The sequence below is a fragment of the Cololabis saira genome, chromosome 21 (genome assembly GCF_033807715.1).
Source record: "Cololabis saira isolate AMF1-May2022 chromosome 21, fColSai1.1, whole genome shotgun sequence".
Lineage (NCBI taxonomy): Eukaryota > Metazoa > Chordata > Actinopteri > Beloniformes > Belonidae > Cololabis > Cololabis saira.
The window spans coordinates 31,413,878-31,485,117 of record NC_084607.1 but is presented as its reverse complement, the minus strand read 5'-3'; the positions used below and the strand labels follow the sequence as shown (position 1 = coordinate 31,485,117).

The 71,240-nt window shown below is 39.9% G+C and overlaps 6 protein-coding genes across 6 annotated transcripts in view; 2 read left to right on the top strand and 4 right to left on the bottom strand.

Moving 5' to 3' along the window:
• The window catches only part of LOC133421938 (tetraspanin-1-like), a 9,609-nt gene extending 30 nt beyond the window's left edge, over positions 1–9,579 (bottom strand). The window contains exons 1-8 of the mRNA XM_061711745.1: positions 9,299–9,579; positions 6,594–6,672; positions 5,655–5,870; positions 1,081–1,155; positions 882–989; positions 675–800; positions 480–572; positions 1–401 (exon numbers count right to left, since the gene is read on the bottom strand). The exon at positions 1–401 is cut by the window's left edge and continues 30 nt beyond it. Of these exons, the coding sequence (XP_061567729.1) occupies positions 342–401; positions 480–572; positions 675–800; positions 882–989; positions 1,081–1,155; positions 5,655–5,870; positions 6,594–6,650 (735 nt within the window). The 5' untranslated portion in view covers positions 6,651–6,672; positions 9,299–9,579 and the 3' untranslated portion in view covers positions 1–341. The remainder of the gene's footprint in view (positions 402–479; positions 573–674; positions 801–881; positions 990–1,080; positions 1,156–5,654; positions 5,871–6,593; positions 6,673–9,298) is intronic.
• An 8,615-nt stretch (positions 9,580–18,194) lies between these two features.
• Positions 18,195–21,460, top strand: LOC133421575 (G2/mitotic-specific cyclin-B2-like). The gene is made up of 3 exons (XM_061711226.1): positions 18,195–18,419; positions 19,883–20,629; positions 21,242–21,460. Exons 1-3 carry the CDS (start codon positions 18,195–18,197, stop codon positions 21,458–21,460), a joined length of 1,191 nt encoding a protein of 396 aa, XP_061567210.1.
• A 5,707-nt stretch (positions 21,461–27,167) lies between these two features.
• On the bottom strand, positions 27,168–37,466 carry znf653 (zinc finger protein 653). Its single transcript, XM_061712282.1, has 10 exons — positions 37,152–37,466; positions 36,485–36,525; positions 35,353–35,670; positions 33,918–34,426; positions 30,999–31,176; positions 29,472–29,556; positions 29,222–29,339; positions 29,025–29,139; positions 28,776–28,875; positions 27,168–28,607 (listed from the first exon to the last, which is right to left on the bottom strand). Exons 1-10 carry the CDS (start codon positions 37,442–37,444, stop codon positions 28,430–28,432), a joined length of 1,935 nt encoding a protein of 644 aa, XP_061568266.1. The 5' UTR covers positions 37,445–37,466; the 3' UTR covers positions 27,168–28,429.
• A 1,028-nt stretch (positions 37,467–38,494) lies between these two features.
• Positions 38,495–42,733, top strand: swsap1 (SWIM-type zinc finger 7 associated protein 1). The gene is made up of 2 exons (XM_061711747.1): positions 38,495–39,142; positions 41,619–42,733. The coding sequence occupies exons 1-2, from the start codon at positions 38,879–38,881 to the stop codon at positions 42,174–42,176; spliced, it is 822 nt and encodes a 273-aa protein (XP_061567731.1). The 5' UTR covers positions 38,495–38,878; the 3' UTR covers positions 42,177–42,733.
• A 1,839-nt stretch (positions 42,734–44,572) lies between these two features.
• Positions 44,573–52,789, bottom strand: epor (erythropoietin receptor). The gene is made up of 8 exons (XM_061712062.1): positions 52,595–52,789; positions 51,247–51,382; positions 50,807–50,973; positions 49,686–49,837; positions 48,701–48,857; positions 48,458–48,545; positions 48,225–48,312; positions 44,573–47,028 (listed from the first exon to the last, which is right to left on the bottom strand). Exons 1-8 carry the CDS (start codon positions 52,695–52,697, stop codon positions 46,288–46,290), a joined length of 1,632 nt encoding a protein of 543 aa, XP_061568046.1. The 5' UTR covers positions 52,698–52,789; the 3' UTR covers positions 44,573–46,287.
• A 6,667-nt stretch (positions 52,790–59,456) lies between these two features.
• Positions 59,457–71,240, bottom strand: part of rab3db (RAB3D, member RAS oncogene family, b) — a 17,308-nt gene continuing 5,524 nt past the window's right edge. The window contains exons 2-5 of the mRNA XM_061711091.1: positions 69,129–69,365; positions 62,170–62,288; positions 60,658–60,782; positions 59,457–59,767 (exon numbers count right to left, since the gene is read on the bottom strand). Coding sequence (XP_061567075.1) covers positions 59,580–59,767; positions 60,658–60,782; positions 62,170–62,288; positions 69,129–69,365 — 669 coding nt within the window. The 3' untranslated portion in view covers positions 59,457–59,579. The remainder of the gene's footprint in view (positions 59,768–60,657; positions 60,783–62,169; positions 62,289–69,128; positions 69,366–71,240) is intronic.

Sequence of the window (71,240 nt, the reverse complement as noted above, 5' to 3'; positions counted from 1 at the left end):
AAACGTAGAAAGCAGTGAACCAGAAATATAAGGTTTGTTTCATTATCAGAGTGAATGCAACATCTAATTTCTCATTAACTGACCACGTGATGATGTTAGAAGCCCTCCTTGACATTTATCATAACTGGTGTGTCAATAAGTCTTCTTAAGTACACTAATAGAGGATTCACATTCATAATTTTACTCTGTTATATTTAAATACAGTAAAAAAAAAGGGTGTTATGTGATTCAGAAGTTTTGATTGCACAAGCCTTGACATGAACTGTCTTTGTTGACGAGCCACTGCAGGAGGAAAGGTTTCCATCATTACAACGAGCATCTCAGACCTTTACAGTCTCTCATTAGGCCCTTGTGGATTTTATTCTGCAGTACAGGGTCATGGAGACAGTCATGGCACAAATCTGAGGGGAAAATTCACGTTAGTGAAATAAACATATGTAAATATGTGTATTTTTTTAGCCTGAGGGCTGGGGTCATACCTCCAAAGCTGCAATCCCTAGGGCCACTGCCACTATCACAATGGTGTTATCGTCAACCAGACGTTTAATCTTAATAAAGCAACCAGGAGTATTCTAGTGAAAGTAGAAGTAGAAAGTGACATTAACTTTCATTGTCTACAAAATTGCTCTGAATCATGTTTATGCATGTTAATTTTTGCAGTCCAGAATAAATACCTGAGCTGCGGTTTGATTGCACAGTTTGGTCGTGTCAGGACAGCACTGAGCTGGGTAGGACCTGTTCTCAGTGTGATAGGGAGAGTCCGTAAAGTCAGTGTAGTTGTCAAATCCACAGCACTTTAACTGCAAAGAGAGCCATCGTCACACAAAGCTTTGGAGAAACGCCAGAAGACATTTTGTCATTACTTCAGAAGCATCGTGTACCGTGTCCATTGTAGTGTTCCAAAGTCCCGTGAGGTCATCATTTTTCCCATAGTCCTTTTTGATACTCTGAACAGCTGCCGTCCTCAACTTTGCAATCAAGTCGTTAGCCTAACAAGGAGGTTTAGGCATCCTGTCATCGCAGTTATCACGTCCGTATGTTTGTGAATATTACCTTGATATAAAGTTAAAAACTACTTACCAGTGGTCTGAAAACCAAAATCACCACCGCTCCGGCGACCTCGGCGATGAACACCAGCAAGATTATGATAAAAAACTGAGAAAAAGATCAAAATAATCTGATTTATTATGCAGAAATGTAAAAGCAACTCCAACATCAATGCTTGCATGTGCTGTCTGTAATGTGGGAGGAAACCAGAGCAGGAACAAACACGTCTGGTTGACAGCTAATCGTAAACTGTTCAAGAAGGTTTCTAAATGAGGGAAATGACTAAGAAGCACCTGAGTGACAGTCTTGATAAGAGCTTGTTCAATTCTCTATAAGGACCTTTAGTGCTTCCTTTATTATAAGCCCTGTTTTTTTTTGTTTTTTTGTTTTAAAGCAACAACAATGACATCACACAGCATGATAAGAGAGAATACAATAATCTGATGTGCTTTTTGTGGGAAAACCATGGTATTGTACTCAGGGGCGAAAATCCTGTTTCATAGTTGGGGGGGACAATAAACAGTAACATTTTAGAGAATAAATCCAGGGGGGGACAAGGAATAAAAGTTTTAGCTTTCCTTTAATACAGCATTTTGACATTTCCATCTCTATCTCGCAAACAGGCAGAAGACCTTTCTTAGAGTAATACAAAACAATGGTATTAGGTGGAAGGTGGCAATAATACAGCACATCTGACATAATACACTGCAAAAACCCAAAATCTTAACAAGAATATTTGTCTTATTTGTAGTTAAAATGTCTCATTTTTAGTTAAAAAAAATCACTGGAAAAAAACAACAATTTTCACCTGTTTCAAGTAGATTTTCACTTGAAATAAGTAGAAAAATCTGCCAGTGGAACAAGATTTTTTTGCTTGTAAAGAGAAAATAAATCTTGTTCCACTGGCAGATTTTTCTACTTATTTCAAGTGAAAATTTACTTGAAACAGGTGAAAATTGTTGTTTTATTTTCCTGTGATGAGTCTTGTTTTAAGTGTACTGAGATTTTACTGTTTATTATTATTTTCGATTTCGGTTTCGGCCACAAATTTTCATTTTGGTGCATCACTACTAAATACTACTGCATTGTTCCAAAATTATTAATTCTGTCTCAAATTATTCTAGGGGGGGACAGCTTTACTAATGGGGGGGACTTGTCCCCCCTGTCCCCCCCGGGATTTTCGCCCCTGATTGTACTGCTGTTCGTTCATCCGAATCCTCAAATCACTAACACAGGAATACAGATAAGGATTTACAGCCAGGCCTGGATACACGTGCACACACAAAAGGGGGTGCAGCTGCGAGAGTGCAGTTGACACACAATGTGGATGTGACAGGAGAAAGGAAATGAGAATATAAGAAGATAAATAGGATGAGCACCACATTGTGACTTATACATAATAAAGTCACATTATAACGTCACAATATTAAGTCAGCACGCTTTACAGCAGTGTCTCCCAACCTGGGGTCCGGGCCCCCCCTGGGGGGGCGCCAGAGATCTCTGGGGGGGGTGCAAAACTTTGTCTGCTTTGAAATTATGCAGTTGTAAAAATTATATTTGCGAATTAGTCATTCATAAGACATTGTTAGGAATAATTTGTGAATGTCTTGAATATTTTTTGTTTTTTATACACTGGTGACAAACACAGGAAATGATTTAATTCCTTATTATTATATCATTACTCAACATTTAATCTACTCCGACAGGTTGTTAAAGGAAAAATGTTAAAAAAGGTTGGTCTCATATTAAAAAGAGACATTTGTGTGTATTTTATACATTTGTGACATTGTATACATATGACTTTGTTTTTCTCCAGAGTAAACCGAAGAGAAATGTATAAAAAAAAACATAATTAATGTTCATTTTTTCAATTAAAGACTATTTTGCTGCTAGTACGTACGGGTCGGGGGGCCCGGCTGGTCTTAGACACAAGTAGGGGGGGCTCCAAGGAAAAAAGGTTGGGAACCGCTGCTCTACAGGACGCCTGAGCAGTATGTATTTCTAGGTTTAGTTACTATAATGATGAATCCTTAAAAATCTCAATTAAACCTAACTTTTAATTTGATATTTAATTTAATTCTTTTAAACTGCTACAGGAGACACATTGTCATGCTGATTTCATACTGACTGCTTAATTCTGTCTGATCAGGAGTTCTGATATATTTCTTTGATTACACCTTTCTCAGCATTGTGACATTTTTCAACGAGGTCGAAGAAGTTCACTTCAGTAAAGGAAACAAACAAACAAACAAAAAAGTTTAGGAAGTTAAAAAAAAAGAAGAAAAAATGGCTTACAACGTCATTTTCTGCGAGTTTACCTTTTTCTGCCACCAGGGGGCGCTAATGTCTCCCTGCTGTCTACCTGCCACAGTCAGCCCTGGATCCTGCTACATTACGATCATTTGTAGGCTGGTTACTGGAATATCCAGGTTTTTAATTACTTAATTTATTTGAAGTGGAGCTTTTTGAAAAGCCTTAATCAAAAAGCTGTAAACTGTATCAGATTGGAGAATCCAAAATGACTTATAAAAGTGGTGCCATTAGTGAGCTAATAGCTGCTTAATGGGGCCAAAAAAAGCTAATCATTTCCCACATGCAACAGTTCAAACCGCAACATTTCTACGGCAGTTTGAGCAAACGCTGGTATACATGCGAATGGCTTAATTTAAAATTATGATCAAGTACAAGCATAACATTGTTCCATGTGGAATTTATTCTGAGAGCTAAAATCTGGTGTTATTACTTAGTATAAGTTAACCAGTTGCTAGCATACAGAAGAGTATTAGGGCCAGGCAGGAGAAAAATAAAAATAATATTTTAGAGGAACATTTTTTTTTCATTATGCACTTTGAGAAAAAAGTCGAAATGTCGAGATTAATGTTGAGGTCCAATTTCGAGAAAAAAGTCAAAATGGTGAGAAGAAAGTCAAAATGTGGAGAATATCCATCCATCCATCCAGTATCTATACCCGCTTTATCCTTTGCAGGGTCACGGGGGTCTGCTGGAGCCTATTCCAGTTATTTTCAGGCGAGAGGCAGGGATTACACCCTGGACAGGTCAAACAACCATGCACACTCACACCTACGGGCAATTTAGAATCACCAATTAACCTAATATGCAGGTTTTTGGACTGTGGGAGGAAACCGGAGTACCCGGAGAGAACCCACGCAAGCACGGGGAGAACATGCAAACTCCACACAGAAAGACCCCTGACGGGCCTGGGAGTTGAACCGGGAACCTTCTTGCTGTGAGGCAACAGTGCTAACCACCAAGCCACCGTGCTGCCCTATGTTGAGAATAATGAAGTACAATTTCGAGAAAAAAGTCAAAATGGTGAGAAAAAAGTCGAGAATAATGTTGAAGTACAATTTTGAGAAAAAAGTCGAAATGTTGAGAAAAAAGTCAAAATTTCGTGAATAAAGGTTGAAATGTCGAGAATAATGTTGAAGTACAATTTCGAGAAAAAAGTCGAAATGTTGAGAAAAAAGTAAAAATTTCTTGAATAAAGTTGAAATGTTGAGAAAAAAGGCGAAATTTCGACTTTATTCACAAAATTTCAACTTTATTAGGGCCCGAGCACCTTCAGTGCGAAGGCCCTATTGTATCTGTAGAAAAGTCTCTTGGCCGAAACCGAACAGGAAGTCGGCCATTTTAAACATTCTGAATTAATCGCGTAATTTTCGAGCAATTTATGCCATTCTTTCGACAGTTAATACGGCCCGAACCGTAACGTGCACCCAGGTGTGTTATACATCAAAATATGCGTCTCCATCCTGTGACTACGCGCATTACTTTTTTCTTTCAAAAGTGTTACCGTGGCGACGCTAGATGCCAAAACGCACGCCCCCCCCTTCATCTGATTGGTCCATATTTGATAGTTCCCCAAAATTCACCAAATTTTGCATGCAAGGCAGGCCTGGCGATAAATTTTATATTTGATGGTTTGCATGAATGGGCGTGGCCTAACGGCTCAACAGCGCCCCCTAGAATAATTTTCTCTGCCATAACTTTTGAATGGTTCGACATAAAGAGTCGTGGGTGGTGTCATCGGACTCAGTATTGAGTCCATGAGCTTCGTTGGCCTGAATTAGTCCCGCCCCTTCTTCTGATTGGTTGTCCCGATTTTCTGCTATAACTTTTGACTGATTTGACATAGGAAGTCGTGGGTGGTGTCATTTCTGATATGCTTATGGGGGACAGTGGCCATGAATGCGAGGGCCCGTTCATCGCTGCTTGCAGCTTTAATTCTTGAAATTGTATTTCAACATTATTCTCGACATTTCGCCTTTTTTCTTGAAGTGCACAATAAAAAAAAAATCTTGCCCTCTCAAATATCTTTTCTCCTGCCTGGCCCTAATACTCTTCCTACCAGCAGTACCCAGAGCAAGGGAAGAGGACACGTTTGTCAGCTTGACTGTGAGAAATGGTCAACAAATAAAGTTAAACAGAACACCAGCCTGATTGTGAAGGACTCCTCTATATGCTGCCGTGGCCGGGCATGTATCATGCAACCAGGAAACTGTTAAATATTCCCATTATCCATCTCAACAAGGAACTGAATAATAAATACACATTCACATTTTTTCATTTAACCCCTCGTATCTTACCAGCAGCAGCATGCACTTGCTCTCCTTGATGGCTCCACAGCAGCCGAGAAAGCCGATGATGACCAGCACAGCACCGATACCAATCAGCAGGTAGCCCACGTTGAGCAACTGACTCAGCTGGGGTGGGGCATTTTCAATTTTCCCAAGGAAGCTGAGGATGGAGCCGCTGTCCACCTTCACCCAGATCCCAACACCAAGGATGGCGATGCCTGCCAGCTGAAGGTGAACGATGCAGGAGTCAAGATAGGAGGAGGAAAAGGTCAATTCATCAAGGCCAAAAGTACAATACAGGACTGTCTCAGAAAATTAGAATATTGTGATAAAGTCCTTTATTTTCTATAATGCAAAAATGTCATACATTCTGTATTCATTACAAATCAACTGAAATATTGCAAGCCTTTTGTTATTTTAATATTGCTGATCATGGTTTACAGTTTAAGAAAACTCAAATATCCTATCTCAAAAAATTAGAATATTCTGGGAATCTTAATCTTAAACTGTAAGCCATAATCAGCAATATTTAAATAATAAAAGGCTTGCAATATTTCAGTTGATTTGTAATGAATCCAGAATGTATGACATTTTTGTTTTTTTAATTGCATTACAGAAAATGAAAAACTTTTTCCCAATATTCTAATTTTCTGAGATAGTCCTGTATGTGTGACATGCTCAGTTTATTTTAATCCATTCTTTAATTCACTTAACTGGTTTTACTAGTGTAATTCAAACAAGAGAAATTCTACCTGACTAAATAAAACAATTTTCTTTTTCTAATTATTCATGCTGGTTTTGTGAAAATATCCACTGAAATTGATTCATCTCGTAAGTTTACACTCGTCACTCCATGTTGCGATACGTTCGATGTTATGATACGATTTCATTGGGAAGAAAAACTGGACTTGAATTAGTGATAACTGAACACTGTACGTCGTTACTTACAAAGATGATCCCATTGAACACAAACATCATGGCTTTGAGGAACGCAAAGCAACCCATTTTTAACAGCTGATGGTTCAACCTACAGAGATAAAACAGAGACATAACACATTGTTTAATATTAGCAACATTTGATTTGAAGTCTGTGTAGATTTAAGTTAATGATCTGTACTGGGCCGTAATTGAACATCTCATTACCTGAACTGTCAGCTCAGTGCATCATCTGTGATGAGATTCCCACAAAACATCTTTGTACACAGGAGTCATTTGTGTGCAGCGCGTTAATCATGTCGCTGATGTCGTGGCCTGTGTTTCACTGTGACATTTTGCATTGTAAATTAGGGGATAGACTTTCAGTTGCATTGGCAGGGAGAGGATGGGGAAAGGGAAAGCAACTGACATTTTCTAAGCTGCCCACCTTTCCCTCTCTGAGTTTAATAACTCATCAAACAGTCAGACTTTTCAGGAAGTAAGCTTCTATGTAATTTCTGTGTTTTTTTTAGTGTTTTTTTTTGTTTTTTTTCACCCAGCGCAGCTGAAAGTGTGTGATACGGAAGAGTATTAGGGCCATGCAAGAGGAAAACAAATTGAGAGTGGAAGATTTTTTTTTATTGTGCACTTCGAGACAAAAGTCGAAATGTCGAAATTAATGTTGAAATAGAATTAAAAAAAAAAAAGTCGAAATTTCATGAATAAAGTCAAAATTTCACCTTTTTTTCCACATTTCAACTTTATTCATGAAATTTTGACTTTTTTTCTCAACATTTCAACTTTTTTCTCAACATTTCAACTTTTTTCTCAACATTTCGACATTATTCACTAAATATTGACTTTTTTCTCGACATTTCGACTTTATTTCTCAACATTTCGATTTTTTTCTCAACATTTCGACTTTATTCACGAAATATTGACTTTTTTCTCAACATTTCGACTTTTTTCTCAAAATTCTACTTCAACATTAATCTCGACATTTCGACTTTATTTCTCAACATTTCGACTTTTTTCTCAACATTTCGACTTTATTCACGAAATATTGACTTTTTTCTCAACATTTCGACTTTTTTCTCAACATTTCGACTTTTTTCTCGAAATTCTACTTCAACTAACCCTAACCCTAACCCTTCAATTTTTCTCCTGACTGGCCCTAATACTCTTCCGTAGTGTGAGATAGAAAAAGTAAGGCATACTAAAATAAAGTGCATAAACAAAACTGTAAAGGTTGGTAATGTGCCTGTTGTGTGTGTGAATGAAGCTTGTGGAAAAGTGCTTTGAGTATTCTCGGAATGCAAATATAGCAACATCTACCATTCGTAAATCAAAGGAGTCTCCAAAAAGAAAGGAAGAAATGTAATATGATAAGGATTAAAACCGCTGATAGTACAATGTTGACCCTGCCTGCAAAGTTTCCTCTATAAAACACCCTGGACAGGTCACCCGTGTATCTCAAGGCCATGTCATGGGCAAACCACACATACACTCACAGGCCATTTAGCACCACCAATTAACCTGACATGCCTGAAGTTTTTGGACTGTGGGAGGGAGCACACTCAAGTACACGATACAAACTCCACACAGAAAGGCCCCAGCCAGGGTTTAAACGAGGAACTATCGTGTTAGCTCACCACCAAGCCACTGTGCTGCCCCATGGAGATGACACATATGATTTACATAGATAAATCTGGCCATGACTGCTGAAGTGAGGTGGTGCTAACGCGCAGCACAAACTGAAGTAGCCTACATCAGGATAAAACAGTCATGCAAAATTCGTGGATTTTGCCGTTTTGGACACACAAATGCACAACCAAAAGAAACATATCCTTGAATCTTTGACCTCCCACACTCCTTTTGTCTCTTCAGATGTGTGTGTGTGTGTGTGTGGACCTCCAGGATGGGAAACAGTGCCCTTTGTGTGGTGTCACAAAACAGTTAAATAGTGACAATGACTGAGCAGAACCAGTTGGTGTACAACGACAGACTGTACTGCAGGATCCCATATGGGCTTCTGTCTCCATTATTGAACTGATATCTGCTTTTCCAACTGCAGCTTTGACAGTCAGTTTTAGTCATTAACGCCTTCTTTAAATGTTCACACGGACAAAAAAAACATTGAATGAACCAAAAAACAGGAAGTGCTGGTGTCTGTTACGGTAAAGCTGCTACTCATCAAGTTAATCATACATCCGTGGGCCAGGATCCTGTCCCGTGTAATCCACATAACGAGCCGTTGCCTTGACGCCCCAAAACTCCCACCATCGCTTCACTACTCCGAACATTTCCAGCTCCCTTATGGTCAGCGGGTTGCACTCTGACACTGAGAAGTCAGCTCAGTGATTTATTAACAAGTCATAGTCACAAAAAACATTTCTCAGTGAGCCGGCAGTGTTGAATAGGGTTTCTCTGTTACAATGATAAAAAAATATGGATGCTGGGAGGTGATAAAGAGCATGACAGAGTTCTCACACAGACGGGTCCACATTTGGTTTTGTGAGATCAACAAAAGCAGAGCTTCCACCAGAAAACACAGACGGAGAACTCTCAAAGGACTCCATTGAAGGGAGTAATTGCGGGCAGGTCTCAGGGGACAAAGGATCATTGTTGGATGGATCCCTCTCTACGTTGGTACGGCAGTTGAAAAATAACACGAAGCAAGAAGATTCTCCCCCGTACAACTGTAAATCACAATCACAGTGAAGTCGGTCCTGGCTTACCTGTCACGGGAGAGGTCCGGCGATGTGCACCGAGGCTGGGTTAGTCTCTGCCTTCACAACAGTGATGAAGGCTGTTGCTGTGGGAGGGCACCGTGAGGTCACAGGAACACAGGAGGATATTTTAACTCTGTACTTCAGTAAATGACCACACTTCCTGTGGCTTTGTCACCTTATAGCAGCCTCTGAGGATTTGCATGTCATTTGGTCTTATTTTAGGTCTGCCGGGCTGATATAAGTGCCGGCCAGGGGCGGTGGGTGTGACCAAAGCAGCTGAGTTTAAAAAAAAGCCCCACATCACCACGGAGCCGGGCTGGCAGCTCCAGCAGGAGGGAGGGGAAGAGCGAGCCGGATCACCTGTTACACCTGCAACACCAGCACCTGGATATGAGTCTCTGGGTTGCTTGGATTATACTTGGTAAATACAGCCAAGTCATGTGACAAACTAACGTCAACCTTTTCCTGCCTTGGCAGGTAACTGCAACTAATGTACATGAGCAGTGGGATGGCAGGTTTTAACGTTTGTAGAGTGCACGGTGCCCCAGTGTGTTGTCAGACGTTACTATAGCCACGGAAACAGCTCGGGGAGCTTTGCACGGCACATGCAAACCATCACAACACACGCAAATGAAGAATACTTCTTCACTAATTTGCTAAAGTAGGCTCAGCATCAAGAGGAACAACGATGCTACTTCCTAAAATGCAAACAAATAAAGAAAGCAGCCAGAAGTGTCAAGTAAAGAAGTACAAATACTTACATTTTCACGCAATTATCTGTACTTTTTACTCCTTACATTTTAAAAACAGCCTCGTTACTCTATTTCATTACTGCCTTTAAAAAAAAAACTATCCAGTCAAATTGCTCCATCCGGATAGAGTGAATTTGGTTGTGGTTGTTTCAGATGTTCTTGTCCAGTTTTGTTCTTACATCCGTTCCCTCAGATTCCTGCAACTAAACTTGGATGTACATTCCAATAAAGGTTAGGATAAATGATAACATGCCTCTGAAGTTTGACTTTTTGCACCATTACAATACTTATAACTAGTCATCATATCTCCTGCTCTCTGAAACACATGTTAATGCTCAATAGTACACATATATATGGAGCTAGAACAGTCTCATAATTGACAAATGCACATAACAAGTTTTACAAATGCACAGAACAATTAAACAATTAAAAAAAACGTATTTGTGGATCCAGTCACGTCAGGGGAGTCTCAAAAGTCACACGCAAATCCAGCGCAGCTCACAGACAAAAAAACGTTTGTAAATCAGGTTATATTTGTGTGTGCATCAAAAATACATTTGTATATCTTGTCCTACGCACGTGTGAATTGTTCTGTGCACGTGTGAAACGGTGTGTGTATTTGCAAATCGGTCTGTGCATTTGTAAAACTTGTCCTGTGCATTTGTCAATTATGAGACTGTTCTAGCTCCATACATATATGGTTCTTTAATATATTTGCATTATACTAAGATGCATTCATTTTCAAGTAGTTTTGAGACCAGTACTTTTATACTTTTACTTGAGTAAAAAACTTGAGTTGATACTTCAACTTCTACAGGAGTATTTATACTTCTACCTGAGTAATGAATGAGAATACTTTTGACACCTCTGAAATCAGCTGTATACACACAAACATGCAACCAAACAGCAAAAAGCAAAGGAAATGTTGTAAGTGCTGATGTAAAGTGGTTGGGAAAGGCTTTTGCAGTGACTTATTAAGTTATTGCTATTAAATATTAATCACAAGTGTTTTCTATTCGGTTAGTAAATATATATTACTAAAAAAAAGTGCAGGAAATGCAGGGAAATTCATGAGTTTTCCTGAAACCGCGTAAAGGATTTGTTATTTTTTGCTCGTCTGTTCTGGTCTGATCCTACAGCAGCCGTTTGTGAAAACAATATAACTAACATAAACATAAAAAAACACAATTTCCCATTTTATTCATTGATTCATTTACCACTGCTGTCAGTGTGACATCAGCATAGACATTCACAGACGTCCTCTATGTGCAATATGTTCAGTTTCCTCTTTACAACTGGAAATGTTTTGTGCAATATTACCCGTCTCATTGTGAAGCGTCTCATTGTCCACTTCTCACCGCTCACTCTCCAGCTTCAGCCTATTGTTTAACTTGTGCTTTTACCATATGTAGGACAAGAACAAAAGTAAATAGAGGAAGGAAAAATGCCACATGAACTTATATTAGTCCATTTTTAACAGTATGTTTTCATCAGTTTAGATTCCAGATTGTTACTTTCATAAGTTATGAATATTTGGCAGAATTGTCTTCAAACTGTAAAACTTTGTTAAGAAGGTTTGAGTAGCTCCGATATTTTTCTCATAGTATCTGGTTCTCATATAACTCCCTTTCTTTATGATTCTGTCTATTTTGGGCTCCACAGATCTGGAACAAACTTCCAGAGAACAGCAGAAACACTGAAACCCTCAGTTCTTCTTAAGTCAAGGTTAAAACGTGTTCGTTTACAGCTGCCTTTAACTGAATTATTTAAACTATTATGAATTTAAATTTAAACAATGTTCATTACTTTTAAACTTCAACTTTTAAAGGGAAAGAAAAGGAAACTGAAATGTACAAAGGTCCAAAAATTTGGAATGAGATAGATATTGCTATAAAAGAGTCTGGATCTCTCTCAATTAAAAAAAAAGACTCAAACAAAAATTGTTATTAAATGATGTCTCTTATTACATTTTCTATGTACCAATACCTGATGTATTATTTTTATAAGAAATACATTTGCATCTAGGAAATCTGAGGAGGTCTCAGGGTTGTGTTTTTTCTTATTTAGGTCATAAGGTTATACTGTATGTATATGTATTATATGTGTAATTTATAGTTGTTTTGCTGTGTGACTGGGCCCCTATTTATAAGCTACAGTAGCTTCGGGGGAGTCCCATTTTACAAACCTCAATTGATTGATTATTATCTGTATTTGTGTTTTTTAATTATTTGTGAATAAACTTTAAACTAAAAAAAACTAAACTAAACTAAAAACATTTTAGTACTCAATTGTAACTTTAGTTTAAGTCCACTCTTTCTTTATTCTGCCACTGCACTGTAACTTTCTCTTCCTCACTCTTTATATATTCATTATGTAAAGCACCTTGAATTACCTTGTTGCTGAAAAGTGCGTTACAGATAAACCTGCCTTGTTTTCATCTTCATCTCTGAGATGCAGATCAATATGACGGCTGTGTGTTCCAACAATGTTTACACTTGCTTATTATTGTTTAAACAGATGACGTGGGACATTCTAGCATCTAATTGTTCAAGGGTGAACCTGATTTGTGAGGTTTCAGAATTACTTTCCTCATGTCTTAGCAGAGTTATTTTGATTTCCTTGTGATGCCATGTAATGAGGCACTTGTGTTTGAAAGTGTCCCTTAAAAATGAGCACAATAGTGCATTCAGGCTGAGATTCTGTGTGGATGTGTGTGTTGTTTCTCCAGGGGGGATTCAGTCGACCCAGAGAACAAGTGCAGGTAAATAAACCTTAATCATCACAGCTGTCCCTCAATATTGTGCCATTATTGTGCCTATCAATACGTTTCATTCAGATGTTTTATTCTTCAAGATTTAATCATAATGTAGACAGTACTCAAGTTGTAAAAAGAAAATCAGGGGGGAGGGTGGATTTTATCATATGGGGACAGATAATTTGTGCTGATTACAAATAATATAATATATTACAAATAATAGCAGTGACCAAAACACCTGCAGAAAAACAGCAGGAATGACATAGCAGCAGTTAAATGCAGCCTTCTGTAAGCTTTAAATATCCACTGGACTTACATCAAATACATCAAAACACAACAATAAAAAACACTTTTCTGAACTTATCAATATGACTCTGTCCTTCACAGGATAAGTAACATGGATCACTGCAAAAACTCAAAATCTTAACAAGAATATTTGTCCTATTTCTAGTTAAAATTAAAACAAGACTCATCACTGGAAAAAACAACAATTTCCACCTGTTTCAAGTAGATTTTCACTTGAAATAAGTAGAAAAATCTGCCAGTGGAACAAGATTTTTTTGCTTATAATGAGAAGATAAATCTGGTCCCACTGGCAGATTTTCCTACTTATTTCAAGTGAACATTGACTTGAAACAGGTGAAAATTGTCAAATAAGTTATTTTTCTGGTGTTATTTTTCTGGTGATGACTATAAATGTTGAAATAGCAGTAAAACCACATTCATTGATGAAATGACATAAGGGATGGAAAGGGGGGATGGCAGTTTTACAGGGGGGATGATTTTGACCGTTTTTATTTCAGGGGGGGATGCCATCCCCCCTCATCCCCCTCAACTCCAGTACTGAATGTAGATCAGTAACAGTTTAGCTGTTATAAACTGGAGAAAAATGTGATCCTGGACTTCAACGAGGACACCGTCTAAACTGCACTGTTCATCAGATGAGAAACTTCCCCACGTTCAACTCAGACACGACACCACTATGTCCAGCTGCCACCGAATGAATACAACATTTCTGAATACAACTATGTGAGAAGAAGTTATAGACCACAGTTGCAATTAAAAGGGATTATTTAGAAGTATAGCCTGTGTAAAAGTAAATACATTCAATTATCAAAGTGTTTGTATCGATGTTAAATGCTTTTAATGGTGTCATTTCCAAAGATTGAATCTTCCCCCATGACTGCTGCTACAGGAAGTGTGTGTCACTCAGGTTCATTAGAAAATCGGTGATTATTGATTAGATGTCTTTATTGTCGCTGAACAAGTCCAGTGAAATTGGCAATCCAGCTCTCGTGTGCAAAGAAAAGCAAGAAAAAGAACAGCAACAATACAATAAAATAGAATCATTACAAGAAACTTGTAAAATCCCTCAGCCTGTTTGTTGTGGTCTGTATGTTTCTGCACCACTTGTCTGATGGAAGCAGTACCAACAGTCTGTGGCCCGGGTGGCTGGGGTCCCTGGCGCTGGATCTGGCCCTCTTCGTGACCCGGCCTGCTTAGGGGGCAGCCCACAACGCCCTGAGCAGTTCTCACCACCCGGGCCAGCCGTTTCCTCTCCAGGGGCTTCATTTATCAACCGTGCGTAGAAAAGGTTCTAAATTCTGTTGTAGGAATGACATTAAGAATGTGTGTGTAGACCACGCTTCCACATAGATATCAACATGTATCTACATGTATGTGGAAGCGTGATCTGACAGGGTATTTTCATCTGTCAAATCATCCTACCTGCCAATATCTATGTGGAAACGTGATTTGACAAGGACAACTTGGCAGAGAAGTATATCATTTCATCCTACGGGTAGGACGATTCCCGGAGGCAGGCTATGGCAATTGGGTATGGCAAGGTATGGCAGCCGCCACACCTTGGCTTCAAGGGAAAATGTAAATGTTTGTTTTTTTTAATACATTTATGGAATTACTCTGTGTCTGTGTATTGATTATTCTATTACTTAAAGGAGCTTGAGGCCGGATTGTGGCAGGATTTATGAAAAAAATCTGTATACATTTTAAGTTTTCTAGTAATAATGTCAGATGAAGCGTTCCAAACCCAAAAGAATGTTTCCTCTAGTGTATCTCTCCTTTGCCTTGAACAGGCTGAGTGCTGCAAAATGTGCTGCAATTCGGTCCCGAATTTCCCGCGCTGGGCTGCGGATGTGACGTCACATGACGCTGCATGCACGTTCTCCCCGTTCTCCCGTGCCGGTGTCTGTGCTTTTTTTTCCCACCTGCTTTTTTTTCCCGGCTCCCCGTACGTGATGACGTTTCGTCTTGTGATTGGCTTTTGACCGTACGTGATGACGTTCCGTCTTGTGAAAACTGATGATTAATAAATGTAATAAAGCAAATCGATAATTTAAAATGTCTATTAAGATCAAAATATTTAACTGCTTACTGCTATGCAGCAAGCAAAAGATTGTTTACCCTATACATATAGTAGGCTATTATTGTTCTAAGCTCACTGATGAATCTCCAATTGTCTAATGAAAATAGTCCCTAATAAATATTTTAACTCTAATATTTTTTTTAGCCTATGTCAGTAAGATCACTGATAATTCTGATAATTCCTTGTATATGTTTCTTCTCCCTTTTACCTCCACTATGATCTGCTGCTTCTGACTAAAATACCATCGCGGGGAAAAAATGCACACTTCCGGGGAAAATATTGCAGCCCTTTACAATCTGGTACCCACACCGGCTTCACTGTTGGCTGCAGTGGTGAAGGGTGGCGCTATAGAGTCTATAGAGTATATAGAGTCTCATTTCTTAAAAGGAGCCTCAAGCTCCTTTAATACATATAAAATAACTACAAATGCAAATCAGAACAACATGATTGATTTCACTAGTTATTATACACTGCAAAAACTGAAAATCTTAACAAGAATATTTCTAGTTAAAATGTCTAATTTTTAGTAAAAAAAAATCTCTTTACATTTAAGACAAGACTCAAAAACAACCATTTTCACCGGTTTCAAGTAGATTTTCACTTAAAATAAGTGGAAAAATCTGCCAGTGGAACAAGATTGTTTTGCTTGTAACGAGAAGATAAATCTTGTCCCACTGGCAGATTTTTCTACTTATTTCAAGTGAACATTTACTTGAAACAGGTGAACATGGTCAAATAACAAGTTATTTTTCTGGTGATGACTCTTTTTTTAAGTGTAATGAGATTTTCTGACTAAAAATTAGACATTTTAACTAAAAATAAGACAAATATTCCTTTTTTTAGTTTTTGCAGTGAGCGAGACTGCATTTGAAAAAGTTCCAATTTTCTTGACCACACAGATAAGCTACATAGCAGACTTCTGTGATGAGTATTTGCTGGACGTGTTGATTGATACACTAGTTAAGTTCTGTGAACCTTGCCATACCTTAGCTTCCACTGAATTGACGCCACTGTGCGGAGGTAGGACACCTCGGCAGAACACCGGCTTGGGTGTACATGGATCTGATATGTGATGACATTAAAAGTATGACATGAATCTTCATTTCACCACCTCACTGCCTGGGTCGCCAGTTCCCCATATCTTTAAAATGTTTGTGCGCGAGGGTCAGGGTTGGCGTAAAGATAAACACATTTTTCCGTTAGTTTTTTTTTTTAAAGCCCAACCTTTGCGTAGAAGGTGGCGTGCACATCTTTCAAGCCCTGTTTTGTGTGAACGCAAGCTTTATAAATGAGGCCCCAGGACTGTCACTTAGGTACAGGTAAAGATAAAAAAAATAAGAAATAAAGAAAGGAGCCCTTGTGACTCCAGTCCATAATGATATCAACTCCTAAGCACTCAGCTGAAATAAAAACCAAGATCTGGCTCAGGAGAAGGTATTATAGGTATGCCCCATATTGTTTTATCAACATTTTAATGTTAATTATTTAGAATCCTAATTAATATCTTTGCAAACATCTGTACGTGGCAGTCTCCTTATAGAGATCAATCTGCGCTCCATCCCGAGGGAGCTTACACTAAATATTGACTTTTGATTGTAGTAGTTTGTTTTTTAACATCTTCAGGTTTTAAAAGTGTACACACAAATCGAGTTGATCAAAATGTTTAAAAAAAAAAAAGAAGCTAAAAATCTGCCAACCAATAAATCCATTTATGTCTAAAATCATCACAACATTATGTGTTGAAGACTTAAACTTTGATTAAACAAGATTAAAGGTGCCAGTGAACACATTTAGGATTTCCAGTATAAGGGATTACAATAGAACGCCGGCAGGTATGATGTGTGCTGGTTTTTCCGTCCCCACCCCAGGTGCAGTGAGGTTAAAGGTGTTTACCTTGACGACATGCTGCAGGTGCAACGTATTAGGCTCTGTTTGATAAATGACCCACAGAACAGGAGTGGCACTGCTGTTTCACCACACGACTGCGTTGGCTCCCGGTCATATTTGCTCAGGTACTCAAAGCGCTTTATGCCTTTTTTTGTTCCCATTTGTTCATTGCAGTTGCTGTATTCATCTTTTTGTAGAACACTTATTTTTATTTTGCATTGTTGGAACTCACCTAAACAGAACCGTTTCTGGATGGCGTTTTGTTAATTTGCCAGTGAGCTGAACGTTCCTCTGCGCTGGGCCTCATATTTCCTAGTTTGCACTTTAACACCAACAGCATGTGCACTTCACGATCTTTCAGAAAATGCTGCTTTTTTCTTTTTTTTTTAATTGCTAATTAAATAATGGTATGCCAACCATTTTCAATCATTAGGTCACAGGGGTCAGGGGTGTCCAAAGTTGGTCCTTGAGGGTCGGTGTTGTGCCAAAAAGTGATTGCCTGCCAGAATCTGATTTCTTCTGATTTCTGGCCGCGGGAGCGCGCACAGCAGGCCGTTGAACGATAGCGCTGAAACGTCAGATTTTCAGATTATGAAGCTCAAGAATGAGATCAAGTGATATTTAGGCAGAAACAACTTTTCATTAACTGTATTTGGCCTTCAATCAATTTTTGGCAGGTGAAAATGCCTATTTTGTGTTGCAATGGTCCTTTTTAAAAGAGTTAAAAGCAATCCTGTGAGCACTAGTGTTTATATTATGAAGCTCAAGAATGAGATCAAATCATATTTAGGTAGAAACAACTTTTCATTAACTGTATTTGGTGTTCAATCAATTTTTGGAAGGTAAAAAGACCCATTTTCAGGGGAGAAATCAAATTGTGGCAGACAATCACTTTTTGGCACGACACCGGTGTTCTGCATGTTTTAGATGTCTTTTTTTTTTTTTTTTTTTTATCAAACCGTGATACAAGGAGCTGTGTCATCAACAGAAATATCCAGTCTTTGATGAAGGTGGTGATGACTGTTAATTAGGATCAGGTGTGTTGACTGCTCGCTGATTCTCGCTCCTGCTGCTTTTAACGCAACTTTTCCTCGTTTTTCCGCCGCAGTTCCTTCTTGAAACATGTCCATGCTTCACGCCGTGCACCCTGCAGCAGAGAACCCGCACCCCAGGGCGCTGAAGGCCCTGCCCGCGGCCCTGCCCGCGGCCCCGGAGAGAGCAGCCCTGGGAGAGATCAGCAACCTGGCGGCGGTGAACCCCGTCCTGGCGGGGGCCAAGCAGAAGGGCGGGGTCAGGAAGGCCGTGTCCCGGCCGGCGGCCCACAAGAAGCCGGTCCCGGCCCCGGAGGTAGGGTTGCCACTTCTCTACTTTTTTTTTTTTTTTTTTTTTGCTGCTTTGCCAAAAAATGCTCCCTAATGGTTTTCTACCTGTTTTGTAGAGCTACAATTTTATTGTGTTTTACTCCCTAAACCACGTCCTTTTCCCCCAAGTGGTCCTTGTTTCTTGCCAAGCCGTCATTGTAAATAAGAATGTTCTTAATGACCTGTCTGGTTAAATAAAGGTGAGTGAATGAATATCAAATAAAGCGATAGAATTGTTTTTTTTCTCTTATCGTATAATTTTCACAGTGTAATGCAATTCAAGTCATGGGTAATGTATTTTGAAGGATCAAATACTCGACGTCTCATATTATCCTTTCCGTGCAAAAAATGATTGGCGTCGCAATCAAACTTTGAAAATCGACTGTGCGCATGCGCAGAACCACAAAGTAGCATTTTCTGGCAGGGAGCAAGGATTGGCAGAACACCACCTTTCAGAAATAGAAATAAGGGACGCCCCGATTACAGCAGCGCAGGAGCCAAAAAAAGCCCCAAAACCTCTAAACTGCATAAAAATGTGTTTATTTTATATGAAAAACAAAGTGCTTTAATTACATTGCACTTGCATGACTGTACGTGTACTAGTAGCAACTGAAATAGCCTCCTATGCTACGTATGTCCACATCAGCCAACATGTAGAATATAGATACAGGTGAAGAATATGGTGTAAAAGTTAATTTATTTCAATAATTCAACTAGAATATGGTGTAAAAGGTACTTTATTTCAATAATTCAACTAGAATATGGTGTAAAAGGTAATTTATTTCAATAATTCAACTAGAATATAGTGTAAAAGGTAATTTATTTCAATAATTCAACTTAAAAGGTGAAACTGATATATTACCTAGTCTTATTACATGCAAAGCAAGATATGTTAAACTTTTATTTGTTATTTTGATGATGGAACTGTTTATTGATTTCATAAAATAGTCTCATTTATTTTTTTTATTTGGGGTTTTCATAAACTATGAGCCATAATCACCAATTATAACAAATAAAGGCTTGAAATATTTCACTTTGAATGTAGTGGGAAATAAAATGTTTTCACCTTTTTAGTTAAATTTACTACGAATGACATTTTGCAATATATTCAAATTTTCCGACCTTCACCTGTATATTATGACATCAATAAATAGAGTATAATATATGTTCCGTATTGGTTCAATACGGAATGCAACTTTTAATTCCCAACCAAAAATAATAACATATGAAGATCTGGGCACAGACGCAGTAGGTCCTGTTGTCCCGCCACAAAGATTTTGCTTTCCTGTGTTTTATTTTGTTCATTGTTAACTTTAGTGTTGAGGTGTGTGTGTGTGACAGACCTGTATGGGGCGTTAATGAAAATACGGGACAAATCGCGTCCTATATTAGTTCAATAAGGGACGCAACATTTTATCCTCAAATAAAGGACAATTCTGTATTTTACAGGACGAGTGGCAACCCTCCCCGGAGGACCAGAGGGACCTCCAGGACCTGGTCCCGGGCCCCCAGGCCGACGAGGGGGGGCTCTGCCAGGCCTTCTCCCACGCCCTGCTGGGTCAGCACCAGGTGGAGGACGTGGATGAGCATGATGCCCACCTGCCCGAGCTCTGCGCCCACTACGTGAAGGACATCTACGCTTACCTGCACACGCTGGAGGTCCAGCAGCCCGTCAGGCCCGACTACATGCAGGGCTACGAGATCACGGGCAGGATGAGAGCTCTGCTGGTCGACTGGCTGGTCCAGGTTCACGCCAAGTTCCAGCTGCTGCAGGAGACGCTGTACCTGACGGTGGCCGTCCTGGACCGGTTCCTGCAGGTGTGTCCCACCTCCCGCCGGCGTCTCCAGCTGGCCGGCGTCACCTGCATGCTCATAGCCTGCAAGTACGAGGAGATGTACGCGCCGGACGTGGGCGACTTCTCTTACATCACGGACAGCGCCTTCAGCAAGGCCCAGATCCTGAAGATGGAGGAGCAGGTTCTGCGGAGCCTCCACTTCCAGCTGGGACGCCCGCTGCCGCTGCACTTCCTGCGCCGCGCCTCCAAGGTGGCGGGGGCCGACGTGGAGACCCACACCCTGTCCAAGTACCTGCTGGAGCTGACCCTGCTGGACTACAACATGGTCCACTACCGTCCGTCTGAGGTGGCAGCTGCTGCTCTGTGTCTGTCCCAGCTGCTGCTGCGGGGCCGGGCCTGGGTGAGTTCTATACCCTTTGTGTGATAACACTTGTGACAGTTTAAAAAAAAAATCTAATCTAAAGGTAGTGAAAAAGGTATTAAAGTTAACGTAAGGATCGCTGTATAAACCCTGATAAGTAAAACAAATATCTTCTATCAAAGAGCCCAGTTTTTGATGTATAACTCATAGTTCCATACTTGACTTATTGTGTGGAGGTTTGGGAACACCTATAAAACAAATCCTATTTTCTTATTACAGAAAAGAGCTTTAAGGATAATAAATCTGACTTTTTTTTTTCTCCTTTCCAACGACCTAAAAATGTGCAGTTCTATTTACAATTTAAATAAAATATTGTAAATATAAAACTAACTATAAAGTATATTATCAAAAACATTCTAGAACGTGAAACGTCAATTTTATATATATATTTTTTTTTTGTCAACTTTATACATTGTTTTTCATGGCTTAATGTTTCAGATTTAAGTTGATCACAAGATAAAAAGGGTTGAAGCTTCAGCTGCACATTTTCAGCAAAAGCAATGTTTATTTTACTTTGTTTTGTAAGAATGGCTTAACTTGTACAAGGTTTAAGACTGAAATAAAGACTAATTCATCATTCCTTCCCCCCAGTCGTCTGTGCAACAGCACTACTCCTCCTACGACGAGCAGCACCTGAAGCCCATTATGCAGCACATGGCCAAGAATGTGGTGATGGTCAACGAGTCCAAGACCAACTTCCTGGCCGTCAGGAACAAATACAAGAGCGACAGGCTGCTCCGGATCAGCCTGGCGCTGCAGCTCAAGTCCTCCCTGATCAGGAACATGGCAGCTCCGCTGCTGCAGGAATGAGAAGAACTGAACCTTCACTGGCACTTTATCACCTCCCCATCAAGGAGATACTCTACGTTTTTACGTGTTTTTAAGCTTTGACCCAACCGTCTCCGGCTGCAGCCGGTACGACCGGTTCTGTTTTTATTTTTTTGTGGTTCTGGTTTGAATAAATGTTTTAATAAAAAAAAAAAAAAAAAATATGGAATCAGGTGTGTTGATGCAGGGAAACAACTAAAACATGCAGGGCTGCGGCAGCAGCGTAGCAACACGGCACAGGCCCCAGTGCAAGATATATTGACGGGCCCTAAGTGCATGTTACTAATTAGGCGTACCCGCGCAATCACGCACATGCATGCGCTCACCCCCACTATGAGGTCTATATAGAATTTACCAACAGTTTGTTAAATTTTACAATCAAATAAATGACTTGGGTTATTGTATTAGAAAGTTTCCTATTAGAAACTTTAAGAGGTCAAGATTCTAAATGTAACAGCCCAGCTTTGACTCACCTATGCACAACAGTCTGCAGGTCAACAAACCTCTCCATCGCATCAGACAGCACAGGAGGAGCTGAAATGACCACAATCATTTTTCCTACAAAGTCAAGAGTGCATCGCTACATGATAAAGCTTAAAGTTATTCTATGCAACTTCTGAGAGCGGTGCCTCCTCTAAGCCCCGCCCCCACCCATGAGCGCTCTGTCCAAAGCCACGCCCCCACAAACACGAACGTGCATTATTTTTTTAACATTTTGGACAGCACATTTACAGCAAAACTACCCCATGTCTCATTCACCTGTAAGCGAGGCCGGTTTTAGGGGGGGCGGGGGGGGCTGTGCCCACCCAAACGTGCATCCTGCCCACCGGCGTCTCCATCCCAGCCAGTGCCAGTGCGGCTGGCGGAGCGCTGCGGTGCCGTGCAGGCTCTAGAGCAGGGGTATTCAATTAGATTCGGCCGGGGGCCACATCTGCAAAAGGACTGTATGGAGAGGGCCGCACAATTTGAAAATTTAGGGGTTTTCAAAATGTATTTTGCACTCGAAGACTTATATAATACATTTGTATTATACATTTGAATATATCTAGTTTACATATGAATTATGTATTGTCTCCAGATTTAGTAATTGTGAATGTTAAATATAATATTCAGATAAAGAAATATTTTGAATGCAAGTTCATTTTGAAACCATGCATTGTGCAAACTTAATGAAATTGATATTGACCTACTTTTAATAAAACACGCCATAATGAAAAAGCACCACTTTCCACCAAGATTTCCTTATTTGAATATTATATTAAGCATTGAGCACAAGTATTTCAGTCCATAGTAGCCAGTTTGATGTTATAAATAAGCAACCAAAATATTAACCATAAGCTCCTTTATTAATGACACATCTGTGCATTATATCAGCAAAACAAAACAATCACATGAAATTATAGGAGGCTTAGAAGTTCCATTTGAAATGCAAAGTCCTCACTTATTCAAATGAAAAAAATTCAGGCCAATCCTAGAAGCCTAATTATGTCAACAAGTCCTCTGTACAACGGAGGTTACTAATAATGTGACAAACATTAACACTGCAACACTGGCAAAAAATCCGAAGTAAAAAACATCTCCAACAGAGATTAACATGTACAAACACTATGCATCGTTAACCAACTAAAAAAAAAAGGCTACCAAGCATCTTAAACTTAAATGCGATATGCATTCTCTGCACACATTACAAATAAAAATCGCACCTTGTGTGAACGCATTCCTGGCATGGCTGTCTGCCTGTGTGTCTGCCTGTCTCAAGGCTGGCAGCGGGCCAACAAAATTATGCGCAGCGCAGCGCAGTTGGCACTCTCTCAAAAACAATTTAAATAAAAAGAAAACAGCTCGAGCTCGGAACTGAAGTTATTTTCTTGGAGGATCTCGTCATATCAGACAGTGAACGTTCTCCACCGCATGGGCCCTTCTCTCTTCTCTCTCCCCGATCTCCTGTGCTGTGCGCCCCGTGACCACGCCGTTATTAACTGTTCGGTTTTTTCCCCCACTTATTCCACCGAACACCGAAAGTGTTTTTTTTGCGGTGCATAACTATTATTAAAAAAAAAAAAAAGTTTTTTTTTTTTTTTTCCAACAAACTTTTTTGAAATATGACCAGGGGCCACATAAAAGCTCCTGGCGGGCCGCATGTGGCCCGCGGGCCGCCAATTGAATAGCCCTGCTCTAGAGCCACGGCTACGCCGTAGGCTACGGCGTACCCTACAGCGTAGCTGTGGCAACAGAGCCCGCACGGCTCCGCCAGCCGCACCGGCGCTCTCCGCTCTCGCCGTGATGGAGACGCCTACATCCCCACGGACCCCCATACAGCTTCCGAGCCGGAGCTGCTGCGGCTGTTCATGTGTCCCCGCGGGCTGCTGCTGCTGGGCAGAGTCCTGCAGCAACAGCCCGGACGGCTAACTGCTCTGCTCCCCGCTCTCACACACACAATGGGGCCGACCCGCTCTGGAAATAACTACTGGGCTCCGTGGCAGAGGGGAGGGAGGGGGGTTACACTGGGACACTGAGCCCAGGAGGACCCGTGGGAAGTGGACATGGGGGGGGGGGGCTGGAAGCGAGTGTTCGCATGGCACCCGGCCGGGGGGCGTGGTTTAAAATGAAGGCATCTGATTGGTTCTTTCCCTTCCTGCCAAGCCTCTGGTCCTGGACCAATCCGTTTCATTCAGACCGAATGGGCGGGGCTTAGAGGTGCCTCTTTCAAAATTCTTGCTAGCTCTTCCACATCAGGGAGAATACCTTTAAGGCAAGAGGAGATAAACATTAAGTCAACAATAGCATGACAAGACAGAATAGAGACTATTGTTTTTGTTTTTTTACACTTTATTTTAAGATCTTCTGACCAAACCGCAACAGTGTGTAACGTGAAAAACAGACCTCTGCTGTAGGCTATATTAGACTAATTCCTTGAAAAGAAAAAAAAAATCTAAGAAGGTTCTTAGAATATGAACCCGAGGTTTAACACAGGGTGTAGCCTACTAAACAAAATATTAATTTATAAGTTCAGTGAAACGGCATCTTGCGAGCCTTGCGCTGGGCAAAATCCTGGATTTCATCCTCAATGTCCAACTCCCTGGCTCTTAAATTTTCAATGGAGAGGATAGCTAAGCCACTCAGCCGCTCCTGCCCCATGGAGCTCCTCAGGTATGTCTTAATCATTTTTAACTTTGAGAATGATCTCTCAGCTGACGCCACTGTCACCGGCAATGTTAAAAACAAGAGGAGCGCAGATCGGGGCGCTTTTTTTTGCGCGCCTCCTTTGATGCCGCAACCAGAACGCGAATTTACGGTGGTGACTGCCGCCCATATGCAAAAAGTACATTCTGTCCCGTCCTTGAGTGCCAAACAGACACCAGTTGAAGCGGACAGTGTGCTGCTGCAGGCTGCTGCACAAGTCCACTGCGGCGCCCGCTTATTGTTGTGGAGAAGTCGGGGTTTGTTAAAGCGACGAAACGCATTGTGAGTCCTCGTTTGGCTTTAAAGCCTGAATTATGGTTCTGCGTTAAATCGACGCAGAGGCTACACCGTAGGGTACGAAGTAGGCTACGCGGTTCGTTGCGCGTCGCCCATGGGCGTCAGTTTGATTTCAGAAGTGCTGGGGACATTTACCATAAACCTGAGTAAGGTTTGAAAAGTGCTGGGTACGAGCTAGGCCCATTACTTCCAAATTGAGGTTTCATGATAAATGATAGGCATTGCATTAGATGATGCGTATTGACGCGATATTGTCCCCATATTAAAAGCCATCTGCGCGGTCTTATTTAGGTCGTCGGAAACATCATGGGTTGGGACAATTCGTCATGGGTAGGCCTTATTCGTATTTCAAAATCCGCATTTCAGTACAAGACACGATTTCGGTAATTGCACAGCCCTTGACACACACCAACAAATCTCAGACAAACCTCGATCAAGCAAGAGCGCATCAGGAGACGTAGCCTGGCAAACAGCCCTTGCCCTTACAAAGTTTTCAAACATTGCCAGGCTATGAAACGTCGGGCAAGAGTGAACGAGCAGCAACCCCTCTGTGAAATAAGTTTTCATTAATTGTCTTTTTTGTCTATCTCGCCTGATATGCATCATGAACACTGACGAATCTTCACCTGCAACACCAGCGATTTCTTTCATCGCTCGTTACACTGTAACAGACTGCAGACCGCAAGCACAGTGTGTGGGAGCGGAGCGGAGTTCTGTTCAACACTTGCTGAAGGTGTTGCGTCACTAGGAGGGCGAGGCCTGGCTAGGGGAGGGGCGTTCTTGAGTAGCTTCTGAACCAAAATTCAGCTTCTGCCCCAAAGCGGCGTTTGCACTTTCTCTACTCAATTTATTTATTTATTTTTTTTAAGTGGTGGGGACAAATCTGCTCGTCAGACAAAGTGGTAGGGACGCGTCCCCACCGTCCCCGACGGAAATGATGCGCCTGCCGTCGCCGTGTACCCTACGCCGTAGGCTCTGCGTTGGTGTAACGCGGAACCATAAATCAGCCTTTAAATCGTTTCGACGAGGACGCATTTCTCAAATTACTCCGAACTTTCTGCTTTCGGCGCTGCAGCTTTGATAGGCTGTGTTGGCAATTAGTGTTTGGCACATTCCTGATAGAGCTCGTCGTTTGTGAAAAACCACCACTTGGGACTTTACCAACGGTTGGTTTCACGATATCTATAGGAGTAATACGGCAAGTAGCACGGGCCCCTGTGCGTCCCGGGCTAGCCCTTTGTTGAAAAAAATCGATTTTCTGATTCTAAATCGATTCTCATTAATTCCTAAAAATCGATTTGTATGTCTAAAGATCGTTTTTCTTTTTTTGATTACATTTTTTTTTTTCCATCATTACATTTTTGCCTGGTGAACTTTAATCCCAGTAGTTTTGAAAACTCCTGAACTAAATTCACTTTTCTTCAGAGAAAATGCTGGACATTTCAGCTTAAATTTCTAAATGTTATATTAGTTCAATGAAGTTCATATTATCTATATTTACTATAGCTTGTTTGGTTTCTCTGTTATCGGACACGGTTTGTCATGAAATACCTGAAAAATGCCGGGTGCTTCATGGCCAGCTGTGTCTGGTGACAGAATAAATCAGACAAGCTAAAATAACTCGTTTACTGCTTGAGCTGTTGTAATTTCTTTCTTTTTTTGCACTTTAAATGGATATTGAAATGCCTATTTGAGTGATTTATTTCTTAGTTATATCACAATAATTATTGTGAAATTATTATTTCAATAGTTATTTTACAGTCTTATAATCCAGGCAACACTAACCCAAATCAATATCGAATCGGATCGAATCAAATGGTGATAATCGATTCTGAAGAATCGGAATTGAATCGATTCTTGAAACTTGAATGGATACCCAGCTCTATCCCGGGCCGCAGTGCGGTTGCACGTGCTGCACTGACTATCCCTACGCCACTGGGCTGCGGCCCTCGAGGACCGACTTTGAACACCCCTGCATTAGGACTTGTAACTTTAATGTGACTTGTAGAAGATGAACACCATCCAGGGTACCCTTTATCCTAGAAACTAGAGGCATCTAGAGTGCATGTTTTTTGTCACAATTAAAAAAAATAAATGCAAGTCTCTTCCATTACCCATGCTGCACCTGTAATTTAGATGGAAATCTTAAAAGCAGGCAAGAAAAAAAAGCATTAAAACATGCATTCACATCACAGAAACCACATGTGTGTCCAGTATTGGTTATTCATTTATGTTTAAAGGTGTCGGTACAGGTTTTTTTTTTATGCGTTTCCATAGTACTTGTGCACACCCTCGCCGTCACAAATGTACTAACACTGTAGAGCCCATAAGAGGCAGATAAACGATGCATCAATTATGTTTAAAAAAAAAAAATCTTTGCAAGATATTTAATTAGAAAAAAAGAAAAACACATTGTAGTGATTCCTTGGTTAAGAAATGTGATTTAGGAATAAAAAGTGCATATTCTTAGAAATGAAACAGACCAGAGGAAATAAAACGACTGAGATGAGGCTTCCTGAGACTCTGTCGCATTGAAACTACTTTCCTATTTCCGTCTGCGAGCCGGGACACTGAGGGAGTAAAATCACAAAAAAGTAAAATAAAACATTAATACTGTTCAACTAACCAAAACACCAGGTGTTCACTTGTCCCAGAGTGATAAGGAAACAACCGCGCGTAAAAACATCACCGATGTCAGTTTCACAGCCTTAAATTTAAATATATAATTCACAGACTTTAGTGACGTGTTGTTAATATTCACCCAGCAGGGGTTTATAATCGGTAATCCTTTCCGGGCATTTTTTATAGAACCCAGAAACCAGAAACAAATGACCAAATCCTTTAAAAAGGGCCACACTAACATGTTTGCCTGTTATAAAATACAAAAACATGACCGTGGTACATGTTTTCTAAGACCTGCAAAAAAAAGAAAGAGAAGGAAACAATTTTTCTGCTGCTAAAATTGGCCTGAATGCTGATGTGGTTGCATCTTGGGGAGATACTCAACGCTGTGTGTGTGAGCTGGGACAAAGATATAAATACGGTGTCAAATAAAAGTAGCCAATGACTGTAGTCAACAGAAGGGTGGTCAGCTGGTAACGCTGATGTGTGCAGCTCAGCGCTGAACCGACAGGCTGGCTGTTCTACTTCTGGTGTTAGGGACAGTCAAAAATAGAAAATAAACACAAGTTCACCCCAGTTCCGTTTGCAAAGGCTGCAAATATGTGTGAAACGTTTCTCCCAGGATCAATTTAACTGGGTGCATTCTCCAGATCAAATGCAGCATTTTCCAATCCCACAATCCACCCGTGCCCTGGCGCAGCTCGTGTCCTGCACACCTGCGGGACCAGTCCGCCTCCTGCCTTGTGTGGACTCCGTTCACGTCGACCTGGACGCGACTGACGGGACAAACGAAGGTCTCTCTCCTTGAAAACCCGCCCGTGCCGGCTCGGCTAGCAGCGTCAGGACCGTTCAAGTGCCCTGCTTCTCTGGATGGCTCTTCAGCTTGTGGAACTTCACGCTGTCCAACTTCTCAAACCTCTTGTTGCAGAACTCGCAGGTGAAGTTGTAGTGCGCCTCCGAAGTGTGTTTCTTCATGTGCCAGTTCAGGGACGCGCGCTGGCGACACTGGTAGCCGCAGATTTCACACCTGAGATGATGATGACGACGGTGGAATAAATGGGGAAGAAAAGAAAAGGGAGGAGTGATGATCATGTAGATATCGTGAGGAATCACGTGCACACGTCAAACTTGCAGAGCCAAACGACAACACCGATTCCAAACAAAACGAGGCTCGACGGCAGCATTGCCTACTTACTGGAGCGGCGTTTCCCCCGTGTGTGTCCGTCTGTGAACCTCCAGATGATTCTTACGTTTAAATGATTTCCCGCAAGTCTCACAGATGAAATCTCTGACCCCTGGAGAGAGATAATAATAATAATAATTAATGAAATCTCTGACCCCTGGAGAGAGATAATAATAATAATTACAATTAATTCTATTTAGAAGCGCCTTTCAGGTCACCTTGAAAAAGATACAAACACACATTTTATAAGGAGGAGCCCACCTGAATGGATGATCATGTGACGGTGCAGATGGTTAGACAGGTAGAACTTTTTCCCACAGCCGGGGTGAGGGCAGACCTTGGTCCTGCCTTTCCTGTGAACTAGATTCACGTGATTCTACAGACAACAAGCACATTTTTATTAATCTTTTGAAAGGAAACGCAATGTGGAGGGAAATGTTTTTTTTTACCTATTTTACCTGAAAGCTGCTGATTGCTACGTAGACTTGACTGCACCCTTCATATGGACAGTGGAACATCTTGAGCATCCCATCAGCCTCTATGACTGGACCCCGTCGACTTCTCTTGGACCTGACGCTAAAAAAAAAAAAAAAAACGCTTAAGGGCTTAATGCGCTTTGCCAAGGGGTGAATAGCTTGATTAATTTGTATTTATCTGATCAATCTCAAGTGTTCCTCAGTCTTAGAGGAAGGTTGCAGGGCCACAAACCTGCTCAGACACCTCTGCATTTTTCTGTCGCTGCTCAAATCCAAAGTATCTGCAGTGGACTGCAGCAACTGTTTGTTACCCAAACCTGCAGAGAAGAAGCTGTGATTAGAAATGTTTCAGAAAGAAATATTGAGGGATTGGTTACTCGTGGCTTGTATAACATGAATTCAATCTTCAAGGGTGCTAGGTCCTGGACGGTCAGAAAACATGCTATTAAACTACTCAAAACTCAGGTTTCGTGAGAGAAAATGCAAACAGTCGTAAGAAACAGCCGTCCTACTTTGAACAAGGTCACAGAGCACGACTCTTAACAATCCTGTTCAGAGGATGTGAGGATGAACGCAACAATCTTTGGTGCTTCAGCTTCACTTACCGTCATTAGCTTGACCGGGAACTCCTCAACTGCATTTATTTGTTTTCTTTCATTTATTTTTCTCTCTATTCCAAAGTATTCTCAAATGAATTGATGACAATACCCAGAGTTATAGTGAGCTGAAACTGGGTCAGAGAGAGAGAGAGAGAGAGAGAGAGACCTTCCCTGTTACTGGTGGGAGGCTGACACCACCTTCTCCTTTAAAGCCAAACTTCAAACGTTTCTGTTTAGTAAACCTCTAGTTAGTGTTTAGTAAACCTTTAGTTAGTAGTGATGCACCAAATGTTCGGTAACCGAAATTGTTCGGCCGAAAATAGCAAAAAAAAAAAAACCACCCTCGGTGTTCGGTGGAATAAGTGGGGTAAAAAACGAACACGAATTACCTGTAATAACGGCGTGTTTAGATGACGCAAAAGAAGTGGATAAAACAAAATATAGAAAAAGAAAATCAGTCCCTTTCCCATATTAATACTTGTATGGGAAAGGGATTGATTTTCTTTTTCTTTATTTTGTATTATCCACTTCTTTTTCACTTTTTTTCCAATGCACTTTAATGCATTTTTTTTTTGTTTTAAGGCCTATGTTACAATTTTTCAGCAGTCAGTTATAGGCCTAATGTAAGCTCAAAGATGACCAAAAAAATACCTCTAGTTAGTGTTTAGTAAACCTCTAGTTAGTGTTTAGTAAACCTCTAGTTAGTGTTTAGTAAACCTCTAGTTAGTGTTTAGTAAACCTCTAGTTGGTGTTTAGTAAACCTCTAGTTAGTGTTTAGTAAACCTGTAGTTAGTGTTTAGTAAACCTCTAGTTAGTGTTTAGTAAACCTCTAGTTGGTTTTCAGCAGAGCTTCATCCTAGATATGCTGCTATAGAGCTACCCTGCAGGGGGACACCAACATGATCCACTGAGCGGTGCCCATCACCCCTCCTTCTCTTTTCTTTCTCAGTTATTAATTAGAAGTATCTCATCACCATCATTGACATCCTGACCTGCAGGATCATTATTTTATTGTGGTAAGTGTTCATGAAGGCCCTTTGATATCAGAGTAAGTGTTAACAAACCCACCAGCACCAACATGCCAGAGTTTCATGTGTTCATTTGCAGCTGGTGGTTTCCGGCATGAAGTCCATAAAGTTTGTATTGGAAATGCAGCACACCTGTCATGGAGTCTTCATCCTCAGCTGTTCTGATCTTGGAGTCAGGTGAGCACACCTGGCTGTAGCTGACACCTCCGATCACAGTGCATGTGACTTCCTCCACGTTTCCACCGCCCATGTTGAGCTGGATTTCCTCTGACGCCAACGCCTCATAGCTGGTGCCGGTGATGATAATCAGCTTGGGAAAACAGGCAGAAGATGGAAAATTAATCACCACACTTCACCAACGATAAAGCAGCCCATCAGAAGTGCACAGGTGAGATCAGAGATGCATCCAGCTCCTCTGCACGACCTGCTCACCGCGCAGACCGCTACAGGAGATCCATCCTGCTCTTCAGACCCGGATTAACTCAGTATGGGGCCCCAGGGGGACCATAGTTGAAGTGCCCCCCCTCCTCCCACATTTTATGGTAAAAAAAGGGAAATTTACTATGGTTATAAAGACCATAGATTTACACAAACGTATTGCTGAAGTACATGCTCAACACTAGGAATGGGCGGTATGGACTAAAAAATGTATCACGATAATTTCTGGCATTTATCCCGATAACGATAAAAATGACAATAAAAAAAAAACAATTCAACTCCACCTTTTTAACTATAAATCTATCACCACATTCAGTCTTTGGAGCCAAAACACTGCTCTAAAAGAATACTAAATGCTATTAAAAACTACACCAATTAAATTGAATGAATAAAAAACTATTAAATTAGTACACCTGTACTGCAAAACTGTAATGACTCAGATGAAACAAGTTTGAAATGTAAGAACAGATTCAACATTTATTCAAACTGTATGGCTTAAACAGTGGAATAACGGTACAACCAGCAAAAGTACCATTGTCCTTCAAGTTTTCTTAGCTTATAAAATCACAAAGTAGAAAAAAATACAACCTGTGCAAATTAACCTGTGGTTGGAACAGACCACAAATTAGATACTATTACATATTTTTGTAATAGTTATATCAAAATGTAACAACCATTTCCTTCTGTTGGGTAACAAAATAGTGTTTGAGGTAGTGGAATAAATTACTTGTATTGCCATCCTTTGCACTCACTGTTTTTTTGCAGACTCTGCATATAATAGATGATGTTTTCTCCTCGTCACTCTTTTTAAATCCAAACCAGTTCCAGATAATGGAGGTGGAGCCTCGTTTAACAACGAGCTCCTCGCTCTCAGATCAGCCTTCCGCCATGTTTGTTACACAAAAACGTAATCAACGGGAATTTATCCTTTTTACCGCAAGATGACAAATTCTTAGCGTGGGGAATTTTTTTGACGGTATATCGTGAACGGTAAAATATCGTCCATTCCTACTCAACAGTCATACTACAAACAAAGGTAAGCCAAGCAATCAACTAAGAGTAAAACCCAGAGCAAGGTCAGTTTCAAAAAACAGGTGAAGAAACACATAGCTCACAAAAGGTAGTGTAACCATAAATTATTTATTTACGGTGTGTCTTGTTGTATCTTAGTGTGTGTTTTTTTGACACTGTATATGTGTGATGATCCCCCACAAAATCACGTGTCATAATCACTATATCTGATTGGATGTTAAGACTATGCTTTGCTGCTATTTGCTTGCTAAATTATTTGCTAAATTTGCTGATTTGCTAATGGCTGGTACTTTTATAGACTGTACGTTGTCTATGTAAATCTTTTTGTGATGTTTGTTAGTGTATTTCTGAACTGTATTTTTATTTTTATCATATTATTTTTATTGTTTCAATGATCGGACCCCAGGAAGAGTAGTTGATGTAACTACATCAGCTAATGGGGATCCAAATCATCAAACACCACAGATAGACATGAGTCTACAAACGCCGTACTACACTGATGCTCATATCAGGATGCAACTCACATGCCAATGTAACACCACATGTTAACTATCATCATTTCCATCACATATGGCCAGTCTGAGGTCTACATGCAAAACTATTACAGCATAATGACTAAACAATCAAACAGGAATGAGCTGATGTGAAGGAAGGGAACAGTACACACCCTCAAACTTCTTTTTATTTTATTATTACTATTTTCAAGTATTTTTATTATATCATTGGTTAATGCTGTACCTGTTTGCTCCTCTTCCAGCAAGCGAAACTAACATGGTTTACATATCGCATTGTGTTAATTAATACAAGTTTAAGATGCTTGGTAGCCTTTTCAGTTGGTTAATTGGACAGTGTTTATGTTAATCTCTGCTAAAGATGTTTTTTACTACTTCAGATTTTTTGCCAGTGTTGCACACTGATAATGTTTGTCACATTATTTGTTATTAACCTCCGTTTATAGAGGACTTGTTTACATCATTGGGCTTCTAGGATTGGCCTGAAATGTTTTTCATTTGAATCTCTAAATGAGGACTTTGCATTTCAGATGAACTTCTAAACCTCCTATAATTTCATGTGATTGTTTTGTTTTGCTGATATAAAGCACAGATGTGTCATATATAAAAGGAGCTTATGGTTAATATTTTGGTTGCTTATTTATAACATCAAACTGGCTACTAAGGACTGAAATGCTTGTGCTCAATGCTTAATATAATGTTCAAATAAGGAAATCTTGGTGGAAAGTGGTGCTTTGTCATTATGGTGTGTTTTATTAAAAGTAGGTCAATATCAACTTCATTAAGTTTGCACAATGCATGGTTTCAAAATGAACTTGCATTTAAAATAATATTTCTTTATCTGAATATTATATTTAACATTCACAATGAGTGCAAAATACATTTTGAAAACTCCCAAATTTTCCGCGTGCGCGCTTTGTGGCCCTCTCCATACAGTCTTTTTGCAGATGTGGCCCCCTGTCTAATCTAGTTGAAGACCCCTGATATACAATGACTCTTTAAACAGACTACTGCAACAATTAATTTCCCGTTGGGGATTAATAAAGTATTTCTGTAGAAATGTGACTACCTGTGAGCCCTCCAAGGCCGTCCTCTGATCAGGAAGCTCACAGCCACCGACCACGGTTTGTAGCATGTGAGGGTCGAAGAGCTCGCTCTGCCGCGGCGCCGACATCTGCAGCTGAGCACTCAGCGGTGCCGAGCCAGTCAAGCTCTGGGACAGGACTGGATCTCCATCTGCCTTCTTCAGCTCATCCATCAAGGATTCTGTTATAGTGACACACTCGTAATCATGCCCGACAGTCTCACTTTCTTCTTCTTTGGGCTTCCCCCCCTCTCTTCCCCCTCCGTCTTTGCCTGGGCTGAGATCCTCGGCCTGGTCGTCGTCTCCGGGGACGGAGGTCATCGCTGCCGTGGGAGAGCCTTGCTGCTGCACCACGTCCATCTCCCACACAGGCTGTCCTGTCAACGGAGCTGCTCTAAGAGGCTCCACTGGACCGGTCTGGGGACTTGGAGCTGCAGCCTCTTCAGTCTGGCTCATGGGTGAATGCTGTTCCTCAGAAACATCTTCTTCTACGTCTAAAAAGAGATTAGATCAGTAAAAGAAAAGCTCATAGAACTTTTAATAATGATGATAAAGGAACTTAATCATTACCAGCAACCAATTCCAAAGAAAACTATACTACTTATATCAACCAAACTAAAGTACCCGGCTGCACAGATATGATCAATACTCGAATTGAGGGAGGATGAGGGGGATGGCATCCCCTCCTGAAATAAAAACGGTCTAAATCATCCCCCCTGTAAAACTGCCATCCCCCCTTTCCATCCCTTATGTCATTTCATCAATGAATGTGGTTTTACTGCTATTTCAACATTAAAAGTAATCACCAGAAAAATAACACCAGAAAAATAACTTATTTGACAATTTTCACCTGTTTCAACTAAATTTTCACTTGAAATAAGTAGAAAAATCTGCCAGTGGGACAAGATTTATCTTCTTATTACAAGCAAAAAAAATCTTGTTCCACTGGCAGATATCTCTACTTATTTTAAGTGAAAATCTACTTGAAACAGGTGAACATTGTTATTTTTTCCAGTGATGAGTCTTGTTTTAAGTGTAATGAGATTTTTTTTACTAAAATGAGACATTTTAACTAGAACTAAGACAAATATTCTTGTTAAGATTTTGAGTTTTTGCAGTGATCCATTTTACTTATCCTGTGAAGGACAGAGTCATATTGATAAGTTCAGAAAACTGTTTTTATTGTTGTGTTTTGATGTATTTGATGTAAGCCCAGTGGATATTTAAAGCTTACAGAAGGCTGCATTTAACTGCTGCTATGTCATTCCTGCAGTATTTCTGCAGGTGTTTTGGTCACTGCTATTATTTGTAATATATTATATTATTTGTAATCAGCACAAAGTATCTATCCCCATATGATAAAAATCCACCATCCCCCTGATTTTCTCTTACAACTCGAGTACTGGATATGATGCTTTACCTGTGAGCTTTGTGTTGGACTCTTTTCTTCTCTGTGGGTCCACTACAGCCTGTGCCGGTGGCTCGTCTGTTTCAGCTCCCCCCTCGCCACTGCTGTCCCCGTTCACGTCCTCGTCGTGCTCGGAGTCACTCGCCTCCCTCAGCGGGGAGAACAGGTGCTGCACAAACGAGTGATTGGAGTCACACTGCCAGACAGCGGCGGTGCAGAAGTTGGCCTGGGGCTGCAGGGCCCGGAGCTGCGGCTGGTGGGGGCAGGAGGACGAGTGCTCCTGGTACCAGCACACCAGGCTCTGCAGGCTGGAGACGCACGGCTTCCTGCCTGTGGGAGGAAAAGACACGGCTCAGGCAGGGCTTCGAGAAATGCTTTCAAAAGTTTGTTGCTTTTTTTTTTAAAGAAAAAAGAAAATCACACTTTTCTCTGTAAAACTGGTCTTCTACCCGGGCTGAAACGTCTTTTGATCAATTATCAATATCTTTGCTGTCTTCATTCAGTCAATTTAAATTCACCAGAGTTAAATCAAAGTTCTGGTATCATCTCCTTATGTGGTTGAGATTAATGATCAATCACTACATATAATTTTCATCCAATCAAACACAGTCCATGACAGATTCTCTCAGCCTGATATAAACTCCTTTTTTTCCCTATTTAAGTGTTAATCATGGCTTGCGTTTGGCTTTCCTGTATATACAGGACTGTCTCAGAAAATTAGAATATTGTGATAAAGTTCTTTATTTTTATGTAATGCAATTACAAAAACCAAAATGTCATACATTCTGGATTCATTACAAATCAACTGAAATATTGCAACATTTTTTGAGATAGGATATTTGAGTTTTCTTGAGCTGTAAACCATGATCACCAATATTAAAATAATAAAAGGCTTGCAATATTTCAGTTGATTTGTAATGAATCCAGAATGTATGACATTTTGGTTTTTGTAATTGCATTACAGAAAATCACAATATTCAAATTTTTTGAGACAGTCCTGTAATACTTTTCTTCAGGGGGTTTCTCACAATTCAACCACAGACACAGAGATGACTGTTTCTGCCCTTTTGTTTTTAAATGTATTTAGTATGTTGTATACTGTCTGATTCATTCAAAATCTGGGGATTTTAGGGGCTCAACACACCTCTTTTCTGTTTCCCCATGAGCTCTGGTGGAATACTCTTCCTGTGATACAGAAAACACAATTAACAACAGAAATATCTGTGCATTTAAAACGTACATCAGCAGTGTCTGAGTGAAATAAAGATGCCAGCAGCTCCGCCAGAGCCTGCTAGGGTTGCCAACTCCCTGAAAAATAAATAAGGGACACCTCAACCTGATTGCCTTCACCTTTCCTGGCGTGGTGAATCCTGGATCATATATATATATATATATATATATATATAAATAAAATGTTACTTTTTTTTTTAACTTATTTACACACACACACACACACACACACACACACACACACACACACACACACACACACACACACACACACACACACACACACACACACACACACACACACACACACACACACACGTGTTACTGCAGGGTTAACTATTAAATTAATGTAATAATTATATTTTCCTCTTGTCAGTTTTCTATTAATTCTATCTTATTTCTGTTACTATCTCGTTATTTCAGAAAAACAGAGCAGATTTTTTTTTCTCAAGTGAATGCAATACGCTTCCGTACTTTTCAGCTCAATACTTTAGTTTATAAATACGGGACGATTCCGTTTTTCAAGGGACGACTGGCAACCCTGGAGCCTGCTGTCATGTGAGTGCCGGGCGGAGTCGCACCCGCAGCCCTGCCGGGGCTCGTCCCCGTCCCCGGGCTCGTCCCCCTGCGTTGCGTGCAGCAGCAGCAGATACTCCGCCAGCCCCGCGTCGCTCAGCCGGGCGCGCCGGCGCAGCTCGCTCCAGCGCCGGTGCGCCTCCCCCAGGTACACCCGCCGCACGTCGTACTTCTTCCGGGACTCGAGGCGCCGCTGAGCCCGGTCGGAGTCCGTGAGCCTGGGCCGCCCTCTGCAGCGCCTCGGCGCGGCGGGGCTCCCGGCTCCGTCCGCGGGACCCTCCGCCGGGCGGTGCGCCATCTTGACGTGTCCAGCTGGAGACGCCGACGTCCCCGGAAGTTGAGTCAAACATAGACATAAAAACGTAGACGCCCCATCGAGAGCTGCTGCGATACGTCAACGACGCCGCCATATTGGATGAGGCAAGACTGCGCTGTAAACTAATAGAGTGAATGGATTTATTCATTCACACACGCACTAATATACTTGGGAAACAGTTACGCACCAAATATAATATATTTAATTTACTCAGATGGCAAAAATAAGAACTTTATTGATCCCACAAAGGAGTAATTCATGTTATATCAGCTATAGAGAACAAGGTAGTGCCGAAAAACAATATATATCCCCCCCTCACAAAAATAAGAAAAATAGAGAAACATATGTTCTCATCAACAAAACAAATTTTGCATTTTTCAAATAACAAAATAACATATTTGAACCATTTTTCAGACAATAAAATTACATTTGAACCATTTTTCAGACAATAAAATAACTGAAAACAATCTGAAAATGGTTCAAATATGTTATTTTGTTACTTGAAAAATGTTAAATATGTTTATGTAAAATTTGTTTTGTTGATGATAAAATATGTTTCTCTATTTTTCTTATATTTGTGAGGGGGATAGATATTGTTTTTCGGCACTACCTTGTTCTCTATAGCTGATATAACATGAATTACTCCTTTGTGGGATCAATAAAGTTCTTATTTTTGCCATCTGAGTAAATTAAATATATTATATTTGGTGCGTAACTGTTTCCCAAGTATATTAGTGCGTGTGTGAATTAATAAATCCATTCACTCTATTAGTTTACAGCGCAGTCTTGCCTCATCAGCACTACCTTGTTCTCATGAATTACTCCTATGTTGGATCAATAAAGTTCTTATTTTTGCCATCTGAGAAAATGATTTGGTGCCTATTTCCCAAGTATATTAGTGCGTGTGTGAATGAATAAATGAGACGTAAAACGTAAATTTCTTTGTAGAAAGGCGCTTTAAGAAAATAAGTCAATTTACTTGTATTAGTTTACAGCGCAGTCTTGCCACATCCAATATGGCGGCGACGTTGACGTATCGCAGCAGCGGGCAAAACCACTCGATGTGGTGTCTACATATATATGTCTATGGTGTCAAACCGCACGGGAAGCACTGAAAACACGAGTTTTCTGTCACTTTCCCCCAGTAACTAGCTCGTTAAGAGACTGTTGGAGATGTTGGATCCACCCCCTGTGCATTAAGTCGCCACACAAACCAAGGATGCCACGGAAGAAAATAATTATAATAATTTAAAAAGGGTTCCCGGAGATCTACTGCGGAACCTTACACCGAGTAGCACGTTTCCCCCCGGAACGCAGCAGCGCGCACACCAGCGTGCAACATGTAAACAGAGGGGAGAACCTGCAGCCCGGCGGGAATAACTCACTCAGCTTTGGGGCAATATTACAATATCAGTCATGACGGACATTTTAACGCTTGTTTTCCAGTCTTTCGTGTCAGAAACGTGTCCGCAGACGGAGCCTGCGTCCAGCGCCGCCCCCGCCTGCAGCACCCTGGTGGTGGGGGAGCAGCGGCTGAGCCGCCCCCTGCTGCTGCTGGCCGCCGTCACCGCCGCCTCCCAGCTGGGCGTCAGGGTGCTGTTCTTCACCCACACACAGATCCAGAGCCTCCCGCCGGCCCTGCAGAGGAGTCTGCCCAACCTGGGGCTGGACGGGCTCAAGGTAGAGCCGAGACTTTGTAGAGTAGAGACTTTGCTTTGGTCGAGGGGGAAAGTGCAGCTTCATTTTTTTTAGCATAGAATGTCTTTATTGTCATTTGTACGTTGTACAATGAAATTGGATGCAATCTTCTTTAAGGTGCATGGTTTAAAAAAAATAAAATATTAAAACACAAAAACTATAAAAATAAATAATCTCTAAAAGGACACAAACAGGAAGACAACATACAGTCTTCACATTTGGCAGGTATTGCAGGATTCTATGGCAGGTATTGCAGGATTCTATGGCAGGTATTGCAGGATTCTATGGCAGGTATTGCAGGATTCTATGGCAGGTATTGCAGGATTCTATGGCAGGTATTGCACGATTCTATGGCAGGTATTGCACGATTCTATGGCGGGTATTGCACAATTCTATGGCAGGTATTGGACAATTCTATGGCGGGTATTACACGATTCTATGGCAGGTATTGCAAGAATTTATGGCGGGTATTGCACAATTCTATGGCAGGTATTGCACAATTCTATGGCGGGTATTAAACGATTCTATGGCAGGTATTGCACGATTCTATGGCAGGTATTGCACGATTCTGTGGCAGGTATTGCACGATTCTGTGGCAGGTATTGCACGATTCTGTGGCAGGTATTGCAGGATTCTATGGCAGGTATTGCACGATTCTATGGCAGGTATTGCACGATTCTATGGCAGGTATTGCACGATTCTATGGCAGGTATTGCACGATTCTATGGCAGGTATTGCACGATTCTATGGCAGGTATTGCACGATTCTATGGCAGTTATTGCACGATTCTATGGCAGGTATTGCACGATTCTATGGCGGGTATTGCACGATTCTATGGCAGTTATTGCACGATTCTATGGCAGTTATTGCAGGATTCTATGGCAGGTATTGCAGGATTCTATGGCAGTTATTACAGGATTCTATGGCAGGTATTACACGATTCTATGGCAGGTATTGCACGATGCTATGGCGGGTATTGCACGATTCTATGGCAGGTATTGCAGGATTCTATGGCAAGTATTGCAGGATTCTATGGCAGGTATTGCAGGATTCTATGGCAGGTATTGCACGATTCTATGGCAGGTATTGCACGATTCTATGGCAGGTATTGCAGGATTCTATGGCAGGTATTGCACGGTTCGGTCAGTATTGCACATGGAAAAAGTCAGTTTAAGTATTTAGCAGTATTGAGTGAGGTTATGGCTCTGGCATAGAAACTGTTCTTTGGTCTGTTTGTGCGTGATTACAGTGTCCTGAAACGTCTGCCTGATGGCAACAGTTCAAAGAGTGGGTGTCCGGGGTGAGATGGTCCTTGATGATTTTCCTCGCTTTCCTGAGACACCGGGTGTTGTACAGCTCCTCCAGGGAGGGGAGAGTGCAGCGTGATGTAATAATAAAAATGCCCAAATAAACCGATTCAGACACTGTTTGTAAATTAGTTTTACATATTACGCACACAAGTTGTAGTTTTTTCCGGGTAGTGTAGTATTGTACATATTGTACATCCCTATACACTGGCCACTTGTGGTGTCAGCAGTACTCAAGTTGTAAAAAAAAAATCAGGGGGGGGTGGTGGATTTTATCATATGGGGACAGATAATTTATGCTGATTACAAATAATATAATATATTACAAATAATAGCACTGACCAAAACACCTGCAGAAATACTGCAGGAATGACATAGCAGCAGTTAAATGCAGCCTTTTGTAAGCTTTAAATATCCACTGGGCTTACATCAAATACATCAAAACACAACAATAAACAACACTTTTCTGAACTTATCAATATGACTCTGTCTTTCACAGGATAAGTAAAATGGATCACTGCAAAAACTCAAAATCTTAACAAGAATATTTGTCTTATTTCTAGTTAAAATGTCTCATTTTAGTAAAAAAAATCTCATTACACTTAAAACAAGACTCATCACTGGAAAAAACAAAAATTTTCACCTGTTTCAAGTAGATTTTCACTTGAAATAAGTAGAAAAAGGCCATCTCTGAGTCGTCAGTGAGGAATTTATTTGGGACTTATTTTAATAGGATGTGAAAGCCCCACAGAACTAGTAAATAAGACAGATGCAGCGATCCTGAGCTCACAAAGAGATTTCCATTACAGAATTACGCCTGTTTTATTTATATTTTTTAAATACATTCAGTTCACCTTGGGGATGCAGGAAATAAAAATTTTGTTGCTCTTGTCTAAACTTTATTAAGACATGTTGCTCTCATAAAATTTGCTGATATATTTCATCAAATAATAGACTCACTTTCAGTATCTGATCTGCTTGCTGTGTTCTATTGTGAATAAAATGTAGGTTTGCAGTATTTGTAAATCATTGTCATTTTATTCTCTTTTTTATGTACACCTGAGTGTCACTACATTTATTTTTAATGTCTTACTGACATTATTATCTGCTAATTTATTTTGAATTAATTTTTGTCTGTATTTATTTTCAAGAAAATCACATTCCACTATCCCCGGACGCTGGAGGAGCTGCTGCTTCAGGTGTCCAGCCTGCACGAGTCCCCCACACCTCCTTCTCTCATCATAGTTGACGGACTGGAGGCGTTTCTGTGCGGCTCTGCCGGCGGCAGCCACGGTGGATTTCACTCAGGAGAGCAGTCCGGCTCCGCACACTTGTCTGCACTGCTTTGTGACACCGCTGCTTTTCTCACACAAGTCCTGGAACAACGGGGGTCGAGCTCAGGGCCTTGCCGCATCATCGCCTCTTTCCTGTCAGAAGTGGACACTGAGGTGGAGCACAAAAAATCCTCTGCCGCAACACCCGTCCTCGAGGTGCTTGACCGCTACTTCCAGGTGCGCTGCACTCTGGACCAAGACAAAGACGATCAAGCTGCAGCAGTCGCAGTGCAGGAGTTGTGGCACATTTACCTTTCTGGAAGAGGAATCACAGAGGCCTCTTCTGCCAGCGAGGGTGCTGATAGCCCAGGTGTAGCTCAGGAGTGGGAGCTTCTACTTTTTCCTGATGGTTTAATGGAGTTTAGGTTAGTTTGATAAAGTTAAGCAGTGGAAAATTAGTAGCAACTGCCAAAATTATCGAAGATGACCACTTAAGTTTGAGATGCATTTAATGAGTTTGAAGTTTGATAACATACTGTAAAGATATGCTAAACACACAGGCTTTTGCACAAAAATGTTTACAAGATTGTGTTTAATTTAAGTCATCTCCAAAGTTTTGGCCCAAGACTATTTTTATGAAACCAAAGTTATAACGGAACTCAAAAGTATTAAAAATACACAGTGTCTTTAAAAGAAGCATATTTGTATCTCATGTTACTCCTTTTCTTAAGTTTGAGATGTTCTGCATTTAATGAGTTTGAAGTTTGAATAACATACTGTAAAGATATGCTAAACACACAGGTTTTTGCACAAAAAATGTTTACATGATTGTGTTTAATTTAATAGTCATCTCCAAAGTTTTGGCCCAAGACTATTTATATGAAACCAAAGTAATAACGGAACTCAAAAGTATTAAAAATACACAGTCTCTTAAAAGAAGCATATTTGTATCTCATGTTACTGCTTTTTTTACATTAATAAACACATTTAAAACATGAGACTTCAGTGGCTGATATCACAGTTAAAGTAATTTATTTTACAATTTTGAAAAAATTATTAAAAAGAAAAACAAACAAAACAAGGATATGCTGCAAGACTCTGGTCCACTGGTCTTCCTTGGCACTAAAGAGGGGCAAAAAACACAAAAGCATTCAACTTTAGGTCTATTATTTATAATTAGGGATGGGAATCGAGAACCGGTTCTTGTTGAGAACCGGTTCCCAGTGTTTCAATTCCTTGGAATCGTTTGCCTTTTTCCCAAACGATTCCCTTATCGATTCCTGCTGGGCGCGAATGACGTCACCACGCACGTGGCGCAGCGTGCGCATCCGCGCCCAGCAGGAAAACACGGGGACAAAGCGGCATAAACGCTCGAAAGTTTGGTTACATTTTACCAAAAAGGATGACAACAGGGCGACAATTCTTGCAATGTGGACATTTCAACAAAGGAAGGAAACTGTTAGGACTCGGCCGGCTGATGCGCTGGGAGCGCGGAGTCAGCCTGCATGTGGTAAGGCTGATTTATGGTTCCGCGTTACACCAACGCAGCGCCTACGGCGTAGGGTTCGCGGCTACACGCACCGTACGCTGCGCGTCGCCGCGTACCCTACGCCGTAGGCTCTGCGTCGATTTAACGCGGAACCATAAATCATGCTTTAGAAGAGCTGCGCTCCGGCGGACAGCGGAGCTCCTGACACAGCTGCAGCTGTCGCTCATCTATGGAGAAGTTAAAGAGCATCTAGCGCTAGATTCTCCTTTCATCAGCAGGGAAGAGTATCAGGCCAGAATAGATGAATGTTACCAGCAGTGACTAAGTTTGTAGTGTTGAACATGTTACTGGACATTCTTGTGTAATTGCTATAAAATAATTTGTTGTTTTTCATTAATTTCTACAGAAGAATATTTATTTTATTATTATTATTTTATATTGAATACATATTTTACTGTATATTACAAATAATTTTGTGAGGACCCCCTGGCACCATCGAGGAGCCCAAGGCTGGGGGCGTCTTAAGACCTCATTATATTTTTTTTGTTCAAAGATATAAAAGTTTTATATCTTTGAACAAAAAAGATCAGAGAAACAAAGAAATTGAAACAAAGAAACAATTTTAGTATCAACTTTGTTTTATTAAAACAAAGTTGATACTAAAATTGTTTCTTCTCCTTTTTTCCAAATGAGAATCGATAAGAGAATCGAATCGATAAGCAGAATCGATAAGAGAATCGGAATCGAAAAAATCTTATCAATTCCCATCCCTATTTATAATGTATGTGGCTATGAAAGAGATCAATCATATGAACCATCTCTAAATGGTGAATTGACCCTAAAACTGATGTTTTTCATATTGCATGAACACCTAACCATAATAATCATGCACTCTTACAGCACACAGGTAAACTGCTGTGTTTGTTAATATCCTGCAAGAATGCGTAGTTGAAATGATTTCCACCTGTAGATCGGGGACCTCATTCTCTCTTCAATATGTACAATTTAGTGTGAAGAAAAACTTCGTGGACAGTTTTTATTCTTTATTAATTTCTGTATTTTCCTTAAAAAAACACTTATTTTCAAAGTAAAGGCATCAACACATCATATTACTTTGAATACTTCAGAGATTAAAAAAATTGAAATATGTATATCTGTTTAAAGTACATTTATACATGTCCATGCCAGCAACGAAAAAGGTCAACATTTGATTGATACAATGCAAAAATATATATGTAGCATAACAGTAATAAAACTACTATTTAGAAAAAAAGAAATGCAGACATTATTAGATTTTTTGCTATAAATCTTTGTATCCCTGTTCATCATACGCTTTTTAAAAAAAAAATCAGCATTGCTCATTAGTGTACTGATATACTTGTAAGCACTTTAATTTCATTTACATGGCATTTATCCTGCAGCACAAAAGCAAGCAAACACAGAAAGTATATCGAAATTCTTAGTTTCAAACAGCACTTGGTTGCCGTTTTGCATTGAGACGCTATGCTCGATGAGCCCGCTAGGTGGCAGTGTGGAGTAAAAGTAAAAGCAGTAAAGAACATTATCAGCAGCTACAGTTACAAGAGAGGGCATATTGTTTTAGAGCCTCGCTACGCAGCCTACAGTAACAGTAATGTGGTAAAATAATAAAGGTAAAGGTTTTGTCTTTGCAGAATGACAAATATCTTACCCGGGGTTGCATTTTTAACGGACACTGAACTGGCTGTGGGGGTCAAGTAAAATGTTACAGGACCGTCTCAGAAAATTAGAATATTGTGATTTTCTGTAATGCAATTAAAAAAACAAAAATGTCATACTTCTGGATTCATTACAAATCAACTGAAATAGTAAAGAAAACTCAAATATCACATCTCCAAAAATTAGAATATTCTGGGAATCTTAATCTTAAACTGTAAGCCTTGATCAGCAATATTAAAATAATAAAAGGCTTGCAATATTTCAGTTGATTTGTAATGAATCCAGAATGTATGACATTTTAGTTTTTTTTATTGCATTACAGAAAATAAAGAACTTTATCACAATATTCCAATTTTATGAGACAGTCCTGTATTTGTTTGTTTGTTTTTCAGGATAAGTAACGACAATATTCCAATATTTTTGTTGTAGTCTGTAAATCCCACAAGGGGACCGGAAGCAACTGTTAGTTCACCTGTGGTTTGAGAAATGTGGTGCCTGTGTGAGCATCCACAACCCAGCTTTAGTTACTGCACCTGAAGTGGTCCACCTTTTTATCTAACATCATCATCAGAGCTAAAGTTTTGATTGGCCTAGTAGTTTAATTTGTCTAAATACCTTGAAAATTATTGACATTCCCATTCTATGCAGCCTGATTTTTGTGTTTGCCAATAATCAATTGTTAGGATGCTAGCCAAGATTGTACACAATCATATAACAAACATCAGCGTTGTCATTATAAGCGTTTGTTGAAACTGGTACCTAACAAACTGCTCTGCTGCTAACACAGCTGTCCTATGTTCAATGCTGTTTGAAAAAAACAGGGTGTTTGGCGCAGAAATAAGATAAAACATATCAAGCTTTAGACAGGAGGGCTTGTGTTTGGGTTGTTGGTTATCTGCCTCGCTCAGGAATTTCTTGACAATAAGAATGTTGTTATATCAGTCTCTTATTTCGCGACGTTTGCATGTGTAAACTTCATAGCCCTTGCAACGATTAAGCTGAAAAGCGGAGCACATTTAGCACAAACATGTATACATCACTGTAAAAAGACTCGAGGAAGTCGTCCACTCCAATTGAGAAATCTTCACCTCATGTCCAGGATGCAATATAAATGATTGCTGATTATCAGTATTGGGTGTTAAGACATTTTCTTTGTAAGTGTAACCTTCTGTACAGATCTGATGCATCCAGAGGACCCTTATGTTTCAGTCCTTTAGCTTACACTTTGGTATCAACCAGCTCCTTTTTCTTAACAGTTGATGGGAGGCTGTAGCTACAGCCTTGGGGGGAATATCCAGATACTCTTCATAGAGCTTGCTTAAACCCTCTGTCCATGTGTGACCCTGTCCATTTCGACTGTCAGCCGTCGTCATGGATGGGGTACTGCCCCACTTGGCAGAATCTCCTTTGGGCAGGGATCTGATTTTTGTAGTCATTAGCGTAGACAACCACTTTGCCTATGTCATCGACTCTGCTCATGGGGCTGTAATCTATTGAGACGCCAGAGTCTGCCACTGCCATGTAGGTGTACTCAGGACCTTTGGACGTCCAAACGTGGTTTGGGTACTCAAAGCTGGACTGGGATGACAGACGACCTGACCCAGAGCTTTGGGGCACAGACCCGAGGTCGGAGTGAGATTCGCACAGTGCTCTCTTTCTGGAAGCGAAAAGAACCTCCAGGGGCGAGGTTTCCTCAAGGCTTTCGTCCAGGTGGTCGTCCTCACAGTGGTTGTTGGCGGTGAGGGTAACGTAGGTGTCTTGAGACTCCAGTAAAGACGACTGCGAGCAGGGGACCGGATGCTGCTGCAGCGCTCGTAGGCGATCCATCAACCAATGGTTGTGTGGTGTGGCTCCCCACTCGTCCGCCAAGCCTGCATCCCCTCTGTCCAACGGCGCTCTCTCAACCAGTCCTGCCTTCACATCCTTCTCCTCATTTTTGACAGCGGTCAAAACTTGAGAAGCCTTGGGTGGAAGTGGTGGCAAGGGAAGAGGGGGGCAAAGGCTGAGTTCAGAGAGTACTTCCAGGGGACAGGGGCATTCTTCGGAGTAGATGAAAGCCGGCGTCAGCCACAAGCCTCCACTGGTCTGCCCTAGCCACTCCTGCAGGGAAACACCAACAGTTAGGAGAGCAATGTCCCAGTCAGAGGTGTCAAGTAACAAAGTACAAATACTTCATTACCTTACTTAAGTAGAAATTTTGGTTATCTATACTTCACTGGAGTAATTATTTTTCAGACGACTTTTTACTTTTACTCCTTACATTTTCACATCTGTACTTCTTACTCCTTACATTTTAAAAACAGCCTCGTTACTCAATTTCATTTCGGCCTTTAAAAAAAAAACTATCCAGTTAAATTGCTCCATCCGGATAGAGTGAATTTGGTTGTGGTTGTTTCAGATGTTCTTGTCCAGTTTTGTTCTTACATCCGTTCCCTCAGATTCCTGCAACTAAACTTGGATGTACATTCCAATAAAGGTTAGGAGAAATGATAACATGCCTCTGAAGTTTGACTTTTTGAACCATTACAATACTTATAGGCAACTAGTCATCATATCTTCTGCTCTCTGAAACACATGTTAATGCTCAATAGTACACATATATGGTTCTTTAATATATTTACATTATACTAAGATGCATTCATTTTCAATGGCTTTTGTCCTTAATGGCTTTTGTCCCCCTTACATTACTTTTGTCTCGTCTGGGGGTAAGGTGTGGACCCAAACGCAGGAGAGCAGGAGGCAGGAGTTCAATGAAAAAAGGATTTATTTAACAAAAAAAGCCAAACTAAAACGCTGCAGAGCAGGATCAAAAAACTCAAAGAAACAGGGATCAAAACTTGGAGGAAAACCGTGGCAGGAAACATGGGGAACAAACAGTACGGTCCAACAGGGAACAAGGGAATGACAAGACCAGATATACACAGGGGATAACGAGACATGACGAGACACAGGTGCAGACACAATCAGGGCAGATGGGACACAGGCGGGGCAAAACAGAAACTAAAAGCTGGGGGGAATGTCAAACCCTGACAACTTTTACTTTTACACTTTAAGTAGTTTTTAAACCAGTACTTTTATACTTTTACTTGAGTAAAAAACTTGAGTTGATACTTCAACTTCTACAGGAGTATTTTTAAACTCTAGTATCTATACTTCTACCTGAGTAATGAATGTGAATACTTTTGACACCTCTGCCAATGTCCCAGTAAGCAGGATTCAGCTGGGAGCAGCCTCATTTAAGAGTAGGACCGCACAGAGATGCTATCGTGTTTTGGAGTTTGTTGTCACGTTCTTACCTGGAAGTCCCCGTCATAGACGGTAAAGAGATCTATGAATTTGCTGTCAGGAGTTGGAATGGTCGGCCAGACCTTCTTCAAAATGAACCTAAAATGTAAAAAAGGTAAATTTACAATATGTATACAATCCTTAATTTGTCTCTGCGATGAGTTTTTAAGATTCTTACAACAGCAACAAACATAACTGTGGCTACAGAATCGGGTGTATCTGTGTGTGATAGTAGTTCACTGACCTGTGATGAGATAGGAGAATAAAAAGACACAGCAGGACAAGAATGAAGGAGATTATGAAAGTCAGGGACACGATGAGTGGGTCAATATCTGGAGGAGGCACAGAAAGATAAGCCTGTGTGAGACCTCTGAATATGTAATATGAAAGAAACGTGGCGCCACACACAGTTTAAGGACATTCCTTTGCCCCTGTCTGGGAATACAGTGTGTGATACAGTTTTCAACATATTTGTATGAATAACCACCTGCTTGCAGAGTTTCCATGAACACCGGGTCACTCCAAACACTCCAATAGCCATTGTAAGCGATCCCATCCAACTTCACGCGGACTTGTACCCTGTAGTTTGTGCCGGACTGAAGGCCTCGCAGAATCAACTCGGAGCATGCTTGCCCCATCTCCACCTGTGAAAAGATCACTTTCTTAATCACGCATGCACCAAATCTGTCATTTAAGTCCAACATGTTGGCCTTAAACAACTATGCTCAGGCGTAAACTGACTTGTACCTTCATCATATTCAGTACTTGAGTTGTAAAAAAAAATCAGGGGGGATGGTGGATTTTATCATATGGGGACAGATCATTTGTGCTGATTACAAATAATATAATATATTACAAATAATAGCAGTGACCAAAACACCTGCAGAAATACTGCAGGAATGACATAGCAGCAGTTAAATGCAGCCTTCTGTAAGCTTTAAATATCCACTGGGCTTACATCAAATACATCAAAACACAACAATAAAAAACAGTTTTCTGAACTTATCAATATGACTCTGTCCTTCACAGGATAAGTTAAATGGATCGCTGCAAAAACTCTAAATCTTAACAAGAATATTTGTCTTATTTCTAGTTAAAATGTCTCATTTTAGTAAAAAAGTAGATTCTCACTTAAAATAAGTAGAAAAATCTCCCAGTGGAACAAGATTTTTTTGCGAAAAAATAAATATTGTCCCACTGGCAGATTTTTCTACTTATTTCAAGTGAAAATGTACTTGAAACAGGTGACAATTGTCAAATAAGTTATTTTTCTGGTGTTTCTGGTGATGACTCTAAATGTTGAAATAGCAGTAAAACCACATTCATTGATGAAATGACATAAGGGATGGAAAGGGGGGAGGTCAGTTTTACAGGGGGGATGATTTGGACCGTTTTTATTTCAGGAGGGATGCCATCCCCCCTCATCCCCCCTCAACTCCAGTACTGATCATATTGCTACGTGAATGCCATACCTGCCCAACCTGGCTGTCCGCGGGAGCGTAGATAACTTCATATATCATGCTGTCATCCAGGTACTTGAGAGGAGGCGGCACCCAGCTTACGTTCAGCTGGCCTTGCTGACCCGTCGAGCTCACTGTCACGTTCGCTGGAGGGTTCAGAAGAACTGCGAGACAAACAAACATGCTTGTTAGGAAAGGCTGTTTCCCAGAAAAGACAAAAAGAAAACCGTCATAGTTTATAGATGTGTACGTGCAGCATTTCAGCTTGAAACATCGCTGAATAAAGCATCATTTAAATGTTCTGGCAGGAGAAGTTAGAGCTCAGTTCTCTCACTGAGCGACAGAAAGTGGGGGCATAAGATTATAAGAGGGGAAGAAAGAAAAAATGCAAAACTGTTCAATTGTTAAGATGTGTTTATATTAATTTATGATAAAAATGTGTTGAGACAATTAACAAAGAAAAGGGGAAATTCAAACTGCTGGTAGAGAAATAAAATAAGATAGCATTTGAAAAATAAAATCTATTTTATTTTTTATTTTAGTCCTTCTTTAACCTAATAAGAGAAAATAATATGTGTAATTCAAGTTACACATGTTAAGTGGCAAATATTTTTGAAATGTACTTTGTTTAATATAACAGTCAGATGCAGATGTTGATACAACTATGAGGCTACTTGAATATATACACATATATATATATATATATATATATATATATATATATATATATATATATATATATATATATATATATATATATATATATATATATATATATATATATATATAATATATATAATGATGTTCTGGACCTTCGCTTGAGTAAATTTTCTCTAAATGGACCTCTTAAAGTTTTAGTTGAATACCCCTGCTGTACAGTGTTAATATTTAATGGGCCACTCTGTACTGAAAAAATTGGGCCCCAAGGTCAGAAAGGTTAAGAACCCCTGATTTAAAACAAAGTTTTGCTTAATTTTCAGAAGATTCATAGGCGTTATTAGCATTCATTTGTAATCACGGTTACACTCACTTGGTACATGTGAACATGGACACTCATTTTTTGGTGATTTTTGTCACTGAAAGCGACCGCGTTGTCACTTCATGAGGCACAGTCAGCAGTAAAAAACACTTACAAACAAGCTCGAGCAGAAGGCTGCGATTGAGGATCAACATTCCCTCTTTATGAACCTGGATGTCCATCTTGACGAACATCTGAACCCGGGGCAGATGGCAGACGAACAGCCTTTTCCCGCCTGCTGCGGGCACGACCTCCAGCGGGCACGTGCTGCTGTTTTCATTTCTGTTGGGACAGAGGACGACAGGAACGCTGAGGGCTCACCAGGGCAACATCCTATACTCACGTATACTAAAGCACAAGCTTTGTTCCATGTGCTATGTGTGTCTTTGGAACAGTTTAACATACTGATTTTTAATCATTACTCTCCTCATACAAAGTGTTTTTAATCCATTAAGTAATTACTAAATCTCCTTGTTGCTCACCCTGAATAGTTTCATTCATATGCACAAAGAGTAAAAGAGAAAAAACACTATATGACTGATAAGTGAGACTTACTGATACTTGTATGTGAAGGAGTATTGATCCACAGAACCAGCCCGCTCCTCATCTTCCGCCCAGAAACACGTGAACTCATTCTTTCCTTCGCCAAAGCACTTGGGGTTTTGTGGTTCCTCTTTCAGGAGGATGGACACTAAGCAGATGACAACAGGAAAGCAGGAACTCACCATGTGAACGGCATCATTATCTGTCTGAAATCTTTTTACACATACATACACACGCACACCAAATAAACTCACATAGATGCAAACACACACGCAAAGATTATTTATTCTTTTTGATTCTGACACAACCATGGGTGCAGATCCCGGGGGGAACGGGGGGGACATGTCCCCCCCAATTTCTGAAAAACATGAATTGTCCCCCCAATAAAAATACCCTAAATTATTGAAAATTGATCAAATGTATTTTCGGAATTAAAGGTTGAATATGTAGAATATTTATTAAATTATTTATTAAAAATATATTTCTAAAAAAATAATACATCCACGGTGCATTTTGAGGTGTACAGAATGAAAGTATTGCTACTCCATACATTTTTTTTTTTTAGTCTGAACTAATATTTTTTAAATTTTTGACGGGCTCGACAATGACTTTTTGTCAACGTTCTGTTTACATTCGTACCTGCCCGTAGCCAACATGTGGCTCACTTCTCTCTGTTTTCCTGCCTCCTCCCGGTCGTATGCGTCTGTTTTCAACGAAGCCTTTTCAATAATCAATTGGTGGATCAATGGATTATCATATACCTGTTAGGATGGGTGTATTTGTGTAGTCTTATCTGTCATAAACACGTAATTAAAATCACGTTGGTGTCCCCCCCAATCCTGACATCGGATCTGCACCCCTGGACACAACAATTCCACTCTAGTGACAACCGCGGTTGAATTGGTTTGATATTGGATATTGGATATTATGAATTCAACACCCATAAAACTTGTGATACATACCACTGATTTTGGTCATATTGCTTGTGATGTGTTCATGGTCATCTAGACTATATATCACAAAACAGTAATTATTAAAAAATCATATATATGGGCTGATTTAAAAATCATACATATGGGCTGATTTAATGTGGTTTAATGAATTCAACACCCATAAGGTCATATTGCTTGTGATGTGTTCATGGTCACCTAGACTATATATCACAAGAGAGTAATTATTATAAAATCATATTATGGGCTGATTTAATGAGGTTTATTGAAAACAATCGGTGTTATGTATCACAAGTTGTATGGGTGTTGAATTCATAATATCCAATATCCAATATCAAACCAATTCAACCGCGGTCTAGTGACACTGCAGAATAAGTCTTATTTCTAGCACGGGTAAAAAGTGATCCTACCTTTCTTTTGGAAAGCCAGGGCGCCTGGAACGACTGGAGTCGCTCCCATGGCGCGCAGCACCAGGTAAAGTACCAACAATAGGCTCAGGTGATCACATATCATCCTTTTGTCCTCTCTGTGAACAAAAAGACGTGGATCCTCGGCGGCCCGCCTGCATCACTGGACAACAAGCCGTCAACACGCTCCGCGGCTCCGCGGCTCCGCGGCTCCGCGGCCAGAGGGGGAGATGCTGGAGATACCGCGGCCGGAGCAACGCACTTACGCGCCTGCGGGACAGAGATAAGGGGCAAAGCGGAGATATTTACTTTCAGCAGCCAGTGGAGGAGAGAGGTGGGGCAAAAACTGAACTTTTTACGCTCTGAGTAGTGAGTGAGGGGCGGGAATCGGGCGCTCATTGATGTTTACTATTTCTTTGACGCGCCGGAAAGGAATTGCGTAAAAACGCATGCGTAAAGATGGATGGATGGATTCATCTTTATAGATATATTTGCCAGCCGTCCCTTGAAAAACGGAATCGTCCCGTATTTATAAACTAAAGTACGTACCGTATTGAGCTGAAAAGGGACGCACTTTGTCCCGTATTACAGTGAGAGTCAAAAAATAGTCACAAAATGCCAATGAAAAATGGCTTTGAGCTGTTGAGTTCATAAGTTAGTTTTTTCTGTTTTACTCCAACTGTAGCTACAGTCATGGCCTTTGAGGCACAAATATATTGACCAGTTTTCTACAGACTTTTTGTTTGCACTTTTGTTATTGCACTAAAAAGGTGCACTATTACAGAATGGATGTTCTGCTTGTTTTCTATTGTTTTATATGAATTTATAAAATTTTTGGTTACAAGGACAGGTTTCTGTTTAAGAAAGATACTTATTTTATTCAGTTCATTTTGTTATTTTGTATTAAAGTGAATTGCGGGATAATAATTTGTTTTCCATGTGTTCATGTGCATAAAAATATGAATCTAATTCAATTCAGGTTCGAGTCAAAAAGTTAAAAAATCGTTTCACTCACAAAAAAAGGGACTAAAAAAATTCACCACGCCAGGAAAGGCAATCGGGTTGAGATGTCCCTTATTTATTTTTCAGGGAGTTGGCAACACCATAGATATAGATAGATAGATAGATAGATAGATAGATAGATAGATAGATAGATAGATAGATAGATAGATAGATAGATAGATAGATAGATAGATAGATAGATAGATAGATAGATAGATAGATAGATAGATAGATAGATAGATAGATAGATAGATAGATAGATAGATAGATAGATAGATAGATAGATAGATAGATAGATAGATACCACCATGTGGATGAAACTGTCTCATCCCTGGAACCTGCAACAGAAACCACAGCGCTCCCCCGTGTGCCAGCAGACCTAAACAGACCTAAACGGTTTCTAATCTCTCCACCACACCCGCCTGTCCCCATCGTTTCAGCAGCTTTATCAGAGCTGCAGGCAACTATGTTTCTTCACTCCTGATAAGAACCCCCGGGGGGGGCGTATATATTGTCCCACCCCCGTTAGTTTAAATGCAATCCAGCGCGTCTTTGCATCAGTTTGAGTGAAAGGCCTATTGATCTGAAGAAAAGCTTTCGTGCACTTGAAGACATCCTGCTAAATGTGAAACGGTTGAGGGGTTTTTCTTGTGATGGCTGGCGAACTGAGTCGTGAAGGAGATCCTTGCACGGAAAAAGTAGTTGTATCTGCAGGTATGGTGGCAGGAAGAAGAGGAAACCTGTATTCAAGTGGTTTCTCTGTTTCTGCAGATAAAATGCGGAAACCCTGGCCTGATGTTTGAGGTTAGGGTGAGGATGTTCGGCCATAAATTACGCTATAAATACAGGACTGTCTCAGAAAATTAGAATATTGTGATAAAGTTCTTTATTTTCTGTAATGCAATTAAAAAAAAACAAAAATGTCATACATTCTGGATTCATTACAAATCAACTGAAATATTGCAAGCCTTTTATTATTTTAATATTGTTGATTATGGCTTACAGTTTTAAGATTAAGATTCCCAGAATATTTTATTTTTTTGAGATAAGATATTTGAGTTTTCTTAAGCTGTAAGCCATGATCAGCAATATTAAAATAATAAAAGGCTTGCAATATTTCAGTTGATTTGTAATGAATCCAGAATGTATGACATTTTTGTTTTTGTAATTGCATTACAGAAAATCACAATATTCAAATTTTCTTGGACAGTCCTGTACTGCCATTGCTACAGTGAGCCGGATTTATGCAAGGATATTGACTGGTAATGATGCACTCCCTTTTAATTAATATAGCCTTTATTTTTTCCAGACACTTTAACATATTCCATGTGCCCTTATTTAAGATTCCTTTTTCAAAACAATGCTTTCATCAAACACAGTCACAACCTAATAGGAAAGGAGGGATTGATCTGATCAATAACAACATTACAATCAAATAACGTTATGGGCCTCATACAAGTAAAGATATAAGCATAACAAAGAGAGGAGATCCCTGATACAAATGAGTTTCTACGATAGCATCAGTCATTAGTTTTCAACATCATACTTTACAGAGATTCAAAAGTCAATAAGCCACATTTAGTACATTCAAGCTTTTCACTCCTCTAGCGACAGTCAGACAAAATCTGCACTCCGATGCCTCAGAAATCTGGTTTAATACATTGCAAAACTGTACAGGTGATGTAATAAAAGTAGTGTTCGGGGCCAGTGATCGTCCACATGACCTTAGATCCTTACATTAAAAGCTCACAAAGGTAGAGATGACATGATCACATCAGCTGAGACATCCGTAAATACAATATACAGGACTGTCTCAGAAAATTAAAATATATTGTGATTTTCTGTAATGCAATTACAAAAACAAAAATGTCATACATTCTGGATTCATTACAAATCAACTGAAATATTGCAAGCCTTTTATTATTTCAATATTGCTGATCATGGCTTACAGCTTAAGAAAACTCAAATATCCTATCTCAAAAAATTAGAATATTCTGGGAATCTTAATCTTAAACTGTAAACCATAATCAGCAATATTAAAATAATAAAAGGCTTGCAATATTTCAGTTGATTTGTAATGAATCCAGAATGTATGACATCTTTGTTTTTTTTAATTGCATTACAGAAAATAAAGAACTTTATCACAATATTCTAATTAGACAGTCCTGTACACCACACACGTTTCTGCAGGGCTTCAGCTCAGCAGCATCCCATTACCTTGATTGTACAGCAGCTAGGGTTTATACTGACAGTTACTCGCCAGCACTCGGACAGCGCCGGTTATTAATCATGTGACAAAAAAGGAAAAGGACATATGATGCAATTTGTCTTTTTTTTATCAGGAAACACCTCTCAGAAAGCCGAGATTCACAGAGAGATATAAAAATGTAATAAAAAGGGGAAAAAATCCTGTTGAATGTACAATTAACCTATAGCAAGTAAGTGGGATGAAAGAACAATCCTTCAAAGACAAATATTGCAGTAATGCAGAGGTGTCTTCAGTATTCACATTCATTACTCAGGTAGAAGTATAGATAGAGTTTAAAAATACTCCTGTAGAAGTTGAAGTATCAACTCAAGTTTTTTACTCAAGTAAAAGTATAAAAGTACTGGTTTCAAAACTACCTAAAGTATAAAAGTAAAAGTAATGTAAGGGGGAAAAAAGCCATTGAAAATGAATGCATCTTAGTATAATGCAAATATATTAAAGAAACATATATGTGTACTATTGAGCATTAACATGTGTTTCAGAGAGCAGCAGATATGATGACTAGTTGACTATAAGTATTGTAATGGTGCAAAAAGTCAAACTTCAGAGGCGTGTTATCATTTATCCTAATTTTTATTGGAATGAACATCCAAGTTTAGTTGCAGGAATCTGAGGGAACGGATGTAAGAACAAAACTGGACAAGAACATCTGAAACAACCACAACCAAATTCACTCTATCCGGATGGAGCAATTTAACTGGATAGTTTTTTTTAAAGGCCGAAATGAAATAGAGTAACGAGGCTGTTTTTAAAATGTAAGGAGTAAAAAGTACAGATAATTGCGTGAAAATGTAAGGAGTAAAAGTAAAAAGTCGTCTGAAAAATAATTACTCCAGTTAAGTATAGATAACCAAAATTTCTACTTAAGTAAGGTAACGAAGTATTTGTACTTTGTTACTTGACACCTCTGCAGTAATGGGGAATAAAGTCACACTCGGCACCAGCCGACTGTCTCAGATCAGTGTTCTTCCCTTTCTGAGTACACACACACACACACACACACACACACACACACACACACACACACACACACACACACACACACACACACACTGGGCTACACATATACAGAGCAATAATTATGACAAAAACAAGTGAAACATGATCGTTTAGTAAATAACAGTTATTATGACTGGTACAGTGCTGCAGAACTCTGCGTGTAGAAGAGAGAGGATGTGTTAAAGAAAAAGGACAACAGGCAGTTGGTGTGACCGAGTTCTCCCAAACGGACCTTCCCCTCGGCCGAGGCCGGGGCTCGACGTTCACGAGGCAACGCGGGCTTTCAGCTGAAAACACAGCTCAAGGAAATTTTTAAGGGGATAATCATTAATGTTTTGATCATTATACTTCCTAATTTAGATAAGAACAGACCCAAACAAGTTTACATTGTAGGTTTCAAGCTTTCAGAAGGAGATCTTAACTCTACATGAACCCACATACCAACACTTAAATTGACACATTGTTAAAACCAGGACTGGAAAAGTCTGAAAACAGTTACTGACATAGTTTTACATGATCCTGATATGAGCTCCCCTCCTTCGGCTAGTAGGACAGGGCAAATCAGATATGGATAGACAAGTGCAACACTGCAACCGCCATCTGCAGCTGCTCCAGAGCCAGGTCTCCACACTGCAGGACAGCTTTCATTGTTTTGAATATAAAACAGTTGCTAATTGACGAACATCTAGTCCACAATAGCGAGGGTCCATCTACAGGACTGTCTCAGAAAATTAGAATATTGTGATTTTCTGTAATGCAATTACAAAAACAAAAAACATTCTGGATTCATTACAAATCAACTGAAATATTGCAAGCCTTTTATTATTTTAATATTGCTGATCATGGCTTACAGCTTAAGAAAACTCAAATATCCTATCTAAAAAAATTAAAATATTCTGGGAATCTTAATCTTAAACTGTAAGCCATAATCAGCAATATTAAAATAATAAAAGGCTTGCAATATTTCAGTTGATTTGTAATGAATCCAGAATGTATGACATTTTTGTTTTTTTAATTGCATTACAGAAAATAAAGAACTTTATCACAATATTCTAATTTTCTGAGACAGTCCTGTATGTGAAGTTGCATTAAAAGTTTCTAACCGAGTACGGTTACGGAGTACAGCCACCTCTTTTTCTTCTTAAAATATCGAACCAATAACTTGTTTCTATTCCTAAAAAATAAAATAAATATTGAATATCCTGTAAATATCAGTTGTTATGGTGGAGGTGGGTAAGGAAAAGTTTAAAAAAACAGGAGGAAACCGTAGACCTGTCTGCGGGAGGGCAGGGGCCCAAGGGGGTGAAGAAGTCTCATGCAGATCATTATAACTGATCGGTTTCTGTGCAGCGCTGGAGACAATGCAGAGCGTAGAAGAAGAGAAGAGGCCTCCTGCGAGGCCGAGGCGCAGAGAACCAACAGTTCTTCACGAGTATCTGCACGTCGGCGTGTTTGTTGGCAGGTCCAGGCGGTGCAGTACGGGGGCCGAGACCCGCCATTGCTGAAAATTAAAGAAACGCTGCAAATAAAAAGAAACGCTGCTGCAAATAAAAGAAACGCTTTGCAAATAAAATAAACGCTGTAAATAAAAACAAACGCTGCTGCAAATAAAAGAAACGCTCCAAATATAAAGAAGCTGCAAATAAAAAAAAAAACACGCAAATAAAAAAACCACAACGGAAGTTAATTACCGGGGACTATTTTTGCTGATGCATCAGTGTTTTTTACGTGAGAGGAGAAGAAGAAGACGAAGAGGACGTAAGTGAAAAGGAAGAAATAAGAAGAGCGAGGGACAACAAGAACAACGAACGAGAAAAAAAGTGAAAAAGTTAGTGTTCAACGTCGCTACGTGTAATTTTTAATGTGCAACACCGGTGCATCGGCAAAAATAGTCCCCGGTAATTCACTTCCATTGTGACTTTTTTATATGCGTCGTTTTTTTATTTTATTGCAGCGGGGTTTCTTTATATTTGCAGCGTTTCTTTTATTTGCAGCAGCGTTTGTTTCTGTTTGCAGCGTTACTTTTATTTTCAGCAATGGCGGGTCTCGGCCACCGTAGTACAGTGGCTGAGACCCGCCATTGCTGAAAATTAAAGAAACGCTGCAAATAAAAAGAAATGCTGCTGCAAATAAATGAAACGCTTTGCAAATAAAATAAACGCTGTAAATAAAAACAAACGTTGCTGCAAATAAAAGAAACGCTGCAAATATGAAGAAACGCCGCTGCAAATAAAAAAAAAAAAACATGCAAATAAAAAAGCCACAACGGAAGTGAATTACCAGGGACTATTTTTGCTGATGCATCGCTGTTTTTTACGTGAGAGGAGAAGGAGAAGACGAGGAGGACGTAAGTAAAAAAGGAAGAAATAAGAAGAGCGAGGAATAACAAGAACAATGAACGAGAAAATAAGTGAAAAAGTTAGTGTTCAACGTCGCTACGTGTAGTTTTTAATGTGCAACACCGGTGCATCGGCAAAAATAGTCCCCGGTAATTCACTTCCGTTGTGACTTTTTTATTTGCGTAATTTTTTTATTTTATTTGCAGCGGGGTTTCTTTATATTTTCAGCGTTTCTTTTATTTGCAGCGGCGTTTCTTTTTGTTTGCAGCGTTTCTTTTATTTGCTAAGGGTTTCTTTTATTTGCAGCGGCGTTTGTTTCTGTTTGCAGTGTTACTTTTATTTTCAGCGATGGCGGGTCTGGGCCACCGTAGTGCAGGGCTCAGCAGGAGCAGCCCCCCTGGCTCTCTGCAGGCGAGTCTCCGGGCCCCTGGTTCCGGTGGTTGGTGATGATGTTGGAATCTCCCTCCATGCTCTCGTTCATCTTGTCACAGATGACGTCCACCAGGCACTCAAACACCTGCTTCACGTTGATGTTGTCCTTAGCGCTGGCCTCGAAGAACTGGAAACCTGGGTGGAGGCAGCGGCAGAAAACAGGATCTCAGTGCAGTGAACTCACACGTTAAAGGGATGTAATCAGTACTCGAGTTGTAAATAAAAATCAGGGGGGATGGTGGATTTTATCATATGGGGACAGATAATTTGTGCTGATTACAAATAATATAATATATTACAAATAATAGCACTGACCAAAACACCTGCAGAAATACTGCAGGAATGACATAGCAGCAGTTAAATGCAGCCTTCTGTAAGCTTTAAATATCCACTGGGCTTACATCAAATACATCAAAACACTACAATTAAAACAGTTTTCTGAACTTATCAATATGACTCTGTCCTTCACAGGATAAGTAAAATGGATCACTGCAAAAACTCAAAATCTTAACAAGAATATTTGTCTTATTTCTAGTTAAAATGTCTCATTTTAGTAAAAAAATCTCATTACAGTTAAAACAAGACTCATCACTGGAACAAACAACAATTTTCACCTGTTTCAAGTAGATTTTCACTTAAAATAAGTATAAAAATCTGCCAGTGGAACAAGATTTTTTTGCTTGTAATGAGAAGATAAATCTTCTTCTTCAGATTTTTCTACTTATTTCAAGTGAAAATCTACTTGAAACAGGTGAAAATTGTCAAATAAGTTATTTTTCTGGTGTTATTTTTCTGGTGATGACTCTAAATGTTGAAATAGCAGTAAAACCACATTCATTGATGAAATGACATAAGGGATGGAAAGGGGGGATGGCAGTTTTACAGGAGGGATGATTTTGACCGTTTTTATTTCGGGGGGGATGCCATCCCCCCTCATCCCCCCTCAACTCCAGTACTGGATGTAATACTCTAAGGGAGATGTATTTATTTTATTATTATATTTATTATTCTTTTATTTATTTTACCGAGCTCCTCCGCCAGACGTTGACCATCCTCCGTTGGAATAAGCCGGTCGTCCTCCAGGTCACACTTGTTACCGATCAGGATCACCTGAGCGTTGTCCCACGAGTACGTTTTGATTTGTGTTGCCCTGGTTTGTCCAAAAAAGGAGAAAAATAATAATACTGATAATAATACAAATATCTGTTATTTCAGGATTTTGATTTCGTGAAGAAAAATATTTGAAATATTTCCCTCAAATAAATTTAAAAAGACACATGCAAGTATAAATCAGAAAAGTTTGAATAAACTAAAATGGAGCGGTTAATTCATTTACTTTGAATTAAGTGTCTTTGCAGATAGTTTTAATCCAAGATATTTGATTATTTTTTGCTGATTCATTTCTAATAAACGTCTAATAAATACATTTCTAATAAACTTCCATTCATGCAGTTCTCCAGGTTTGTAACAGGTTCCAGAAGATTTGGACGGTAAAGCCTTAATCACTTTGCAAAGTTTCAACTTCTAGTCACAACTCTTAAAGGACGCTGTAACGTAGAGGAAACCGAGCGCTGAACCGTTTCAGCAATCAGGACCGGAGCACTGACTTTTCACAGACAAACATCACCCACAGGTAGAATAAACTCCCAACCACAAACTGCAGGACACCAGGAAACAAATAATAACTCAGTTTGCATGTTTACCTGTGAAATAACAATTTGCAAACAATCTCAAACTTGGCACATGTTATATATATGGATGGGAATTGATAAGTTTACGATTCCATTTTCGATTCTGCTGAACGATTCGGTTCTTTATCTGTTCCCTTAACGATTCTCATTTGCCGAAAAAAGGACAACAATGGGGCAAACGGCACTAATATGAAAGGCCGTGTTCGTTAGTTAATTAGTTACCTGCAGTATTCTTAGCTAAGGACATGCTGACGTTGTTGCTGCTGGGTTGAGAATTATTGACGTTAACTGTGTGTTTTTACATGTTGGTAGTATTTCCTCCTTTTGACGAAATATTCACTTGTCAAGTATTGAAAGTTTCCTTGTTGTGGTATTTTTTACTGAAATGTACCAGACTTTCGAGCGTTTTTATCGCTTGGGTGTCATGTTTAATATTGACTGCTGGTTGTGTGCGTAACCTACGCAACATGCATGATCACGTCATTCATGTCCACTGGAATTGCAAAGGGTATTGTTTACAAAATTTGCAAACGATTCCAAGGAATTGAAACACTGAAAACTGGTTCTGAACAAGAACCAGTTCTCGATTTCCATGCCTAGTTAAATAAGTAAAATGCAAAACCAAACATGTATCCAGACCCAGATGTTTTAAGTAGCACCTTTGAGTAAAAATTTGTATTACTTGGTTCTCCAGTCACACTGAGTGGCTTTTTTATGCTTTCAAACAATCAAGCAAATGACGCATGTGACCAAATACATGAACTCTGACAGGTTTGATCATCTGAGCAAATCCTTGACATGACGTTTGCTGTGATTTGATGCAATATAAATCTGAATGCCACTCACCAGTCCTGCACGGCGTTGAAGGATTCCTGGTTTGTGATGTCATACATGAGCAGGAAGCCCATGGCTCCTCGGTAGTACGCTGTAGTGATTGTGCGGTAGCGTTCTTGACCTGCTGTATCCTGCAATTACACACACATAAAAACACATTCAGAAACAAAACACATTCAGAAACAATGGACGTTTATTTGATAATATGCTTCACTACTTTCTTGTGGTCTACTACAACGCTGTTCCTCGGGGCGCTAGTCTCAGGTGTTACCCTGCTCTAACACACCTGCAGGACATCAGTGGGCCATTGACAGACTTGAGTCGACCCTGGTGATGAGAGGGGTGCATTCAGCTGTCTTTGAGCAGGGAAACTTCACGCCATAAAACAGTTTCTTTCCGACTGCAGCTGGCTCGTCAACAAGGCCCCGGACCCCCGGTCCCCCCTCTCCCCCGACTACCACAGACTGTCCCCCCACCCCACTTTACGTTGCATTAACGTAAAGACTCCAATCCTGACCTTATGCACATCCTGGGTCACTTCCGTACAGACTGATTACTCTGGCACTTTAAAACCAACATGTTGTACATGATTTTCCTTTTTACTTTATATATATATTTTTTTTATTTCACCTTTATTTAACCAGATAAAAAGACCAATTGAGATCAAGACCTCTTTCACAAGGTTGACTTGGCCAAGGAAGGCAGTAGCACACGTCCACAAATAACACACAAATAACAGCAATCACGAAATAAACATTAAAATGAGAATGCAAACTGTTTATATCTCACTTAATATTATTTGTTATTTTGTATTGCACCAATCACCACAACAAATTCCTTGTGTGTGTTAAAAAACTACTTGGCAATAAACTTCTTTCTGATTCTGATTCTAAAACATGCAGCCTTACTGGTCTAATACACGTTGTTGTTCAGTATTTTCACCACAAAGGGGCAGTGTCGAGCAAAGTTTAACCGTGGCCCGCAGCACCAATAGTCGTCTGACATGTCAGCTTTAACTTACCAATTATTTAGCTCAGGTGGAGCAAACACCTAAGAATTAGAATAAACCATTGTTTCATTTCACACTTTAGTTCAGAAACATCTGTCAGCATCAGAGGTGGACAGTTATTTTAGGTGGGATCATACAGATGTCTAGATCAGTGGTTTCCAACCTTTTTTCCTTGGAGCCCCCCCTACTTGTGTCTAAGACCAGCCAGGCCCCCGACCCGCACGTACTAGCAGCAAAATAGTCTTTAATTGAAAAAACGAACATTAATTATGTTTTTTTGATACATTTCTCTTTGGTTTACTCTGTATACATATGACATTTTCTCCAATGTCACCAATGTATAAAATACGCACAAAAGGACATAAAAGGACATAAAAATATTTCTGAAAAATGTCTCTTTTAATATGAGACCAACATTGTTTTACATTTTTCCTTTAACAACCTGTTGGAGTAGATTAAATGTTGAGTAATGATATAATAATAAGGAATAAAACCATTTCCTGTGTTTGTCACCAGTGTATAAAAAACACAAAAAATATTCAAGACATTCATAAATTATTCCTAACAATGTCTTATGAATGACTCATTCGCAAATATAATTTTTACAACTGCATCATTTCAAAGCCCCCCCCCAGAAATCTCTGGCGCCCCCCCAGGGGGGGCCCGGACCCCAGGTTGGGAGACACTGGTCTAGATTACTGTATTTTATTCATTGTTTCCTTTTTGAAAAAAATAAAAGTTTGTTCTGTATTCACAAATCTGTCATATACGTGTCATTGACACCAGTTATCAGGTTTAAAATCTGTCCCTATAGATATCCATCTAAACCTGTATATATTCATAGTTATCTAAGAAGGAACATTAGCTCCTGTGTGCTGGGAAATACAAGTGAAGCTGTGATTATGTTTGCTGAAGCTTCCGTGCAGCTGTTCTCTCAAAGTGTCACTCTCCTACGACACATTACAGACCAGAAAAGGTCATTTGACCGCAAGCACTTCTCAGGAAACCAGGAATACTGGCTTGAATCAATAAGTGGACATCCGCAGCTGATGCAGAGATACTAGTCAGTCAGAGAAGGTGTGGCCGCCGTGCACGGACAGCCTTCAGCCACACTGAGCCATCTGTTTACTGGAAACTCCTTGGCAAACGGAGGCTGAGGGAAATGTTCCAGAGAAGGGCTCAGTAACCTGGACGTAATAAGATCAATAAGATGGACTGAGTTGGTGGAGTAACTCACAGTTACTAAGTAACCTAAGTCCTTCTCTTGCATCAGTGCCCTACGTGCACGCTTCAGTGTTTGTCTGGTGTTTTCCTGGTTTTGAAGAGGAGGAGGACTGGATTGTCCGGGTAACCTGAGGCCAGAAAGTGTTATGAATCTTCCATTACAGCCAAAGCTGCAACAAACCGTAATAAGTCTTTGCATTAACGTCTCTTGCATCAGTCTTCTCAACGGAGACAGCAGAAAAAAACTTTGGCTTGTTTTTTGATGTTTTAGGGGCAGGTTTCATTAGTTTAACCATTTACTTTTTTATTTAGGTAAAGCCCAAACTCTTATATTCCAGTCTGATCCACTGAGATATTATCATACGTTTTGCTGGATAAGGAGCTAACTAAACAAATGGCCAGTTCTCTGGTGTGACTACGAACAATACCAACAATACCCGATGTGTGAACGTGTGACGACCAGTGCTGGAGTTGAGGGGGGATGAGGGGGGATGAGGGGGGGATGGCATCCACCCCTGAAATAAAAATGGTCCAAATCATCCCCCCCTGTAAAACTGCCATCCCTCCTTTCCATCCCTTATGTCATTTCATCAATGAATGTGGTTTTACTGCTATTTCAACATTTAGAATCATCACCAGAAAAATAACACCAGAAAAATAACTTATTTGACAATTTTCACCTGTTTCAAGTAAATTTTCACTTGAAATAAGTAGAAAAATCTGCCAGTGGGACAAGATTTATCTTCTTATTACAAGCAAAACAATCTTGTTCCACTGGCAGATTTTTCTACTTATTTCAAGTGAAAATCTACTTGAAACTGGTGAAAATTGTTGTTTTTTCCAGTGATGATTCTTGTTTTAAGTGTAATGAGATTGTTTTTTCTAAAATTAGACATTTTAACTAGAAATAAGACAAATATTCTTAAGATTTTGAGTTTTTGCAGTGATCCATTTAACTTATCCTGTGAAGGACAGAGTCATATTGATAAGTTCAGAAAAGTGTTTTTTACTGTGTTTTGATGTATTTGATGTAAGCCCAGTGGATATTTAAAGCTTACAGAAGGCTGCATTTAACTGCTGCTATGTCATTCCTGCAGTATTTCTGCAGGTGTTTTGGTCAGCGCTATTATTTGTAATATACTATATTATTTGTAATCAGCACAAATGATCTGTCCCCATATAATAAAATCCACCATCCCCCCTGATTTCTTTTTACAACTGGAGTACTGGTGACGACACACAAGTAAGATATCAGATCCTCCTGCACGGATACGCTGACGTACATAACGTGTGGATGTGCTCACGTTGAGTGTACAAAAGGTGTGTGTGTTTGCTGAGCGATCTGACGTGTGTTGCTGTGGACAAAGAGGAAAGGATGTAAACAATCTGTGGACACACTGTGGACACACTGGGCATATGCTCGGGCTCTGCAGATCCAGTGAGCGAGGGCCATGTGGCTCCTTATCAGAGCCTGTTTCCATGATACACACAACAATAGCAGCTGCCTCATCCACTAAACTCCTGCTTTCACAGTACCGGTGATGTCTCTCACAGATGGCAGCGGACACATTTTAACATTCAACAAGTCTCAAAGGGGGTTATAATTATTACTGACCAGAGGTGGGTAGTAACGAGTTACATTTACTCCGTTACATTTACTTGAGTAAGTTTTGGGAAATTTTGTCCTTTTAGGAGTAGTTTTGAATCACTATACTTTTTACTTTTACTTGAGTAGATTTGTGAAGGAGAAACTGTTCCTCTTACTCCGCTACATTAGGCTACGTTGAGCTGTTACTTTTCTTTTATCCCTTTTATCCGCATACGCGTCAATCTCATGACATCACTGAGTGATTCTTTGGGAAAAATGTTTGTTTTTGCATGTTTTGTCACATTTACACAGACTCAAACACACACAGAGTTTCTATGAGTTCATGGGCTTGTTCTAGTTCTGCCTGGTTAAAAAAGAAAAGTACAAAGGCTTGAAATTTTGTGCTACTTGTGCTTAATTTATTTTTTTATTCTGTTATTTTATTTATTTTATTATTTATTAAAGTACTTGAATTTACTTTAAGATTATTTTAATTTAAGCTATTTTTTATTAATTTTAATTAATTTTATTATTTTATTGATTTAATTTGCCTGAAGATGATTATTTTGTACTTTTGTCTGTTTGAATGGTTGTGTTAAAAAAATAAATCAGACGTTACTCAACACTTACTCAGTACTTGAGTAGTTTTTTCACCAAGTACTTTTTTACTTTTACTCAAGTCATTATTTGGATGACTACTTTTTACTTCTACTTGAGTCATATTATTCTGAAGTAACAGTACTTTTACTTGAGTACAATTTTTGGCTACTCTACCCAGCTCTGTTACTGACTTAATTATTAACCTATTTTGACCCGAGGCGATCAATGTTTTCTGCTTTTCAGGAAACCTTAAGGTTTAAGAAGCCATTTTTAAAGGCAGCCTGAGGTTTGGCCAGGTTACCAGCATGTGAGGACTCCTGCTACTCCGACATGCCTGCTGCTCCCACACCCTCTAAACACACTGCCACTGGCACGCCAATATATCTTCATTGTGTCTCCGGGAGATGCTGATAGGGAACTTCCTCTGCTTCCTGAGCGTAGGAAATACCAGGTTTCTTTGTCATCGGGTTGTGCCAGGCACACACACACACACACACACACAAGGTGGCCGGCTTTTTAAAAGAAGATGCCGTACTGGTTCTAACTCCTGTTCAGCTCTGATCTCTGACGCCACACACCACTAACATGCACGCCATTTACGAGCCACGTGTTGGGTCAGGTCGGCGACGGCGTGTGTGCTTTGGCGTGGGCTCCGCCGCTGCCGATGATTCATTTCGGTCCCTGTTTGTGTTTGGTTCGGTGGCTCACTCACTGTTGGCTCAGATGAATCATCTGTTTGAGCAGCCTCTCACAGGAGGGTTGACAGAGACGGATGCGGAGGGGAAAGGTGGTCTGGAAAGTGTAGTGCGTAATCCGCTTTATAAATATCATGCTGCATTCATTGTAATAGTTTTTTTTAATAAACAAAGAAGCAAAGAAACAAAGAAACAATGTAAACAGTAGTTTGAGAGATCCTCGTGTTCAGGGTTTAGTTCAGGACTGGTAATAGGATTTATGTTGATTGTTTGTACCACCACTGCATGGTGGCTGAGCATAACAAGTGCTGCCCGACTTATTGTTTTATGCCAACAGGAAATGAGTGGAAACTTAATTAAAGACTAGAGGGACATTAAGTACACACAAGATGAGGACGCACAGCTTTAAACGCCTGTATCTGCCATTTCAGAAGGACTGGTACATGTATTTTACATTCTTAAAGTAAGTTCCCTCATTGTACTCATTATAACTCCAATAGCTTAGAATATCATGAGAATAAAAGCTACTTTCATACAATAGAAGTAGAGGATGCACTTATTCAGCTGCTTGAACGTGGGAGCAACACTTCCACACTAAGAAGTGGAAGTTTATTTCGTTTATTCGTTTCAGCGAAGCAGAAATTTTACAGCTGCTCAGAAAAAGGTGCAAACGTGTAATTCCTTGTGCTTACTCTAAACCAGGGATATTCAATTGGTGACCCGCGGGCCACATGCGGCCTGCCAGGAGCTTTTATGTGGCCCCTGGTCATATTTCAAAAAAGGGGGTGTTTGTTGAAATTTTATTTATTTTTTTTTATTGGTATTTTTTTATAATAGTGATGCACCGAATGTTCGGCCGAAAATAGCAAAAAAAAACACTATCGGTGTTTGGTGGAATAAGTGGGGAAAAAACCGAACAGTTAATAACAGCTGGAGTGAGGGAGCAGTGTTAAATTCAGTGCATTAAAAATAATATTTCTTTATCTGAATATTATATTTAACATTCACAATTACTAAATCTGGAGACAATTAATACATAATTCATATGTAAACTAGATATATTCAAATGTATAATACAAATGTATTATATTTACATAAGTCTTCGTCTTTGGGTGCAAAATACATTTTGAAAACCCCCACATTTTCAAATTGTGCGGCCCTCTCCATACAGTCCTTTTGCAGATGTGGCCCCCGGCCGAATCTAGTTGAATACTCCTGCTCTAAACTTTTTACTATGTGCACGATGGGTTGAACCAATAACTAATAACTGGAGGCTTTACCTCAGCTGTTGTCCCAGTGAACATGCTTGTGACTGGAATCTCTAAGCTGAAGTCCAGTATGTGAAGGGAAATGCACCGAGCACTCAGTAAGTTCCTCTAAGGTGGAAAAAATTAACTTTATGGAACTTGGCTGGTCCCGAAAGACTTCTGTTTCTCCACCTTGTGAAGCCCCGGAGAGCAGGAACCTGCACCACACCTTCTCAACGACATGGATCCATCTCATTCAAGCTTTTCTGGTAATGTTTGGAAGATGCCCGGTGAAAGGAGGAAGTACGAATGTGAGAATCTTTCTTGAAAACACGAGGAAGTCATGCTTTCTGCACTTAGACGATGCACAAGATAAGCCTGCACAATGGCCAAAACCACAGGAGCAAACGCCACCTGCCAAGGGTTTCAGTCAAGTCTTCTCAACACAGACAGTAAAACTGTCCTGATGTCAACGGACATATCATGTTATCACTTTCTTGTTTCAATCAATGTGAATTCATACATAGTCTGCAGTGGATGTATAATTCGGTGATGAGCCAGTACAATACCACAGGTCAGAAGCAGAAAAACACCTCAAATCCACTCACCCAGATCTGCAACTTGATCCTCTTGTCATTGCGGAAGACAGTCTTAACCTTAAAGTCAATGCCCACGGTGCTGACGAAGGCCGAGGTGAAAGAGTCGTCGGCGTAGCGGAAGAGAAAGGAGGTTTTCCCGACGCTGCTGTTTCCAATGATCAGCAGCTTGAACATGTAGTCGAAATTCTGGTCGGCCGCATCCTTCTGCGAGGGCTGCTGCTGCAGCCGCGAGTCATTAGATGCCATCTAGAGAGAGACAGGAGAGGGGTAATCCATCTTAAACATTAGGATGACATGAAGCATTTATGAGAACATCTTCTACCAAAAGCATCTGGTGGAACTAACATTTACAATTGCAGCAGATAAATGGACTTGCTCCTCCTGTACTGAACCAGTTTATAAAGGTGGCATCAACATCCAGCAGCTAGAGGAGATTGTGTGGTCCAGTTTAGGAAAAGTGCTTTTAGCCAGTCTGCTTTTTCAATCATGGCTGCTCGTGAGTGGAACTTCATACCAACTGAGATTAGAAACCAATCCAATTATTCTTTTAAATTTTATCTAAAAAAGTGGATAATTAGTGGCCAAGGCTTCAACATTACATTTTAGTGCTTAATTTTCCTGCTTGCTGCCCTGCCTGTCATGTTGCCTATTAGTTTGTTTAGTTACACTGTTGCTTTTTGTGCATGGCTGTTTATTCTGTGTTTAGTGCTTTTGTCTTGTTTGTTTTTGACCTGTTAGTGTTACTGTGTCTTGTGTTATTAATGTTGATGTTACTGTTGCTGCTTCATGTTGTTTCTGTTCTCGTTTGTAGCAATTGTCTGTTGTCGAGCTTATGTTAACCTGTGTGTGTATTAGGGCTGGGGCGATATGGACCAAAGTTATATCTCGATATTTTCTAGCTGAATGGCAATAGTCGATATATATCGATATTTTTTCTGTGCCATAATTGGGGTTTCCCCCAAAGCATTATAGCATAGCATCTCTGTTATCTTCATTTTTTTCTGAGGCAAACCCTTAAAAAACAGTCAGTTTTAATACAAAGCCTCGTGCCAAATGTCACACAGGTTCCTTTATTAACAGAGGTCTGCACAATATCAAAATGTATAAAACAAATTAAATAAAAATAAACTGCCTGCATATATAGAATAAAAATGCTTCTTGAATAAAATAAAAGAAATATTCCTTTCCTGCATAACAATTAAATTAAAATACACTGTGCAATTAATACAATGTAGACAGTAACAGGCAGACTTTTCCACTGAGGTTGACAGTTGTGCAAATAACAAAACATTTATGCAAATCTCAAATAAAACAAGTCAATTTGTCACAAAATAAGCTATATCACAATCATTAAAAAAAAATCTTAAAAAAAAAAAAAAAAAATCGATATAAACGATATTGTCTCGTACCATATCGCGCTTGAAAATATATCGATATTAAAATCTCGATATATCGCCCAGCCCTAGTGTGTATGTATTTTAGCTTAGTCTTTTACCTTTTAATCTTTATTCTGATGTAGCCTTCTTATTTGGAAATGTTTTATTGATTATATCTTAATAATTTTTCTTTTAGGTTGACTATTTTACACCAGTCCAGGGACAGCAGATGTAAAATAGCCTTTTTGGCTAATTCTGGCATATTTTACATTTGTTTAAATGTATTATTAATGTGCATTGTCCCTGATAACTAAACCTTTAAATAAATAAATAAATATTACAGTTGCTGTAGCTGTAGCTTGGGTCGGCAACAGCCACAGTGTGACCCGTGTCCACTAAACGCAACAAATTGATACATTGCATGGATCCATTTGATTTTCTGTGGAGGGCAAAGGGGCGTGGTCAATGCCCACGCAAACCGTCTTGGGAAGGCGACGTATCCAGGTAGCGTGTCACCCAACCAAAGGGGAGGTTGTTCCCATAATGTCATTGCATTCCTTAAAAAAACTCTTCAAAATTAAAAACAATCACAAATCCCAGTGCACTATACAGAAATTGCATAGATGCAACGTGGTGCACCATAACAGATGAATAAAAAAAATCTGTTTAAAAATAGAGAAATGCCGAAAATCTTCACTTTGAAGAAGCTTTTTATTTTTGTTGCTGAGCAAGAGAATTGAACTGC

Coding starts and splice junctions, on each gene's coding strand:
- LOC133421575 (XM_061711226.1), top strand. CDS start 18,195: ATGTCCATGCTTCACGCCGTGCACCCTGCAGCAGAGAACCCGCACCCC. Junction 18,420..19,882: donor AGCCGGTCCCGGCCCCGGAG/GTAGGGTTGCCA, acceptor TGTATTTTACAG/GACGAGTGGCAACCCTCCCC. Junction 20,630..21,241: donor TGCTGCGGGGCCGGGCCTGG/GTGAGTTCTATA, acceptor CCTTCCCCCCAG/TCGTCTGTGCAACAGCACTA.
- znf653 (XM_061712282.1), bottom strand. CDS start 37,444: ATGGCGCACCGCCCGGCGGAGGGTCCCGCGGACGGAGCCGGGAGCCCC. Junction 35,671..36,484: donor CATGGGGAAACAGAAAAGAG/GTGTGTTGAGCC, acceptor TTCCTCCCACAG/GCAGGAAGCCGTGCGTCTCC. Junction 28,876..29,024: donor TCACATGATCATCCATTCAG/GTGGGCTCCTCC, acceptor ATCTCTCTCCAG/GGGTCAGAGATTTCATCTGT.
- swsap1 (XM_061711747.1), top strand. CDS start 38,879: ATGACGGACATTTTAACGCTTGTTTTCCAGTCTTTCGTGTCAGAAACG. Junction 39,143..41,618: donor TGGGGCTGGACGGGCTCAAG/GTAGAGCCGAGA, acceptor TTTATTTTCAAG/AAAATCACATTCCACTATCC.
- epor (XM_061712062.1), bottom strand. CDS start 52,697: ATGATATGTGATCACCTGAGCCTATTGTTGGTACTTTACCTGGTGCTG. Junction 50,974..51,246: donor TCCTTCACATACAAGTATCA/GTAAGTCTCACT, acceptor CTGTCCCAACAG/AAATGAAAACAGCAGCACGT. Junction 48,313..48,457: donor ATTCTCCTATCTCATCACAG/GTCAGTGAACTA, acceptor TTTACATTTTAG/GTTCATTTTGAAGAAGGTCT.